Source organism: Sander lucioperca, chromosome 13, assembly GCF_008315115.2.
Source record: "Sander lucioperca isolate FBNREF2018 chromosome 13, SLUC_FBN_1.2, whole genome shotgun sequence".
Classification (NCBI taxonomy): Eukaryota; Metazoa; Chordata; class Actinopteri; order Perciformes; family Percidae; genus Sander; species Sander lucioperca.
Window position 1 is genome coordinate 19457158 of NC_050185.1, and position 71431 is coordinate 19528588.

The window sequence follows — 71431 nt, forward strand, 5'->3', positions numbered from 1 at the left end:
CAGTACTACGCTGCTGCAGCCTCTAAACAAACTTCAATGGGAAATTGATTAGACCTTCAAACACCAGGATGAATCTCACTTTCTAATAGTGAGCTCACAGGATACATGTCTTTACATGTTCTACCGATTTAATTAATTTCAGATTTCAGGTTTTGCTCAGTTGCTGTTTCTTGTCTATATCTTCACCAGAAGTAACAAATATAGATACAATTAAAAAAAAGCCAAAGTAAGCTTATGGAATGCATGCAACCCTGTTTATAGACCTGTATGTAAGTATTTGACTTTAGTGTAAGCTTCCTGTTTTTAGAAAGAGCATTATCTTCATGTTTGAAAGCTCAAAGATTGCCCCCTAGGTCTGTGTTTAAGCCTAGTGAGAAACTGCAAGATAATGAATAATAAAATATCAAGTGGCACTTCATTGTAAACACTCAGAAATAAGAGTTGTTAGTTGTGGAGATAAGAGTGAATCCTTGTTCTGTCTGAGAACATTTTAGAGTTGTAACCTTTCTCTTGCTTCAACTATTATTTCAGCTACTCTATTTTAACATCTCTTGACTTGAATGGATTTAAAGTGTACTCAAACAACAGACACAACTATATTGAAACAATAACTAAATAGGAAAGAAGTGACTGGAAGAACTTGTGTAAAAGTGCAACAAATCTCAATGACATGTCTGAACAACATCTGGGCTGTTTGGCAGCTGTGCAGAATATTTGACAGCTTGAGAGCCTGTGTAGATCACTGTACTATTTCACTTGTACAAACATACCAAATATCATTCATTTGAAGTACACTTCCAACTGCCGTTGCTCCTGTAACCAGTGTGCATTGCTGCCATTGAGAATATGCTCTTAGTTAGATGGGATTTCAAATTAATAGCACAGGATGAACTTGAACAGTGCAGTGAGTATTATCCAGACATCACCTACAGTCAAAGCATGTGTAAATATTTACATCACACACATATTGTATCTGCCATATACAAATGGACACCTTGTATTTTTCTATCATAATACAAACAGGAGAAGCTGAAATTTTCTTCTTTTCTTCAGTAAACCAACAGCTACTAATTTCAATCCTGAGATGCACAAGCTCCAAAAGGTTTGTGTGTGTGAGAGTGTGCGTGTGAGAGACAAAATTAAACAGATGTTAGTTAAAGCAGCACTGGGAGCTACAGATCTGACAGAGCGGTCAACCAAGGGGACCCAATTTTGCTTCTGTCATTTTTTCTCCTGACTTTATCAAACCATACGGTGGACTGGCAAAAAAATGAATCAATCAATTTGAAAGTGAGAGTAATCTTGAGGTACATTTCCCAGTTCTGAGTTATTGATGCACACAGAGCAATGCACAGATGTGTGAAATGAGATTAAGCACCAGACTAATCTACAAATTGTTAATTCTAACCATTCTCAATTCACCAGGGATATGTAAAGCAATGCTTTGAAGTATAACTCTATGATCAGACAGTGTAGCTTTGAGGTCATGGGTTTTGTTAAGTATTTCTTACTAGTCAGACTGATTTAGATTGAGTTTGTTTAACCTTCAGGTGAAAAGCTAATGAAACAGGCTCCAGCCAAGTGAGATGACAAGAGATTATTGATCATTCCATACTCTATGGAGGCAAAATAAAAAGGTGGGGACCTCATAGCTGTGGGCTTATCCAATTCAGACACTAAATTAGATTGCAAATTACAAGTCCAAAGGTCATTAGGTCATTAGTATCTAATGAGAGAAATCAGATGAATTGGTTATCAAGACCTGTTTTGTTTAATGTGATAAAAATGTATTTTTGACTTTATTGTAGTGCTTTTTAGCTCTTACAAGGTTACTGTGTGTGCATTGAAGTCTGCAAGTGTTTGCCCACATTTAAGTTAACAAATGAGGGGGGGGAGAGAGCAAAGCAAGAGTACGTGTCAACTGTCAAGTGGCTGTCAGGTTATGTAAATGCAGGGCGAAGGCAGGAACACAGCGAGGACACCACGCTTAGGGAGCTGGAAAAAAATATGCGTCACCGTTCAAAATCAATCTCAATCGATCCTCTGCTGTAGCGGCATGATCTCCCAATAGCCACTCAGTGTCAAAGGAACAACCCCACTCAAATCCACACAGGCCCCTCTCAAATAAACACAACTCAGTGAGGGCAGATGGAAAAAAAAAATACATACATGTTTATTTTACAAGAAGGGCACATTTTTTTGTACAAACTGTAAACTAAATATTGTTATTATTCTGAGGGTTATAATCTTTGACATCACGTTCATGACTGAACACCAGAGACATGTAAATAAATAAATATAGAAATAGTCAGTGACTGCTGCATCTTACTGCAAATTATAATCCCACACTGGAGAAAACATACAGCATGTAAATTTGCTACACACATTAGGGATTTTTGAAGATAAAAAGCACTTGTGTTGATCACAACTACATTTTGAACATCATTGTACAATACTCTATCCCTGCACTCCCCAACCCTAAATACTGCAGTTTAATTTTGTACATGAAGCTTTGTAACTGAATTGATGTCGAGGTAGGGACTTCATCATTATCCTAGACAGTTTGTATAAGATGAAACATCATCACCACATTCCCAGGGCCTTGGAGTGTTGTTCGTCCCTACGTCTGCTGCATCCCTTGGCCCACCGGCGGAGGGAGAGGAGGGATTCTGCACTGTCAGATTTGCTTAAGTTGTCATACGTCATGTAACTACACTGATTGAGAGACCATGTAATGTCACCATTGCTCCCCAAAGCAACATGTAGGGCAGCCTGGAGGAAATGCTCCAGATCAAACAAAACATTTCGCTTATGGGACTGTTGACTGACATCGCCCTTCTCCAAAATCAAAGCAGTGGCTGGAAAGATGACTCACCGAGTTGACAAGGTGAGGGCTCAGGTTTTTTTTTCATGGAGCCAAAATACAGCAGAGGTATGATTCTATAAATGTCTACATACAGCATATACGGAAAACATCTGGTAAACCTGTAAATGCCAATGATGTCACAACAACAAATGGCAGATTAATCTCTATATCATTAAGAATACCCCTACCCCCCCCCAAAATTTCAGTTTATAAAAACACTGGTTTAATCACAGCATAAGCTACAGTACAGCCACATTCAGCCAAAAATATCAATTTTGGCAACAACAATAATAATAATGTAATCATAATAAAACGTCTAGGTGGGGCTTTGATTCAGCGATTCAACTCAAACTACAGAAGGGAAACAGTAGGCCCTGTCTTTTAAATAATAAATTAAATCTTTGTTAACATCGAGAACACTCATCAAGTTGACAGAGGCAGCCAAGAGAAAATAAAAAGAGATGGAGAAAAATAAGGGTAGAGGGTGGGGGTGGGGGTAGGGGTGGAGGTGGAGGGGGGAACCAAATCTTCCCTAAGGCAGTTACCCTCCATATCCAAACCTGACAGATTATGTGCAGTTCATGTTTTATCGCATGTTTGAACTGGCTTGTGTTTGGAAAAAATTAGGGAGTAAATTACTGATGAAGAGAGAAAGGGGAGGGTTACTGAGCTGATATGGTTGAAAATTTCTAAAAGGCAAAGGAGTAAAGAGGGATGTTATAGTATATTGTGGCTCTTAATTAAATTAATTAATTATAAAAGATGGTTAATCCAAATCCACTTCGTGAATGTCAGTTTTAAAGCAATGGAGCAGCAGCTAGCAGTAGCCGAGGACAGGGAGGCAGATAGGACAATGAGTTGCTTTTGTATCACAAGCCAAGCCCCATATTGAGCTAAAAGCCCCCCCCCCCCCTCCCTTTGTTGCCATCTAGATAGCATTGGATTTTCCAGAGCAGGAAAATCAAATGCTTCGTTCAAGACCAATTGCTTTCTATTGGATTAGCTCTTCCTTTCTCTGATGTGCAACAGTTTCACGCCTAAATGGACACACGCAGCACATGGTGGATGCTCAGCATACAATGTCCGAAAGCCTGCTGTTGAGCATTCTTTCCCCAGCAACACTAAACACAACAGAAAAGTAGCTTTACAGGCGTTGACTAGAAAGCTAGTCATGTTTTATAATTGTGTGCCACGCATAGACTTTGCATATCATATTCTTATGTTATTTGTCCTTATGTTTGATTTTAATGGCTACAAATACAATGCATAAAACGTAAACTTAAAGCAACACTATGTAACTTTTGAAAGAAGAAATAACATTTTTCCTCTTACAAAGGAAAGCCTTACTTGGTCTGGTATTACCAGTAGCTTATTGTGGCTAATGTTAACTAATGTTAGCAAACTATAGATGGATTTAGCTGTATTATGGACATTACAGAGTCACAGATGACTCTACTACTGCGACACTATGTTTTAGCATTTTCCATTATCACATACAATACTTACAAATGTTACATAGTCTCACTTTAAACTGAAACTTAACCTTAAATGTGAAACTACCTATTGTAAACGATTATCTTTTGTAAAATAACTGTAATATACTGTATCAATCTAAAAAGCTTGTTTGAGCACTGTTAAAAAACATATTTTAAATTTAGTTTTAGAACAAATGTGGTATAAAATAATTTCAACATAGGGACTAACTTTAAAGCTTTATTCTGACTAACCTCAACAGTTAATTTCTAATTGTATTTTATTTTTTTAAATGCTAGAGCACAAAAGCAGATGCCTGGAAAAAGAGTGGTTATACAAATATGTTTGATATCTTGGTAATCCTCATCGTGGTGGTTTTGGATTCCACCCCTGCAAACAGAGCGACTGTCACACTGCATGCTCCACATCGCCACTACAGCACAGCTTGGCTCCCAGCATGAGCAATTTACAAAATCAGATATCTTCAAGTTTGCAAAAGGTCACTGTCACTTGCATTACAGCTGAATGAACGCTGCTGCCTCTTCTGTCCAACTGCAGGAGTTTTAGTTTACAGATTTACATTCTTTTTTAATTATGGACTGACAGCACTAACCAAAAATAGAATCATAAGTAGGCTACAGTACCACTTTAAGTGGGCAGAGTAAAGACTTAAAATGAAGGGCTGCCAGAGGAGACGGTGAGAAGATAAAATGGAAAGGAGAGAAGACTTTAGGGCCCTAGAGAGGGTTTGCTGAAGAGCAGCAGAGAAGGGAGACCAATGAAAACAGGGAGTGAGGAGAAGTAATGGAGAAAACTTTGGGCGAGCCTGTCTGATTGGTCCTAGGTGGGCATGACTGAGGATGGATCAGAATAGGATACAAGGGAAGGAAAGTAGACCATAGGAGTGACGTTTTCCAATCTGGAGATACTGCAAGATAACATGGGTAGGTATGGTGGTGTAAAAATAAAATATTTATAAATATATGACAACTTGGCTTACGGTATTGAACTCAATTTTCTGCCCCCTGCCTGTTTTAATTTAAATCAGAATATTGTTACTTTGGTGTCTGAAGCAGTTTTAACGCAAATAAATTACCACTGCATTACAAGTGGTTTGATTTTGTAATAAAATATTACAATGATAAAAAACTTACTGAAGGGAAATAACTGCAATAAACAACTAATTATACTGTACCCATAACCAATTTACTCACATTGCTCTCTCTTGCATGAAACACATACAAAACACCTACCTACAAGACATTTTGCTAATAGTTACTACATCTTCCTCCACTGTATACTGTGTTTATGTCCTTCCAGGACTGTGTCAGTACTGTACAGTATACACATGCAAATGTATACATCTTTGTAAATATTAAAAAAATGTATACATGTGCACATAGCTAGTGTTCTGCTTTAATATTCACATTATCAACATCAAATCAAATGTGTCAATTTCATCAATAAATGCTGAGAGTATTTTGCAGATAGTTATATCCAGGATAAAGTGCCTTTACTTTAAAACATTCTGTAGGTATTTCCATGTGGATTTTTGTTGACAGTCTTAAGGTCCTGTATATCCCATTCACTGTTTCCCTGTCAGGCATTTTTTTTTAAAGATATCTGTCTCTTTTTTTACTTTTGCTGTCCTTCTGTGTAAGCGTTTCTTCCCTTTGTGCGTACATACATGCCTCGGTGTACTCCGATCCAGCTTTGCCTTTTCTCAACATGACGAGGTTTTATGCTGTCCATTCTGTGTTATGGGATTGATCTTTTCCAGTGTGACCTCAGTATCGCTGTCTAAATTCCCAGAGATAGCTGGGGAGAGTTTCTCCAGGGCGTTGTTTACCATGCCCACCTCGATCTCCCCTCCGCATCCATCCTTCTTCTGTAACTCATCCTCCTGACACAGGATGCTGTGGGGGATCACATAGCTGGCTGAATGGTTGCCCTCCTTTGGAATGTGACCCTTGGGCTCATATTGATTGTTGGGGTTCAAGGTAGGGGCGCCCATGTTGTTGTTAATACTGACGATCTCAATGGCGTTGCTCCCCGGGCAGAGCCGGTGGCAGCCCAGGAGGATGGAGAAGGCCTTGCGGAAGTCAGCGTTGAAGGCATAGATGATGGGGTTAAGCGAGGAGTTTGCCCAGCCAAACCACACAAACACATCGAAGGTGGTGGAGCTTATGCAGGGCAAGTCCGTGGCACCGTCCGGCTCACAGAACGGAACCATGCAGTTAAGGATGAAGAAGGGCAACCAGCAGCACACAAACACTCCCATGATGACTGAGAGCGTCTTTAAGACTTTGGTTTCTCGTTTGAACGACATTTTGAATGAGCTCTCATTCTCTATACTCGAACTATTCCCCATGCTGCTGTGACGGTTTTTGGCACTCTCTGCTGCCCGCTCCAGGGCAGATATTCTCCGTATCTGTTTCTGGGCAATGCGGTAGATCCGGGTGTAAGTGACAATCATAATAGCCACAGGGATGTAGAAGCTGATAAGAGAGGAGGAGATGGCGTAGGTCCTGTTAAGGCTGGAGTCGCAGTTGTCAGGGGGCAGATCGCCGATGTATGTTCCATTTAGCTCTGCGTAGCTGGTGGTCTGAGCTTTGTGCCAGTTAAGCTGAACAGGAATGAAGGAGATAAGGACCGACAGGGTCCACGCCACACTTATCATCAGACATGCCACTTTTGGGGTCATCTTGCGTTCATAGCGGAATGGGCTTGAGATGGCCCAGTAACGGTCTACACTAATCACACACAGGTTCAAGATGGAGGCAGTGGAGCACATGATGTCAAACGCCACCCATACGTTGCAGAAAGCACCAAACGGCCAAAACCCGACAATCTCAGTCGCCGCCTTCCACGGCATAACCAAGATAGCTACCAGAAGGTCGGAGATGGCCAGCGAGATGACAAAAAAGTTGGTGACCTTCGACCTTAGGTGTCGGAACTTGGTGACAGCAGCGCACACAAGTGTGTTGCCTAGCAGCGTGGTGAAGATGAGGAGGAAGAGGAAGCATCCTGTCAGCACACGTTTGGACGAGTCTCTCTCTGGTAGCAGCTGCTTGCCATCTTGAACCGTTGAGAAATTCTGATCCATTGTTTATATTACACTGCTAATAAAGTGAGATAGGGGGTGGGTGAGGGGGGTGTCAACAGTCACCCCATCACATCCCCAGCCTGCAGCAGCTGTGCCTCTCTGGGGAGGAGTTTTAGACGGACGGCGTAGCTGGTGGGGAGGTCAATTGTCTCGGCACCAGCTCTCCCACAGACTGGGTCATCCATAGGCTTCTTGTCACAACCACCATCCTTGCATGAGAACCGCTATAAATATTTCAAAAAGATCTCTTCTGAAATGTGACCCCCAAAAATTCCTGCAGCAGCAGCACAGGCAGCAGACATTCTAGTTTGAAGAGGAGGAGGAATATTCCAGCTGTTGATTGCAGTAATTTTTCCAGTCAGCACGGTAGTCATGCAATAGCATAAAGCACTTTTACTCCTCTCTCTGGGTGCCTCAGCTGTCAAGCGAAACTTTCACACCATATTGTTGCCGAGCTGTTGAGTAAACAGAGGCTTGGCCAATCATTAGCCTTATATACCACCTCATCAATAACTTCTATTGATGGTTTTCGCTCTGCGTTTATCTGATTTGTTTAATGATCCTCTAGGCGTGTCTGTGTGATTATATTGGTGCATGTATCGACAATGATCCACCCCGCCTACTTAGTGTTGTGTTTTATTTTTTCATTTCTTTGAATGCAGCTCCCTGTTAGTATATGGCACAGTCTCCAGCCAACATTTCCATCAGAGTGGTGAGCCACAAATTAGGCTGACAACAGCATTCAAAAGTCTCAACTGTCCTTTTTATATCAGGGAGATGCATAGGCTATTCAATGTCTAAGTCATCACTTGTAGGAAAGCTCATATCAATATCACAGCTCTTCCTATGCTGACATGAGGCTGTAATCCAGATGCGAGGTATTTTTTTCCTTTTGGTTTAGTTCGCGTGCCCATTTGTGTGGACACAGCAAAACCACCGCTCAGCTTTCAGAAACATTCAAGAGTTATTTTGGCCGCCCAGCTAAAGTATCTCTGGCACTGCAATCCCTGGGTTGACGTCTTTGAAACAGAGGCGCAATTGATGTTCTTATTTTCTAAATCTTAATCTAAGCAACGTGCGCTCCGCTCTGTGAATGTGGACAGCTCATGACCCGCAGCGCCGTCTTGGGTCAGCTTGAAAAGAATTAAATCCAAAATCAACTCCAGTAATTGAACGGATTAATTTTTTTAAATAATCAGTACCGCAAAATCAACATCTCTTCGGCATACATCCAACTTGTATCTTCGTACCAAGTGAAAGAGAAGGAGCTCACCCTCTCTGCGCACCCCTCCATGGGAAGTCAGTCACGCTCCCCTGTTGCGACGGTCCTCAGGTGTTTTTTTTATCAGTCGTTATGCTTCTCTTTTTAGGTTCATCCTCTGTTGTGCAACATTCAGTTACCCTGTGATGTGTCTGCGGTCTGACTGGCCGGCGGAGAGTGATGGGAATGACTCTGGTCTCTCCAAGACCCGTTTTCATGCGCGCTCCTCTCTCTCCGCTCAGCTGCAGCCTGCTGTGAGCCACGATCCTTGCCACAACTGCTCCATCTATCCAGATAATGTGAAGCGTGAAGCTACACACATTCACACCACACAGCAGTATTATTGTTTGCTGAAGAGTTAAGCCAAATATGTATAATGAAGACAAAAAGAAATTACCTTAACTACCTACATTTATGACAAATAAGTTTTATTATGGGATGATTTATGCAAAGGGAAACACTACTGTTTCTGTTTTTCAAATTATGTAAATGTCTGTCTGAAACCCGGTTGGTGTCAGATTTTGGTGACTTTCTTATCCACCAATAGGCCACATCATATAACTCACTGTTACATTTTTTTTTACAATAACAATAATGATGGTATTCTCCTTTTCTGCTTGCACTTTATGTTGCACTTTACCCACACTGACAAAAACTGTCCAAAAAAAGTCCCAAAAAGAAAAAAGGAGCTAAAAATGAAGGTACCTTAATGTCCTGAGATAAACTTGTAGCCAGCAGGCATGCACACAGAGGCACAATGAGGCCATCTACTGGATGCAAGATTGTGGGAGATTATGTGAGAGTGGGAGCAGAGAGAGTGAGCTCCAGCGCTGTTGCATTAACGTCACCTCAATAAACATGACTGAACAACTCTGAATTAGATTAGAGTCCCATGAGCCACTGCAGCAGGAAGCCCATGAAGTAAGAGAGGCAGTGAGTGTTGACATAGGCTGGGGAGGGGGGTGGGGGGGTAATGTTATCATGCTGTGAGCTGCCTGGCAGGCCTGGCCAGTTTGAATGTTAACTATTTAGCAAGATGAAATCCTCAATGGACTCCGTACCCCTGTGTGTGTGTGTGTGTGTGTGTGTGTGTGTGTGTGTGTGTAACTCTTCTTGTGCATGTGTGTCTGACTTTGTATATGCACTGAGCATGTGTGTGTGTGTGTGTGTGTGTGTGTGTGTGTGTGTGTTTTTGCGAATGTGTACACATGTATTTGTGTGTGTGTGTGTGTGTGTGTGTGTGTGTGTGTGTGTGTGTGTGTGTGTGAGTAATGCATGTAGACAAGCCAAGTGTAAGAGGCCTGGCAGACACAACGCCCACATTTCCCTGTAGCACAGAGCCAGGGTGTGCGTGCAGCCGACAAAGTTCAAACCAAGACCACGTCACACACAAAAAAACCACACACACAGACTTGCTAACTCCCTCACTCACTCACTCACTCACTCACTCACTCACTCACTCACTCACGCACGCACGCACGCACACACGCACGCACGCACACACACATGAACACACGCACGCACAAACACACAAAAAGCCAAGCAGGGTAATTTATGTCTGCTCCAAAAAGCAAACAAAATAGAACAGAATGGCGTTTTTGGGATGACTTTTTGCCACATACATATATGGGTCAGATGTTTCAATTGTCTTTGAATCTTTCAAAACATGACTTTATAGTTGTGTCACTGTTCCACTTAATTGCTCTGTGCTTTCCCATGCAGTAGTCTAAAAAAGCCAAAGAAAAACAAAGCGTACCCTTTAATCATTAGGCATTGTGTATCAAAATTCAAATCAGCATAATAATTAAATGTCCTTGATGCATTTGAAATGAGCCAGCAAGAGTCTTCTGACACATGTCTGCTGGTTTAATTCAAATGAATGCAGCAAGTTTGCTAATGAACCGGTGTCACAAAACTTGTGTAACTTTTCATGACGACCAGAGAGTGTAGCAGTTCGCCTCCTGACAGGAAGTTAATCAAGTGACTCTATTTGCCATTCTGCTGACCCTCAGTTATTCCTACAGGCAATGAATCAGAGGAGATAACCTGAAAACTCTCCGGAAAGGTTTCTTACCGAGCCTGTATGGTGCACTCTGATCTCTGTGGGGGGAATAGTTTAATTTTCAAGGATTCAACCTAAACCCACTCCAATTTTAAAATATTACCACAAGCAGAGATTTAGCCATTCAAGCTGATATGGAAATGCCAAAGATGTAAGGCTGTTGGGGGGCCACAATCTGCAGGGGACAGCTCAAAAATTAATTCTTGGCACTCACCACAAGTTTCATCATATATGAATATTGAATAAGGTTTAGACAGCAATGATCTAAACGCATACAGTTATATTAAGGATATAAAGGATAACTGCTGCCAGAGGGGGTGTTTGAGCCAAAATGCATCTTACAGCGGCGCACAGATGCTTCAAAGCGTGCACCTCAAATTAAAACAAAGCTGGTTTCGTATAACAACACATTTAAGGGACGTTCCTGAATGTGTCTGCCAAATTTTAGGTGGCTGCCTTCATTTAAAATTCAAATCTGGTGCTGTAGATTTACAGCAATTAATGTTAGGAAGCAATTCAAATTATAGCTTTTCTTATGACATTTACCAGAGGCAGCCTTCAATACTCATTAGCTGGAGACTATTTGTTTTCTTCTACGATAAGTGGGGCAGTAATAAAAACAGTGAATACTTAGCTTCCTGTGATACAGATCTGTTTAGAAATTAATTTTAAGATCGGCCTAAGTGTGAGAAATGGCTTTGGCCCTCCTTCAAACCCATTTCATCTTTTATGCAAAGTATAATCTTAAGGTGGTTTCAGCAATGGCACAGTCAACGTTTAGAGTCAATGTAAATATCTAATCAGCTTTATCAATGATATGGTTGTTATTATGGTTCAGGTAATAATCTGCATCTGTACTAATCTTTGAAGAGAGTGGCCAGACCACCGCCTTGACCTGAAGATTGCTGGGAGTTGAAGAAAGAACAGCCGGTGAGGAGGATCTCCGAGAAGGCTCTGTTATCACCTGGTTTCAGCCAGGTCTCCGTCGACAGGAGAAAGACCAGAGCCTTGGTTGTAAAAAAGTAATTGAGGATAAAAGCCTTATTCATGAGTGATCTGGTGTTGATGAGTGCCATGCGAAATGAACGCCGTTCAGTCTGCTGGGAAACACGATTGAGCAGGTGGAGATCGCACACAGCCGCGTCTGGAGAACTTTAAAATCCGGCAGCGGGGAGGCAGGCACTAGAGGGTGACATGGGAATCAATTGTCACTCCCATCCCATGCTGAGCCCATGAAAATACTCCCGTCATATCCCGATCATGTGACGCCCCCCCCGAAAAAAAATCCTGTCCTGCAAAATCCCGAGAGAAAGACTCCAAAATCCCTTCCCGCTCCTGTTTCGTTCCCTATGTTGTCTAAAAGCAGTTACACACCGGGCCGATAATCGGCGTTGGACAGTCTGGCGAGGTCAGTGACTTGAGTCTGTTCGGTGTGTTCCGTGCCGTCGTCCGTTGGAGGAGCTGTCGGCCTTCATTTTCATTTGTGACGCGTTCGTCCAATCAGCTGCCGGTTTTAATTTTTTGGGTGACAATACAGATTAGCGCCGCCTGCTGTTATGGAGACATATTATGTCTCGTCGCTTCGGTGTGTTCCGAGGCACTTTTTTGACCAACTCAGGGAGACTGATCAGTCCAGTTGCCTTTTCTGCCAACGGTCGACCGTCTGGTTGGTGTGTAACTGCCTTAAAGTTATCAGACTCTGTCGCGGACACATGCTTCACACCGCGCGCAGGCTCGCATGCCACCCGGCGGAAAAGAGAGAAAGAGAAAGAGACGTTGTCTGTCGCTGTCTGGAGGATAACTAGCCAGTTGATATTGCGTGTGTGCGGTTGGTTAATCGCAATCAAATCACTGAGTGTGCTTCGAAATTTAGGCTACATTATAGGCCTACATGCATTACCTGCAGGCCTAGGTGATTTCATTACGTAATTCCTAACGGAGATCTTCTCACACTCAAAACACACATTTCTCCGTCCCGCTCCCGCCTACTCCCATTGATTTCTATGCTCTATTCCGTCCCTATCACATTACCAACAGTGAAATTGAATCCGGGAGTCCCGAAAAATTGTCACCGTCTAGCGGGCACCCTGAGTAGGTACAGCTGACCGGAGCCACCGGTAACTGTGAACCAAGGAACACCGCAGATCGTAGCCGACGAACTCCACATAAATTCCGACAGATCGCATGTAGAGGATGAAGCCAGGTAAGCTTTAAGCCTGACACAAACTCCCCCTCTCTTATCGCGTCTCCTGTGGCGATTGTTGCGAGGCAGCAGACAGGGCTGACACTGTAGATAAGCTGGCATGGACGCCAGGAAAGACGGCGGCATCTTTGACTGTTTGCCAGAGCCATAGATCGCCACTTTCTCCGCAGAATTGCAGATACTTATAGTACGTGTCCATATAAGCGTTATTTTCATGGAAGGGATCGCCCTGCTTCCCAGTTTCTCTTCAATGACCACTGACAAGCAAAGAAAACAGTCTACACCCCCCAACAACTGCGATAGCTGCAGCTGATTGGACGAACGTGTCCATAATGGCGGCTCGTTTGGAATACGATATCTTATTTGAAAACATTTAAAGTGAGAAATAGGCCATGCAGTTGCTGAATCTGTCTAAATTTCAGATCGATAAAGGTCAGTTTAAAAGATTTTCGTCAGGTTTTGAGAGGCGTTGAGCCAAGCCGGACACTCCTCATTTGCATAACGTTGGCTGGATTCAACTTTATGCAAATGAGGAACAGGCGACTCTACGCCCCGCTTCTCCAAAGTCTCCCTGACACTTCCAGAATGCATTGCACAGGTGCTTCCATAGAAATTAATGGGAAGCGTGGAATTGACACTAACAATGGACACACAGCATTAGAAGGGTCAGGGGGTCATACACCAGCAGCGGTAATATATTCTGAGTGACCTCATGTAGCAGGAACAGGAAAATCAACAACAAACTCAGCAGAGGTAAGCAAACACACACAACGGCGACATCTAAACTTCTTAGTGTTGTATTGAAATGTTTAAGGTAAAATGGCGTCTTCGGTTGACATCTATAACCAAAGTCAAGAGAGTAAAACAACCGAAAAGTATTTTGGCAGACACTATCGGTCAATAAAGTAGTTTAAAAAAAATCATCAACAATGTTAACACCTCCTCTTAGACTTAATCATTGCTGTCAGGACAGATTTATGTTTAAAGGCACATTGGGTTTTTTGTGTAGTACCAGAAATCTAAATCTCATTTCTAGTGAACAGCAATGATAAAACATCAGTGGAAATTTATGAGACTTCTATGAAGGTGATCGCTGCCAGATGACACAATTTTTCAAGCCTGTTAACAGCATTAAATTATTCTCTGTGAAATGACCAAATGAAAATAGCATTAAAAACAACTGTCAGACTTTACTGAGTTATGTTTTTCTAACATTTTACTGACGGGTTACAAACACACACACACACACACACATACACACACACACACACACACACACACACACACACACATAGTACAGTACACTCTCTCTCTTGTTGTGGGGCCTTTAACCACCAGACAACAGCTTGAAGGAAATGCTGTGCGCTAATCCTACCACTGAGATTCACCATCTGACACATACAGGCAAACACACACACATACACATACATATACATATTGCTGCTTCCAAAAGGACCTCTAAGCGATCTTATTGAGTCATCAGGCTCTTAATTAGTGGTTTGCTTGAATTCCCTCAGAGCTAAAAGGAAATTTACTTACACTACGTAAGATAATGGGGACAGAGGAGATAGCGTGTAAAAGTAAATAGATGACAGGTAATGAAAATGATAAAAATGCCTTTTCATCATTAGTTGTAGCATTAAAATGGCTCAGTAAGGTCAGATCCTCAAGAATTTGAAAGTCTACTTCATAAAATATACATTTAGAAACATTATATTTAAAAGTTTCACATCTTTAAAAATGTCTTTACTTTGGTGGAAGCATTCAACCTTTGAAATATGTTGTGTGTTATTCCCTGCATTTTCCAGTACACTGGCAAGCTATTATATCCCTTTCGTCTTCTCGTCCTCCCTTGTCTCTTCCTATTGTATCCAAGGATATTAAATTCAGAGCAGTTGATCATATTTGGACCATCTGTCAGCAGTTTCATTTGATAAAGTAGGTTTAAAAAGAAGTCGATGCACCAATCAATCTCCAAATATAATGCAGACACACAAACACACACACACACACACACACACACACACACACACACACACACACACACACACATCAATATGTCTATCTATCTATCTATCTATCTATCTATCTATCTATCTGTCTGTCTGTCTATCTATCTATCTAACATAAAGAATTTCATCACCGTGAAATAGTGAATTTTGTAATCAAATAGGCCAGTATTGCAGACTGTATGCAATGGCAGGTTACACACATATGTTTACAGCATGGCAGTGAGATTATTCACTGCAGTAAGATTTTGTGACATTATTCTTTGACAGTAAGTTTCCTTGTTTTTTTACTGTAAATAGATGGTCAGTACAAACAAGTGTCTTGCAAAAGTATTCACTGCTTTGTTTTTCACACATTTGTTGCACATTTCAAAAGGTACATTTATTTTCAGCTTGTGCAAAGCACTCAGAAAGACAAGTGAAAGCATTACAGCAGAATAAGATTATATTATAGTTTATTCTAAACTCTTGTTCAACCTAGGTTTTTTTTCTCATTATTATTATTTTTTTAAATGTCACATTTGATTGTGTTGTTGGTAATGGTTCTGAAAAATGATTACATTTTCCAAACTCTTTCACAGTAATTGTCTCACTTGATGGCACAACTTTGTTCAGATATTACAGTAGATGTTTGTGTCACAAGCCCAAAGACAAGTTATTTTGCATTTACTTTCACATGATTGTCTACAAATTGGTCTTTGCTTTGACCAAATGATGCGATTTGATAAAAACATACTTTGTCCCCAAAATGTGACAGCGTCTGCATTTTAGTTTAGTTTATTTTGTTTTGTATCTTCAGTCAGTTTGTCACAGAAATGTCCTGAGGCGTATCATACATTATGCCGGTGGATTTCGCCAAAGGATCAAACAACTTGGGAAAAGCTTTTTTCGTCTTGATCTTGCTGTGGTGGCCTGACATGACACCACCGCTTGTTTTGAGAGTGTTTGAAAATTGCATTGCCCTCTTGAATGAATTTTAATTGCTAAAGGGAATCATTCATTTCTGTTTGGCACATTTTATCTGTTTTCTCTTTGTCCCACATTCACACAACACACAGTAGGATTGCTTCCGACCAGACACTTCATAAAGTATTGCATCCTTTTTATCAAGACTTACTGTAATATAAGTGTGCAAGGGTTTAAATCCAAGCAAGTGCAGCTTACATCCTGCTGTGGAATGAACACAAACAATTTAACCTCACTTAATTCCAAGCTAGGGATGTTCTGCTTTTGGTGGTATGTGCACGTGCTATTCGTTATAGCAGCAGTAATGAGGGAGACAAGCATGCAATGGCGTCAAACAAGGTATTACACAGAAAATGATGATAAATGAAGCATCCTAACACCCTAAACCTTTTCTTCTTGACAAGCTTAATATGTTTCTTTCTAATAAGGATCTCACAGTGTGGCCTCTGGCTGTAAAACTAAAATGTATGAAATCTGTGCTTCTCAGGGGCTCGGAGAAGCAGCCACAGGGTATATAATCAGCAATGAGCAATGAAAGGAGAAAAGGCAACATTGCGCAGTCATGTCATTGAAACGCTGAATTGGAAATAGCACAGAGTGAGAATAACATTTCCAAAGATGATTTCCCCGGATGACAGTTTATTATAACAAAAATGGAAGTGACTTGTGCCATTAGGAGCTGGAAGTGTATCAGAGAGAGAATAATTGCTCCATTTGAGAGTCTGGGCTGGTAGCTGCGGATGAGCAAATGAGCTTTAGAAACAAGCTGTGATAAATTCTTTTGCAGGACATTTACACACGTCTTACACATGCAGACAGATACAGATAGTGTAATCAGTATCCAATAAATTATGATAATAATAATAATAATAATAATAATAATAATAATAATAATAATAATAATAATAATAATAATAATAATAATAATAATGGAAGGAATCCCTTCAAAATAAGTTGTACAATTTTCAATTAATGTGGATTCTGCATTTTAAAAAAGTGCATGAGCAAAGTGTGAGCTCATATTCAAATTTAGGTTATAGCCAACTTTTGGTGGATACTATTTAAATATAAATATAGACTTCCCACAACTATTTTGAACCCAGATTGAACTTAAAATTCTACTGTACAAGTGTTTAAAAATATAAAATACACTTTAAGAATATATTCTTCAGCCACTATCTCATCAGTTTTATTTGTATTAGCTGTTGTTGAGACCAAACCATATTTAAATGAGCTGGTCATTCCTATGCATTCATCCAACAAAGCCTCTATGATAGTAGTGTTTCTCATCTGGTCCAAATTGACTCAAGGAAAGGGAGTGAACCTGGCTGGGCTCTGAAGATCAAAGCATCACTCAGAAAGACAGCTGTTTTCATCTGTTGCGGTGAAAGCCAGACTTTCATCAATGCTGTTGTCACTCTGACACCAGCCATCACACTATGTCCTGGAGTATTGTCTGTAATAAAGCTTCAGAGGAACTGTCAACACCTGCACACTCTGTTTGATTGATACAAATATCAAACAAATATGTTGGTAAAGAAAATACCCCAAAAAAATAAAAAATATTTGAAATGTATGTGGGATGCTGGATACAAAGAACATCATACCGTAATGAATCATGTTATCTGGCTGACAGATTTACTGCAAACATATGTGTGTAACCTGCCATTTCATACAGTCTGCAATACTGGCCTATTTGATTACAAAATTCACTATTTCACGGTGATGGATAGATAGACAGATAGATTGGTTTCACAAATTCCATAACGATTGTAATCACTTGACTCAAATAAGTACACTTTGAATAGAAATAACACGCTCATTGCCTGAAATATGAGCGACATGTATTTACTCATAATAAGATAATATATGCATGCAAGAGAGATGATGAGAAACAGACAGTGATTTAATGCTACAGAGGAGCATGCAGTGTAGGGAAGCATGGCAGATGAACATTATCGTCGACTCCACATAGATTCTCTTCCCAACTATGGTGCATAATGTTTTCTATTGTTAGTGAGGTTAGTTTATACTGTATGGTTTTGTTTTTGGGTAAGTTATTACTTATTAAGTTATTAAGTTATGTTTCCTTCCAGGCAAAACTTAGACCAACCCAAATTGCATTAGCATTGTTTAATCACCTTGATATAGATCTAACTTTTATAAGAATTGCTCATTTTGCAATTATACAATTTTTTAGATTTTTGCTTCAGAAAATGATGCATTACTCCTGTTTGGGGTCTCAGAGACCACAGCTGTAAAACATGGTTAATGGAAACAGATGTTCATATGCTCTATATTTGTGATTGATATTGACACTTTTATGCAGTACTATCCTCCCAAAACCAAAATAAATGTGTTTGGATTTCTGTTATTTGAGTTTTAAAACAGTTTGTTCATAACAGGACAAATATCTCTAGGATCTTATTGACCTTAAACAAAAGTAATGTCAATATGTAGGATAACAAACTGAAGATGTCTTTGTCAGTGATTAACTTTGGCATAAGAGAATATCTATTTGTTCATGAATGTGAAACATGAAATAGGTCCTTATTTGATGTAAAACTAATGCTTTATGCGCACTTTTTTATTTGTCACCTTCATCAAATGTGCATGCCCTATTTGTGGCAAAGGGTTGCCACTTCAACATTTTCTACGTACGGGGTTTTAATAAGATCAGAAGAAAAATACGCAATTTTTTTTATTATTAGTATTATTATATCTATAAAGCAAGATATGCAAACCTGTCTATTGCAAGGAAGTTGTATATAAACCTAATATCAGCAACAGTAAGAGCGAGACAGCACAGTCACCGCTCTTGTTCATAATAATTGCTCCCTTTCTTGCTGGCTGTCTTGGGTAAACAAACTTGGCAACCTTACCTCTGCTGATTTCACGCACCAGCTCATTTTCCATCATGCAAGTTCCATCAAAGTGGGGGATCGAGATTGCAGCTGAGATAAGACGACAGGAACAAACAATATGGCGAGAGATTCCAACATGGGCCCTGAAACATCTGCTCAATGCATTCCTATTTCTCTTCGAACAAACCATGTCTGTAGGAGTTAAAATCCAATACAATGTAAAAAGAAACCCATAGGCAGTGCCAGCTCAACTGTCATTCTGTTTATTGTTCAAAAGTACAAATACTGTCAGGCATGTCCACATATACCTGAGTTAGCAGGTTTAGGCAGTAATGTACAGTAGGTATCCAACAAACCTCTGTGATCTAAATTATTCTTTGATCTGAGTGGTCGTTTGTGATCATTTGCAGCATGTATTACTAATAGGAATACATATAGTTCAGTGCTGTCAAATGCATACAAGGTGTATCCACAAGTCAATCACCACACAGCTGAAACTGTACCAATAACGAATTGGATGTGATGTACAGAGACAGATTCTTTTACTCAAGCACATTTCAAGTCTTTGTATGTCCATTTTCACAATGCTCTGAAAAAATTGGAGGCCAGGCTGGAAGGTAGGGAGATCTTTCAAAAAATATTAATGTATGTAAAATGTTTTGCAAAATTAAGAGTAAAAGGAATAAAAAACTGTACTGATGCTGAAACATGTCACGTATTCTAAAAACTTCATTGATATTTCACATCAGATTCCTTCAAAGCAGATTCATTCAAAGCAGATTCATATTTCTTTCCTGTCTTCCGTCTTGCTCCCCCCTTCCCCCCCCTCCTTTTTGTTGTTGCCATGGTCCAGTTGCTCACTGTTGTGCCATCAATGCTGTGTATCTCCTGACACCACTATGCCTCAGCAGAGGGAGGCTAATTTATCTTCCATTACCAGATCCGGCCTATGGATCCGGCACATGTTCCCCTTCTTTCTCATCGGCTTTGTGTGCTCGTGTCTGTTTACCCGCTCTATCTCTATCTACAGTGGTCTCTCGCCGTGAGTATTTGGTGCCATAAAAGCTGAGAGAGCAGTGTGTGTGTTTGCCTGTGTTATATGTTTGTCTATCTGTTGTCCCCCTTGTTTTTCTTATTCAGCAAGTAATGTGTATATTCTCAAAATTGTACTGACCTTTATCTTTTGGGCAGTTTGCCACGCATATACTTACTGAATGATACATTTGGCCGAGCCATATTTTGTCAAGTGCTATGTGCCTCCAAAATCCCCCACAATAGGCCCTTCTCATGGAGGACATGTTAACTCAGGATTGACTAACAACATAATAGCTGCATCCCATTTGGCAGTGCCACTTCCAGAGGGCTATTGCACAAAACCAAGATAAGGGATTAAGCCGGGATATTCCAGTTATCCTGGATGAATTCAGCCTTGACTTGGTTGCACAAAAGCAGAGGCACCTAAGTTACCATGGAGATTTATTCTGTGCAGCTAGCCTGCTCCTGACCAGGCTAACAGCCAGGATTTATTAATCCTGGGGCCTTTTCTGTTCACTCAGCAGTGCTTTTACCTTATTATTATCAGCCTGCATTAAAATACAACAGGTGTATATTGCTGTTCAGTAAAGCACTGTTATATATTGTTAGTTGTGACCATTATTTTTTTGACAGTCATTGTTACTGTTATATTGCTGTATGAAAACTGCTGTTCGGATTGTTAGAAGTTTGATGAATATATTACGGCAGTTGTTGAGATAATTAGAAAAGGCTGATACAGTTGCAAATGTGTTTTAAATGAAGTCAGTGACGAAGGATAATATATAAAGTGCTATACATGTGTTAGTGGTTCCAACAATGGCAGACTGGTCAGGGACAAATACACCTTTAACTATTTTAGTTGATTTATTTCTTTTAGTATTCTTTAACAAAGGACCACGTATGTTCCTCTTCCATGTGCACTGTATTTGGCATTCTTAGCACACTATTTGTGTTCTCTCCAATGAACTGGGACTATAATTTGGGATGACTGAACAATTATTATAGGTTTTTATAATTGTACAATCCTCCCTAATTATAGTCTTAGTTCACTGGACCAGTAACTATATAGTTGAGGCTACTGTACATTCATGAAACAACATGGAGAGGACACCTCAATGGTTTTTGACCTTATATTTTGCTGGGGGGAAATAACTGATGAATACACTGTGTTACAGTCATGTTTAAAGTGATGAATACACTGTGTTACAGTCATGTGTAAAGTGTGCATTAAATGTATCACTTAATTATGTTTATAGTTTCTAGATTTTAGAGTCCAATTTCTTCAGAGTCTTTCTTTTCTATGTCCATATAGGCCTACTAGGAAGCAAAGCATATAATAAATAAAGAAGGAAACTGCCTCTGTAAAAAACAAAAACAAAAAAAATGAGAAAAAACATGGCAGAAGCGAACCGACTGAATGATATATCTAAAAATATACATTTACGAACTACTGCTCTTAAATGAAACCATTTAAGGAGTTAGGCTAATTATTTCCACAAAAAAACTGTTGTACACTTTGCCTTAAAAGCGAGCAGTGGGAGTAAATATATTTCTTAGGTAATTATATTTTAGCCCATACGAGAGAGAGACAGAGTGAGAGAGAGGTTTATGTACGCTTCACAGCATTGTAGATTTGTGGTTGTAATTGATCTTCATGGTACATTTCCTGTATAACATTAGTCTTCTGCTCACTTTTAAGGCAAAGAATACAACTGCTCATTTGTGCAAAGAATAGCCTAACTTCTTGAATGGTATGGCAGTTTTTGGGCTACTTACGCATTCAGTCGGTCCGTGATTGTCTGCCTCGCTTTCTCGCTGTTTTATTACAGCGGCCGTGTTTCTTTTTTACAAATGTGTTTCACGTTGTCATAATTGCATATGAAGCTGCTTCTCACTCTGTGTAAAGTATACACAATGCGTATTCTCCATTTTAGCATCAGTAAATCTATGAATCTATATGACACACAGAGCCGATAATCGGCCGTTGGACAGTCTGGCAAGGTCAGTGACTCTAGTCTGTTCAGTGTGTCTGCGTCCGAGGGTCCGTCGTCCTTCATTTCGGCCGATTTGACGTGTATAATCGGCGGGGCGGGCACTGCCGGCAGTCGGACTCAAATGACCCATCTGATTGGTAGAGTGCTAACCCGGAAACGGGGAGCGGAATGAGTTGCGTGACTAGAGTCTCTCAAAATCTGACGAAAATCTTTTAAACTGACCTTTGTTGATCTGAAATGAAGACAGATTCAGCAACTGCATGGCCTATTTCTCACTTAAAATGTTTTCAGAAACACGTTTCGGTGAACTATTTTAGTACAATATGAGATCGTATTCTGAACAAGCCGCCATGACAATCTGTTTTTGAATTTCCGGAGAAACAAGACCCACGTGACAAGTTCATCCAATCAGCTGCCGGTTTTCATTTTTGGGCGACAATACAGATTAGCGCCGCCTGCTGTTATGGAGATGTATTACGTCTCGTCGCTTTGGTGTGTTCCGAGGCACTTTTTTGACCAATTTGGGGAGAGTGATCAGCCCAACTGTCTTTTCTGCCGACGTTTGGCCATCGGCTCTGTGTGTCTGGGCCTTAAGAAAGCCGTGAACGTGCACTTATCCCAACTATGCACACCTGGCTTGACATAGCTTCACCTTCTCATCCTGGCTCGGCAAACGGGCAACTGTCAAGTCTAGTCAAGCTGCGCTTTTTCAGTTATCCTGGATTTCTTCATTCTACTTTTGTGCAACAGCCCCCAGGCCTTTTTCACAGAAGACATTTTGACATTGTTGGAAAAACACAGGTGTAATAAAGAATTTACTGATGACTGAATTCTATTTCATTGTTGCAATTTTGGGGTCTTCGTATTGTGCATGCTGGCTCACTGTCGCGTCCAACTGGGATACTTGTACGTAAAGGGACATCGTTAATGTTATTAGTAACACCTGTGCTTTGCATGCTGCACACTTACCTGGAGACTTCAATACAACAGGGTCTTCGTTAATGTCATTAGTTACACCTGCTAAGACAGGACACATTTACATTGTACACTCCTGTGTTTGGTGATAGTGTGCTGATGCTGTAAATCAATATCATTTTCTTTCCTTCTACCGGCAGCAGCTACTTCTGTCACCTCCACCTTTTCTGGAATTAGAAAAAGTGGAAGAAGGTGTCTGTAACCCTCCTGCTCTGTGGCACTTTTGTCTCTGTCGTGACTGTTGTCTTTCCCTCTTAAAGCTGATGTATGTTTTTCTTTTTAGATATAAGTTATCTCAGACATTTGTTTGGTCCTATACAGTACAAGTCTGGTTTACAGGTAGCTAACATACTAAGTTAATAAAAATATTTCCACCGAGCTGCATGAAGTGCCATTCATCCAGGATCAGCTTCCTCTTCATCAGCAGAGGTGATGAAGCATCTTGGATGAGTGGTGAAGTGTCTTCAACTCAACAGCTACTGTCCAGTGTTGAGTTAAACAATGTACCCAGAGGCTTGTTTAGCCTACCATTTAATATCAAGTAGTCCACATTTAGACTTTAGAGGTCTGGGCTGAAAAGCAGGTTCCTTGTGTTTAGTGTTATTTTTGTGAGCAGTTAGTCTGAATTTGCTCTATAAATTATTATAAATCTATTTACTGTAAATTTGCAAACTGAATATGTACATTGTCTGATAAATATATATTTACAGTTTGAAAATTAGAGGTGAAGACATTTGAAAGTTTGAAACATTTTTTTAGAATTTTATAAAAAGAACAGTTTTTGGTCAGTTCCCAGTTTTTTTTGTAATAGACCTTTTTCACGGCAGACATGTTGACATGTCATAGTAGGAAAAGCACAGGTGTATTCAAAACCATATGGCTGCATTCCACTTAGAGGCCCTGGTATTGTGCATGCTGACTCACTGAAATAGCTTACTGGGACACTTGATGGAATTGAGCCATCGTTAAGGTTATCAATTTCAGCTGTGCTTTTCCTACTATGACAAGTCAAAAATGTCTGCTGTGAAAAAGGTTCATTGTACACAGTAGGCTACTGTCAGCATGAGCTACCAGTTAATAAAAATAAAAAAACACCAACCAAATCACACACATCCACAGGAGAATGTAATTTTACTAGATAATTAGTGGTGTGTATTGATGAGCCAGATCTTATCAATTCTAGACTAGAGCTATACTAGTAGTAGTAATAAAAACGTTTGCGTGATTAGAATTGTTCTAGCTGTTGTCATAATTTAGAAGTAGCCTATTCCTGCTGAATGAAACCACCCTCAAAAGCCCTGTGCTTTTAAGTATCATTTTTGTCTTTTTTGTGCTTGATAACACTTTGGTAAATACACCTTTTTGCTTTCTTTCCTGATAGTTTGATGAGAACATTGATACTCTAATGTGTGTATGCTAAATATGAAGCTAGCCAGCTAGCTTATCTTAGCATAAAGACCAGGGGCCTGTTGCACAAAACCAAGATAAGGGATTAAGCCAGGATATTCAAGTTATCCTGGATGAATTTAGCTTTGATTTGGTTGCACAAAAGCAGGTTGAATTAAACCCAGCCAAGTAACCATGGAGATTTATTCTTTGCACCTAGCCTGCTCCAGAGCAGGCTAATAAGCCAGACTAAGATCCTGGAGTCTTATGTGTTAAATCAGCTGCCACTCTGATCCGAAATAAACGTGTTTAACAGTTATTCCGTTGTCTTCTGAATGTGTTCTGCTTTATTTTTATTGACATGCATTACTTGTCACTATTGCTGTCACAAGTTTGATTTAAATCCTACTATTGCAGTTGTTTAGATGGTAAGAAATGGTTGCACTGGCACCGGAGATAAAGTGGGACAATGCGGAGGAAATGGGCTTTTCCTCCGCTGCTCTCCCCGTTAAATTTGCCCCGTGCAACTTGAAGAGGCGGGGGGAGGCAGGGGGATCCTCCCACACCGTGTAGCGGACTCTAAAGGAGACTTTTAGCGTCAATAATGACGACAATGACACCTGACCAAACGTCCGTATTTTACGAGATGGGAGTGGAAATGTGTTGGAATGCCACAAAGCTTCTTAATCTTTTTATTTTGGTGCTGTCACTTGTCATCTTGGTGCTTGAGAGTGAGAAAAAAAAACATGAATAATAATAGGCTACATTGTTTTACAGATATGCTTACAGTGTGTATTGATGTCACTTAGACTAATTATTTTTCTAGTTTTTGTTCAGCCATGTTTGTTCCGTATGAACATTAATTGTAGAAAGATATTTAGAATTAGTCATAGCTTATAGAGATTGGTGCATATGGTTGTAAAACATATTCTCGCATTATGAATAAGGGTTTGAAATTAAGCCTAGTCCTTAGGGTAAATTTCCCGAGGAACATTAATTCCCTCTGCTCACTTTTGAGGCATAGTAAATAATAATACATTTTATTTATATAGGCTAGTGCTTTACAGGCTACTCAAAGACACTTTACAGTAAAACCAGCACATTTAGCACATAAAAACAGATACAGCAATACAACCAACACTTAAAACAAGCATATTAAAAGCAAATAAAACAGTGTACAACTTTGTAAAAATGTGGAGTGACTCTTTTTAAATCCTTTGGCATTCAGTCAGTCCGCTATTGTCTGTCAGGCTTTTTCTCTCTGTCTGATAACAAAAGCTGTATCTCCCTTTTTGCATATTATATGCTTCACCTCCTTGTAACTTTCCATTAGAAGCTGCTGCTCAGCGGGTGAAACATATGCCGCACGCGTCTTCTCCATTTCTGCATCAGTAAATCCGTGATCGATACCATGGTCTATTTAAGAAAGCCGTGAACGTGCACTTATCCCAGCTATCTACACCTGGCTTGACATAGCTTCACCTTCTCATCCTGGCTCGGCAAATGTGCAACCGATTAAGCCGCGATGAGCGGATCACACTAAGTCAAGCTGCGCTTTTTCAGTTATCCTGGATTTCTTCATTCTACTTTTGTGCAACAGGCCCCAGAAGCATGGGGATTCAGCTAACCAGGCTTGAGCTATGTCGTGCAGTAATAAGTCAGCTTGTGCTGGTAGGCAGATTTTTATACCTTTGGACAGAGCCAGGCTAGCTGTTTCCTTCTGTTCCCAGTCTTCATGCTAAGCTAAGCTAACTGTCTCCGGGCTTATATTTAGTGTAGCTTCTCAACTTTTTAGCAGCAAAGCAAATAAGCATTTCTCAAAAGTAAGATAGAAGTTCACAGCACATATGGCCACACAATAGAAATGAGACTACTGGCTTGTGTATCCTAAAGATAGCTAATGTTTTTAACCTGACATAACATTTGATAATTTAGGCAGGCAAAATAAGAGTGACAGTAAAGCCAATAGCATACACACCAGGGTCATACTCAAAACCTGCTGCATGGCCACAGAATGGCTACCAGACAGACTCTTTTCACAGATGTGTCATTAGCACAGCCTACAGCTAATAAGATAAAGAATGGGCCAATGTGATTCAGGTGTGCCATTATCCAAGCATTGACAATAGTATATTGTATTGTCAAGCACATTTTGGTAATAGGCTCACCTGAATCAAGAATACCTATCATTAATTTATTACTTGCAGCTGCCTGTTATACAGTGCAGGCCTATGTGGATTTTATGTAGCATAATTATTGCATGTTATGTAGCATTAATTTACACAGAGTGAAATAAAGACAGCATGGCAGTTGGACATGCAGAGACACAAACAAAGAGGGCCTTTCAATGACCTCATTACTGCCGTTCACAAGCTATTCGTTATTTCCCTCCACCTCTTTAGCTATTTAATTTCCCTTGCTTTCCCTCTTTCCCTCCAACTTCTCATAATTGCTTGGTTCAAAATCAATAGCATCCACTTCTCTTCTTCCTGATTATGGAAGTCACCAGGAGTCGAAACACACCCTAGGGCATAGAAGCAAGCATGCTAGTTTTACTCTCTGATAAGCAAGCCACACAGGAAGGCAGGGTGAAAAGCCTGCAGCTATGGAGAGAGGGATAATCGTTCAAATATGAAGATAACAGAACACGTTTGGACAATCCTTTCTCAAAAAGTATCCTTTTGGACTTGTCTGTATATTAAAAGTGACAGAAATAATTGTGTGAAAAATAAAAAAAGAGTTTGAGAGAGAAGTTACTGTAAACCCTGCCTACATTCTCACCTCCGCACACGTGGTTAATGTCAGAATGTCGTTTCTTTCCTGGAAAGTTACAGAATTTAAAAAGTCTTTGTTGATGAAAGCAGGCCTACTCAGCTGGGGACAGTCCAGATCCTGTTTTATCTTACATAATATGTAATACTGTCATCAGTCATGTCCTTGGCTGCCTTTTTGACCATAAACTGAGTGAATAAATGTGTAGCCACGCGTGAAGACAAAGAGCTGGGTCTTTATTGAAGAGCATACTGTCAGTGGCTAAAAAAACTGCCTGGTATAAGCCATGGGAGTAATTCTGTTCATAGCTGAGTAAAGTGAGGTCAAAAATAAATACATTTGCTATAAAAACGTAAAAGAGGTAATTTAATCATTACTTTTTAATCTGTATATGTACCAAGAAAAACAAAAAGCCATTTGTTACTGTTCTATTTTTATTTCTCCCCCCCGAACTGAAACCTATCAAATGCTTTTTGGAGGAGACAGCCTCTTCCACTCAAAGTCAAACTCATTTTGAGAAATCCAGACTGTGTGGGAGGTACTGTGCAAGATATGCACAAGCAGCATGACTTTAAAATCAAAAAGGAGAAGACAGAAATTAAGAAATGTCAGTGTTTCTAAAGCCCTGGGCATAAATGTGAAGTCAAATGAAAATGTCACTCTGACAAAGTAAAAATCACAAAGCCACACCAAAATTAAAAAACTCCTCATCATGAAAGCACTATGGGTAGATAGCTTGCTGGGAGATAATTCATACCGAGATGTGCTTTTTTCACAGGCATTGAACCATGTTTTTAGTTCTTGTGTAAATTAATTTCAGCCTTATTGTCCTATAATGTAGGAAATGGAACAAAAGAAACAACAGGAAAAGCATGCAGGGCTGAGGGTGGCAAGAGGAGGATAATTTACTATTCATAGGATGCTGGGGAGATGAGGGGGGAAATGTTGCTTTACAAAACTCAATCCATCTTTATTTTAGGCTTAGAACCATTTTGAGGCCGCTGGCCAAAATGGACCCTACTCAGGCCACTCAGTGAAGAAACTAAGTCCAGGAATCCACTGAATAAGACAAATTTATTTAAAAAAAACAGTTGCTTCTGTAAAAAAAAAATTTTTGTGAAAGGAGTTTATAAAATGTCAAAAAACAGATAGTTCAGTGAAAGGTAAATCTGTCTGCATCTACCACTGAGGACTGCGGTTGACTGCCTGCAACTCATTCATTTAGAAGAAAAATATAGCTTTTTTCCCCTGTTACCGTATTTATATTGTTTCCCCTAACTTATTTCACTTGCTCCTTTGGGCCCCCTCATCTTTTACTCCTTTATCCTTAATTGCTCTCCCACAATATACACTCACCTAAAGGATTATTAGGAACACCTGTTAAATTTCACGTTAATGAAATTATCTAATCAACCAATCACATGGCAACTGCTTCAATGCATTTAGGGTTATGGTCCACGTCTAGACAATCTCCTGAACTCCAAACTGAATGTCAGAATGGGAAGGAAAGGTGATCTAAGCAACTTTGAGTGTGGCATGGTTGTTGGTGCTAGACGGGCTGGTCTGAGTATTTCACAATCTGCTCAGTTACTGGGATTTTCACGCACAACCATTTCTAGGGTTTACAAAGAATGGTCTGAAAAAGGAAAAACATCCAGTATGCTGCAGTCCTGGGGGGCGAAAATGCCTTGTTGATGCTAGAGGTCAGAGGAGAATGGGCCGACTGATTCAAGCTGATAGAAGATCAACTTTGACTCAAATAACCACCCGTTACAACCGAGGTATGCAGTAAAGCATTTGTGAAGCCACAACACGCACAACCTTGAGGCGGATGGGCTACACCAACAGAAGACCCCACCAGGTACCACTCATCTCCACTAAAAATAGGAAAATGAGGCTACAATTTGCACAAGCACACCAAAATTGGACAGTTGAAGACTGGAAAAATGTTGCCTGGTCTGATGAGTCTCAGTTTTTGTTGAGACATTCAGTTGGTAGAGTCAGAATTTGGTGTAAACAGAATGAGAACATGGATCCGTCATGCCTTGTTACCAATGTGCAGGCTGGTGGTGGTGGTGGTGTAATGGTGTGGGGGATCCTTTTTGCCTTCAGAACTGCCTTAATTCTTTGTGTCATTGATTCAAGAAGGTGCTGGAAGCATTCTTTAGAAATGTTGGCCCATATTGATAGGATAGGGTCAAACACAGTATTAGTATGGTGTTCCTAATAATCCTTTAGGTGAGTGTATATATATATATTTTAGATCAATTTTTTTATTGTTTTTTATATTTTAACAACATACAGAACAAACAAATACAATTGAACAAGAACAAAAACCCTCTCCCAGCCCCCACCCTCTGCGGTCTTGAGGAAAACAAAACAAACAAATAAACAGAAATCACCTCTCCCACCATATTTTGATGATAAGCAAGAGAGAACCAACTGGTTCCGGATTCGTCCGTATGATTATCAAAAACGCCAAGTAAACCAATTCCATTAGCTATTTAGACAGGGAGGGTGACCGTGGGCATGTGGGATTAGGCTTTCACACTCAAACACATAAACATAACACACACATACACATATCTCTAGTGGTCCAACAGAAGACACAAGGTCATGGCATTTTCATGTTGGGTTCAGGATGAAAATAGAAAGAGGACCATGAGCTGGACAGACTGAGGCACAATGAGTCAGTGGGGTGATAACACAGACAGACTGAATCAGTGGGCTGAACGCAGAAGGTGGTTTGTGTGTGTGTGTGTGTGTGTGTGTGTGTGTGTGTGTGTGTGTGTGTATTCTTTCAAAGGGAAGAGAACAGAAGGGAAGACAGATAGATGAAGGTCTCAGGTTTTTAGGGCTTAGCTGCAGGTGCTGAACACCAGTCCTGCAGGTCCCTGTGGATGTCCGCAAACTGTTCTTCATACCCCAAACACAGGATCGAAATAACTCATGTCCCTTTATCCCAATTAGATGTATTCTTCCCCTCCCTTTCTCACACACAAATACACACAGTTTTTCAGCTGTCATGGAAGTGTTATGTTCTTACTCATACCATCTGTTTGTTATTCAGTTTTACTTATTTTGGAATGTGGAAGAAGCTGGGAAAAATATTTGTTTAAAAAAGGATGATTCCTTGTTTTGTAAATCTTTGGGTTTAAATAAAATGGATTTTTCTTCTCTACAAAAGTATACTACTTTGTATATTTGCTTCTAATAACTGAGAAACTACAATTGCCAACAGCCTTAATACTGCCACAGCAATACTAACAAATGGATGCCAATGATAGGAGAGGAGAGGAGATGTGTGAGAATGGCTTTTCCACAGAGAAACACTGTCCTCTTGTGGTAAATGTTCTGTGATGAGAGATTGTCAGGAACATACAAGAATATGCTTGAATGATAACAGATGGTATGTTGCATTCAAAACTACAAACATGGTGACGGTGACTTATAGACATTTTAATGCAATAAAAGGACAAATATCCAAAGACAAGAAAAGTTTCAACTGTTTTGCAATCCTTTTTTTTTTTTATATTGTCACCAAATTCCATAAAAAGACCAACACTACAATATATTTATAAGCTAATATTGCCTGTATAGCCAAAGCCTGATAAGGTGTATTCATGTTCTACAGACCGTGTTGACCATGTTGTCAAAAACTATTAAACATGAATAAGCTACACTGTTGCAGGTGCTTCATTATAATGAACATGTTTATTTTGAGTTTATCCCACATACCCCGCCCTGTCACCGTGAATACTCACTAGACGACAGCACCAAATGTGTATTAATCCACTACTAAAAATAGGCCCCAACAAAATGCACTATATAGCCTACTCCTGTTAAGTAGTCAGCTAAAAATACAGTGCCATGCTGTTTTAGGAAATTACTGTACTTAGCTCATCGTCGTAAAGTATTTAGAGTTGGAGTAATGCATTGTGGGTCTTGGTGTTTTCATGGAAGTTGTTGCCTATAAGAAAAATATGATTTAAGGGATGCAAGACTTGTTTTTACGGGTTTCATTTCTACAATGTTCTAATATAGCTTCATGATTCTTCCACTGCAGCAGCTGAAAAGATATAGGCCTAGGCTATTTCAAATGTCAGTCAGAATAAAAGGGGTGGGATGGGCTATATTAGGTTTTTATGGATAGGCTTAACAGAAGTGGCAAAAAGATTTCCAATAAGGGTTTAAAATGCAGGCAATATTCATATAGAGTACGTACAGACACGTAGGCTAACAATACAAATACCAAGAATAGTGAAAGAGAGCCGGGACAAGTCAGAAATCAGAAAATAGGCTAACTCACCGGTTGGAGATTGCAGTCACCAAAGAAGATGATTTTTTTAAAAGTGCTTTATTGAAGGCCTAAACAAATAAGCAGTAGCCTACAGTAAAATCCGTATTACAATGTACACAATAATCACTGCCATATCAAGAACTATAGTCAAGAAATACAGTACAATTCTTTTTCCAAAGAAGACGATTGAGCTGGTGATAGAAATAGAATGAATAGAAGAAGTTCTTGCTAGTCTATAGTCTTTTTTTAGTATTGGTAATTTCATTCATTTGGTGCGGTTAAAATGACTTTCATATAATTGATTAAGTAATTGTGTAAAGGGACATTTGTGTGTAGACAGCGCACAAACTGTGACAAAAAAGCAATGGTGGAAGAATGCTACTATACAGATCAGATTACTGAAGTAAAAGTAGCCTACTAACACCACACTGTGTTAATACTCCAGAAAGTTATTCATTGAAAACTTTAAGTATCATATTTTTATATAAATTAAGTATTATTTAAGTAAAGTAAGTAAGCAGAATGTAAAGCCCTTAAAGTTAAAGTATTGATTGTGCAGTAAAATGTTCCCTGTCAGTGTTTTATTGTATGATGTTTTTGGATTAATGTTACTGCTGCGTTAATGTGTATGTTGCAGTTTACTGCTGTAGATGTTTAAGGTTTTGTTAATTTTAACTCTTAATATTACCGTTTTATATGTTAGTTCCAATAGAACGGTTCGTTCCCACTCCCGGAAGTCGTCAGAAGTCCGCGTCGCCGCTTGCCACGTCACATTCCCCAGTCCCCACAGCGCGAAAACTGTACTTTCACATCTGAACCACAACAACACGGTGAGTGTAGTTCATATCATACATACGACTGGAGACTACTACTACTAACGAAAATCATTGTTGTCATTCTGCGCGGAGCAGCGATCTGTTGGACAGTGAATCACTACCTGTCACACATTGCAACGTCTCTGGTAGCACATAACCAAACTTAACGCTACGGAACTACGTTGTTAGCTAGCCTGCTAAGTTGGCAGGTAACGTTAGCCATGTGTAATGTTAGCTTCCCAGACATCAGGGTAACAGACCGGTTAACCTAACACATTCAACCCATAAACGGTATGATTTAACCCAATCGCCTCAACACATTAATAGGTAACGTTAGGTTGTTAAACATCATAATCCCTTAATCTAAAAACATTAACTCGATAAAACAGAGTTTTTCTAGATTTGTTCTTTAATTTACAAGTTCGGAACTATTTGTAATGGTCAAGACCAGTACGTTAACGTAAATCAACTTTGTATTATACTTTACGTTAGATTTTCTTCACATCTAGTAATAAGACAGATCTATATGTTCTCAACCTATAGTGTGCAGTTTACGAATAAACCAACATCATATATGGAGTAAATGTGATATGATGATGAATTAATTAAAAATATAATTTGTTCGGCCAGAGTTCACAATACTTTTCATGCCAACACTAATACAGTTTCAAACGTTTGGTTTTGTAAATGTAACGGCTATTGCCTGTAAATCCAAAGCTAGATATAGTTTATTCCTGCGTGCTATATACTTCAGTGCCTATAGACCTCAGTTGGTGTGTTCTTCAGCACAGTCCTTTTTTTTATGTAACATTATTTGTATGATATGTTATGACCAATTTTGGAAACATAAAAATTAATTAGTAGCTGCAGTTGCAGACCGACAGCAACTTCAAAACCAAATGCCACAGTCAGCAGATCGACTGAGACCACTGGTGATCGTGATAAACCTGTTCATCAGTGTAGCTGCAGATTCATTTTTAGGTTGGCATTGTGAATCAGAAGTCTGTATTCTTTCTTTGTTGCATATGCTTTTCAGTTGATGTCCCAGTGAAATGCTTTGGCTAGGCCTGGCCTATTTCCATCACTGCTGCTGATTTTAATTCATGTGTGTTCACCATCTCTCTCTCTCTCTCTTTCAGAAAGCAACAATGTCAAAGATAGATAAGATGAGCATCCTAGGGGTGAGGAGCTTTGGGATTGAGGATAAAGACAAACAGGTCATCTCTTTCTTCACTCCGCTGACTGTGCTGGTTGGACCCAACGGAGCAGGGAAAACGGTATAAGAACATGTTTTGATGAAAGCAAAGATTGACTGTGAAGCATGACCTGTAGAGAAAGAACAATAAAGTTGACAGTATACATTGGGATTAGACTAGCTGCTCTGGTGATTTGTGCTTTTGTTAATATTTTTACAGTGAAAGCTGGAAAAAATATTTCAAAATGATAACTGCAGCTCTCGTGATTTCATTCTTTTACAATATAACCTTTTTCTTTTCTGTTACCAGACTATTATTGAGTGCCTTAGGTATGCAACAGCAGGTGAACTTCCACCTGGATCTAAAGGAGGTGCATTTGTTCATGATCCAAAGGTGAGCTCATGCTCTTGTACTTTTCTGCAAACTATGCAGGGATATTACAATTTCCACCAGTCCACACTCTCTATTTACACTTTAAATGTTTGCGCGTTTCTCACACTACCGTGTAGTCTCATGCATTAATATACCACTGAAAATGTTATAAGAAAAAGAAATATTTGATGAATGAAATTGTTTGAATCTACCCTGCTATCCTAACATTTGATAGCCAGATTATACATTCTGATATTTTAGCTGTCTATGAATTTCACTTTTCACTTTCAACGATTGACTTCTAAGGCCAATTTGATGGCTTTATCATTACAACAAGCTCACTTAAATGTTTCTATTGTCCTTACTATTTTAATCCCAACCTAATAAAGGTTGCTGTCTCTAGTCCCTGTTAGGTCAGATTACTGAGGCTATCTTTGTTAAAGTAAATTCATGCTGTGTGAATTCCAGGACGCCCATGAGACGGATGTGAGAGCACAGATTCGACTCTTATTCTCCGACGTCAATGGAGAGAAAGTGACTATTCATCGCTCCATGTCCTGCACTCAGAAGGCAAAGAACTACTCTTTCAAAAGCTTGGAGCAGGTCATTACCAGAATAAAGTAAGCCACAGTCACAAGTGTATTTACTCATTTTCTGTCTATCATTAAAATATATATATATATATATATATAAATAAATATATATATATATATATATATATATATATATATATATATAAATAATATATATATATATATATATATATATATATATATATATAATATATATATATATATATATATATATATATATATATATATATATAAATAAATAAATATATATATATATAATTTTTTTTTTTTTCTTTCCTGGACTCATATAAATGTTACTTGACCCTTTCTTTACTTGTGACCTGCATCGTCATTCATCTAGAGATGGTGAGAAAGTGAGCTTGTCATCAAAGTGTGGCGAACTGGATCGGGAGATGATTTCTTCACTGGGTGTGTCGAAGCCTGTGCTGAATCACGTCATCTTTTGTCACCAAGAAGAGTCTAACTGGCCACTTAGCGAGGGCAAAGCACTCAAAGACAAGTTTGACTCCATCTTCGCTGCAACCAAGTAAAGACCACTTATTCTTACATTTTTGTCTATTTTATTTTTACGCAAAGCCTCACATTATCTGAAATCCTTTCAAAGCAAAGCAGAAATTTTAACCCTGCATATGCCATTCAGATATTTAACTCTGTAGTACTATCTCTTTGTGTTTCTCTCAGGTATATCAAAGCTCTGGAGACGATGCGTCAGCTGCGTCTCAAACAGAGTCACACAGTCAAAGAGTGTCAGGTGGAGCTGCGCTACCTGAAGCAGAACAAGGAGAAAGCCCAGCAGATTAGAGAGACCGTGGCCACCAAGGAGGCTCAGCTGATAGCTTCTAGAGACAGCATCCAGCAGATAGAGAGCCAGATTGATCCACTGGAGGTTTGTTGATAATGTGCAGTATGGTTGTATGTGTTGATACACGCCAACCGATGATGGTGCAGTTTAGAGATTTTTTACATAGTTCTGTTCTCACATGCAAAATTGATTTAGAAAGCTTTCTAACATTGTACTATTAGTTGTTTTGTTTTTTTCATTGTAAGATTACACTTACTCTGGAATTTTAATTTAAAGTTGTGAAAGCAGTGTTTCTTTGTATGAAACACGTTAAGGGATGCAGTGATAAATCAATAGACCACTTGTATTTATCTAATAATTTCACTGTATTGACACAGTATTTCATAGTTTGTGAATTGTCAGTTGTGTCACTTGCTTAAATAACTATGTATGGCCGTGTCTGACAAGAAAGCAAGCTGTTTTGCACCCTTGTTTTTTTAAGTAGAGTCTTACAACAAAGCATATTCATATGTATATCGAAAAAACTGATATAGAGTTGTAACTAACTGTCATTTTCACAATTTTTCACACTATTGAATGTCAACGATAATGGCAGATTGTCATCACAAGTCAAGTTAATAATATGACGGGGGGGAAAGTTAATGTTTTCATTTACCAGCTGTGATCAGCAAACATATTGTATTTGATCTAACAAGCATTTTAGATATTTGACTATAGCAATAAATTACAAAAATTGTAATCAAGAAACGAATGTATTAATCAAGTACGAGTTTCAGAACTACATATTTTGTATCACTCTGAAAAAAATCTAGTTTTGTTAAAGCTCCTTATGTCTTAAAAGGAGATATGAAAGCATTTTGTCAATGGCAGAGCACAGCAGCTGAAATATCAGGATTTAAGCTAAACACACAGTAAGGGCAGGATGGTCATCGTATGTTTACATACGTATGTAGGCATGTCTGAATTATAAAAGCAGTGCCTATTAAGTTATTAATGAACTCTTAATAATAATTTTCAGAATCGACTGACAGATATTGACATGAAACTGGGGAAAGTGATGAAGCTGGACAACGACATCAAGGCTTTAGACAGCAGGAAGAAACAGATGGAGGAGGACAACAAGGAGCTGGAGGGAACAATGGAACAGGTAACAGAAATATGTCATTTGTATACACATGTAAACAAACATGACTCTTTTTTTTTATGATGTAAAAATGAAAAATAAATAATTTGATGGAGAGCTTGTATAGGAATGAGAAACAGAAATGAGTAATGAAAAAGCACTAAAATCACTGCTCACCCTCTGCCGATACCACTAATTGTGGCGGCAACACATTGGCTAAAATGTTTTGGGAAACTTGACAAGATGTTTGGAAATTAAATGCATGAATACATATAATGAGGTTAAAAAGAGGAAAAAAACACCAAGTCTCCCTATTTGTCTCTCTGTCTGAGGGTTTATTTAGCTAAACACCTGCTTTATAATACTCCAGACTCCTCTCTGGAAGTATCATAAACCTAAATGGGAAACTAACAGAAAGACTGCAGATGGTGAATGAGGTTGTTGTAAGTCTGTAATGTCAAGCCGTATTTATATGAATGTTGGATGTTTCTGCTCCTCTGCCTTACAGGAGCTCTTCCTCCCATCTGTTTGGTGCTTTTTAGTTGTGTTTGTGTCTGTTTTTGTTTGAGAGAGTGAAAGCATCGGCAACAGAACAGCCAATTTGTGTATGTGTGGCTGCGTGTTTTTTGTGAGTGACAGAGATGAATTGTCAGTGTGATAACATGACTTTGTTGGAAATGTAAGGTGCTTTGTGTAAAGAATCAACGTGTTGTGTTTGTCAGAATTATGACCACAGTTACTACTTGCTTTCTGTTGCAAAGGTATGACATGCAAAAAAAGGTCCCCTGCTGGAACCGAACTGCTGTAACCATTCGGCTACCAAGACTTGCTTGTTTGCTGTAGATGCACTAATGTAATGTAGTAACGATGTAGTGCTCTTATTGTATGCAGGCATTGTTACACCTGAAGCAGGTATATGCTGTCTTTTATCCAGATCATTTTAAAGATCCATTGGTGCATATCTTTTCTTATCATGGAGGGCCCCGGTGGAGGCAAACCTTTGACCCTGACAGTTTGCTAAGCTGTACTCGATGGGCTTCAGAGCCACTCTAAGCCAGTGAACTGTGTATGCGGCAGGTGTTCCAGGGTTCAGACGAGCAGCTACAGGATATTTACCAGAACCACCAGAGGACGGTGAGGGAGAAGGAGCGGAGGCTGACAGACTGCCAGAAGGAGCTGGAGAGAGCTGGTCGGGAGTGTCAGAGACTCAACAGAGTCAAGGCTGATCTGCTGGTAGAACAAGGTACACACACCTGCACACATGTACCACTCTGTGTACTGGGGTAACCAATACACTTCTAAAAACTTAGTCCAACATATCTTTTTGCCTGAACTTTTAGGCACAACTTACACCCATATTGTATGTATAATTGAATGTATTCTACTCTTGATCTCTTTTTGGTGCAGTATTATTGGATAGCATACACCCTTGAGTGCGTTGGCAGAAACGATCCTAGAAACAAGTCTGAGGAGGACTTTTAATACTCTGCTGTTTTTTTAAGTCAAAAAGAAAAAAGAAAAATCAATATCTGTGATTGGTACAAGGAAGGATGGACAGACAGGTGGATATAGAGAGATCTCTCCAGAAGACTAAATTAGCTGCTGAAATCCCCCTCTCTTTTCCCAGGTCGTCTACAGCTAGAAGCTGACCGTCACTCTCAAAACATCAAGAACCGCGACACTCAGGTGAGAGATAAAAATCGACTTCTATGCACTTGTACTGCAGCACTGAACACACTCTTAGTTGTTTGTTTGGAACGGCACTTACATTTTTGACGACATCTAGCTCTTGGTCCCACGAAGGTTGAATGCACTTAGCTTTGGACAGAAGTTACTGATAAACAAATGTAGCAAGCAAAGCAAGTGAAACCCCATCACACATAGCCAGAATGTCAGTTTAAATATTTGGTCCCTTCATTTTTCTAACCATGTACAGTAACAGTAAACTATTGTTCCATATACAAAGACACAAAAGCTGTTAGTGGTTTGCAACATGTTGAAAATGACTTTCAAAATGTAAAAAGAGTGCCATTGTTTTTATTTAGTGCATGGACTGTACCTAAATATTAAAACACATGTTAACCATTTATTGCAAAAGAATATATATATTATTTTAAAACAACAAAACAAGTACTGTTATTTTTCTTTCTTAGGTCCGCTCTTTGTCTTCCTATCTGGAGATGGAGGGTTACGACCGACCACCGTTCACCACTCTTCAGCTTGATAGCTTTCATCGTCACGTCACACAGAGACTGGAGCAGGAAAAAGAGACAGCCAGTCAGGTTATGGTAAGAAATGCTCTGTATAATTTCTGAAAATTCTCTCCATACTGTAAATGCTGTTGTATACCTCAGACATGATGACGTGCAAATAAATCTGCTACTTATAACTGTAATGCCTGATTCCCCATATGATTTTTGTCCTTTCAGGCAGACCTGCAGGAAAAGGAGCAGCAGAAGCAGCAGTCCATTGATGAAATGAGGGATAAGAAGACGGGCCTGGAGAGAACCGTGGAGTTGAAGAGAGACCTGCAGGGAAAGAAGCAGCAAGAACTAAGAAACATCAGGGCAGAGCTGCAGAGGCTGGAGGGTTCGTCTAGCCGACTGCAAGAACTGGAGAATGAACTGGCTAAAGTGGTGAGTATGCATACAATGGCTATGATAAGGTTTTCTTGTGTCTACTTTGTTACATGCATTTCTTTCTAGGAGCATTAAAGAACAATTATTTGTATGAAGTATTTTATGTATTTTTTATAGAAAGTATTTCTCGCACAATATACTTATAAACCACTGTATTCTTTGTAAAGTACAACATATAACACACAGTTATCCTTAAGTGCCATGAGTTCTGATGTGTGTGTGTGTGTGTGTGTGTGTGTGTGTGTGTGTGTGTGTGTGTGTGTGTGTGTGTGTGTGTGTGTGTGTGTGTGTGTGTGTGTTTTTCAGGAGCGTGAGCTGCAGAGTGCAGTTCAGAGCTCAAACGTGGAGGAGCTGAAGGCCGAGGTCGTTGAGCTCCAGAGAGAAAAGGCTGAACTTGACCACGCACAGAGACAGCTCGACCAAGAGATGGAGTTGCTCAACACACACACCACCGCACGCACTCAGGTGGACATGCTGAAAAAGGACAAGGTAACGTGTAACCTAAGTTCACTGGAAGGCAACTGGTGTGGAACATTCTTTTCCCTCCTGGCCTCAGTCTTGAGCCTTTCACACTATAAAAATGTTAAAAAATATTCCCCTCTAAATCTTTCCCCTTGTTCCTTACCTGCTCTTGCCGTGTTTTTGTCGTCTGTCCTATCCCCTCTCATCTTTCCTCTTTCCTTCCTCCAGACAGAGAAGGAGGAGCAGGTTCGTAAGATCAAGTCTCGTCACAGCGAGGATCTGGTGTCATTGCTTGGCCACTTTCCCAACAAGAGAGAGCTGGAAGACTGGATCTATGCCAAGTCTAAGGAAATCAACAATACCAGGGACAGACTTGCCAAACTCAAGTTAGTAAGATTTCTTTACATTAAAGCTCACATATAATAAAATAAAATGTGAAAAAAATCCCTTTCTGTGGCACTGACTGGTGTTATGTGATGATTTTAATAATTATCAGTAAGGACCTGGCATCAAGTGAGCAGAATAAAAGCCACATTGCTGCTGAGGTACGAAAGAAGGAGCAGCAGCTAGTCATCGACGAAGAGAAATTCTTCAGTGTGTGTGGCAGTCAGGATCTGGAGCAGGACCTGGGCAAACTGCGAGAAGATCTGGAGAAGATCTCCAAACAAAGAGGTGAATGGACACAAATAGTAGTCTAGATCTGGAGAAGACCTTCATACAGATGAGATGTCATTTAGATTGTAAAAAAACGTCAGTCCGAGCCCTCCTTGCTGCACCAGTAGATGATGGGACATCACTATGTGAATTGACGAATCCGAGACAAATCCCGAATCTGCACATTGTTGCTGCACTGATTTGAGAAGGGTCAGTGTTGCCCTCCAATGCTCCTAACCTCGTCATGGATGAATATAATTAAAACCTTCACTTTGTCACAGACTAAAACTTTGAGTTTAAGCGCCTCCAAAAATCAGTGGCTCTCTCCAAAACCACTACCAAAATGCTACCTTTTGTACCATGTTTACCACCATTTTATTTGAGTGTCTTCATTTTTAAGTGTAATTTGTGTGATTTATGTACTATATATTGGCCACAGAAATTCCCAAAATGGAACAAAAAACGTAGTGTCCATAACATGTCCACAACTTTTTATTCAACATACCATAATGCAATGCTTGCTATTTGATGTTAGTTACATTTATGTGACACTACACCTGACAATGAGGAAGGTACAGACAGTACAATGATTCCGTTTTAACCTTGTAATGGCCTTCTATTGAATGTAGTTTTAGTATTGGTAGCACTGATTGATTGGTAGCATTGATTGGAGTAAAACAACCAAGGAGCAGATTACTCTACTGTGTGATAGACATAGTACGAGTGGCAGATAGTCCATTTTAACCTCACAGTCCAAGTAGTGTAAATAAAGATTTGATACGTTTGTTCTCTCTTCCTCCACCTGTGTTTTTATAGCCATGCTAGCCGGAGCTACAGCAGTGTACACCCAGTTCATCAGCCAGCTGACGGAGGAGAGAGAGCCCTGCTGCCCTGTGTGCCAGCGGACGTTCCCCTCAGAATCTGATCTGCAGGAAGTTATCAGTGACATGCAGTCCAAACTACGCCTGGTGCCAGACAAGCTGAAAAACACAGAGCAGGACCTGAAGAGGAAGGAGAAGAAAAGAGATGAGATGATGGCTCTCAGACCTGTCAGGTATGCAGAAAGCTGGCTGTGGCAACGCAGAGGTTGTGTAGTAGTGCAACAAGTGTACTGTATGCTCGGGAAATATGAAAAGATTTAATGTACTTAAACTACTCAAATAGGGCTGTCGAACAGTGTCTGCAGAGAAAGTACGCAGGATTTGAACTCTCTCTCAATTCTTTTTTATTTTTATTACTCACACAAGTACTTCTGTCGTTTTTTGTTAACACCGTGAATGCCTTTCATTGCCTTTGTTTTACGCTGGGTTTTCATCACAGACTGTATAAAACTAGGATTTTCACAGGCAGCTTCAACAACAGCAGAGCGGTTCAATTCATTTGCGAACAGTCCGCTGACAGTGGGTGCCCGGATGTTCACTAGTCTGCCTTTTGCAGAGCGGTGGCAGAGTTTTTACAGGCAGGTTTTGCCTGTAAAAACCCAGCGTTAGAATGTAAACGTATTAAAAATAGGTTTTGTTTAATTCTCTCGGCACCCCCGCTACAGCCACGGTAGCGCAAATCTCTCTGTTTTCTCTCTGTCTTTTTTAAAAACGAGCCATGAAAAAGCCTAACTTTGCTTTTAATAAAAAAGCAAAGCTCCCCTCGTCATAAAATGGTCATAAATCAATACTAGAGTAACCTACTTACTTGTCCAGCTGCTGCAATAAATATGGAGAGGAGGAGAAATCAGTCTGCACAAAATCACCTGAGAAGTGTTTGATGGTTATTTATTTGTGCTATACATAATCATAATCTCTCCCTACTGTACAATAATAAATTCATGTAGCTACAAAACATTAGTTCTGCTGGTACACAGCTGGACTGGAGTATGTGATGTTAACTGTTCACTGAACATGACGTGTAAAGCACTTTAGGTAATTGCTCCCGGGTTGACACAGGTGATCCCTGAATTGTCATGACCAGGGATAGACCCATGTTTTATTGCTTGGTTTGAATTTCCAAAAGAAGGGTTGAACCCTGATCAGACAAACCTGGCCCAACCCGGGTCAGTGGTGTGAAAGAGGTATAATACAAAAAAGTATGGAAAATGTATATGAAGTATCCAAAGGTCATATTGCTTTAGATCAATCAGAATGTGTTTTTTAGATGACGAGTATATAAGTGGACTTCTTGCATTTTTCTTCTCCCATTTGGTTTAACAAAAAAAAAAGGTAGGGCACGGGTACCCCACTAGATGGAGCCAGATTCTTCAAATGATTGATAACTGGCTCTCTCCACTGTCTTTTCATGACCTGAGCAGAATCTCACTGTTGAGAGCAGAATTTCCCAGAGCCAACCCCTTCGATAAAAAAACAAAACAAATAAGGTGACATTCAGAGCAATTAAACTTATTTAAAAATGCAGAGGTAAGCTCATTCAAAACAAATATACAAAGTACAAAGCATACATAGAGTACATACAGTAAGGGTTTAATTGATAGACCTCTCCCAAAATGCCACCCATCCGTCCATCTTCTTCTTCGTCCGTTTATCCGGTATCGGGTCGCGGGGGGAGCAGCTCCAGCAGGGGGCCCAAAACTTCCCTTTCCCGTGCCACATTAACCAGCTCCGACTGGGGGATCCCGAGGCATTCCCAGGCCAGGTTGGAGATATAATCCCTCCACCTAGTCCTGGGTCTTCCCCGAGGCCTCCTCCCAGCTGGACGTGCCTGGAACACCTCCCTAGGGAGGCACCCAGAGGGCATCCTTACCAGATGCCCGAACCACCTCAACTGGCTCCTTTCGACGTGAAGGAGCAGCGGCTCTACGCCGAGCTCCTCACGGATGACTGAGCTTCTCACCCTATCTCTAAGGGAGACACCAGCCACCCTCCTGAGGAAACCCATTTCGGCCGCTTGTACCCTGAATCTTGTTCTTTCGGTCATGACCCAGCCTTCATGACCATAGGTGAGGGTAGGAACGAAAACTGACCGGTAGATTGAGAGCTTTGCCTTCTGGCTCAGCTCTCTTTTTGTCACAATGGTGCGATAAATTGAATGTAATACCGCACCCGCTGCGCCGATTCTCCGACCAATCTCACGCTCCATTGTCCCCTCACTCGCAAACAAGACCCCAAGGTACTTGAACTCCTTCACTTGGGGTAAAGACTCATTCCCTACCTGGAGAAGGCACTCCATCGGTTTCCTGCTGAGAACCATGGCCTCAGATTTAGAGGTGCTGATCCTCATCCCAGCCGCTTCACACTCGGCTGCGAACCGATCCAGTGAATGCTGAAGGTCACAGGCCGATGATGCCATCAGGACCACATCATCTGCAAAAAGCAGCGATGAGATCCCCAGCCCACCGAACTGCAACCCCTGCCCACCCCGACTACGCCTCGATATCCTGTCCATAAATACAAAACAGGATTGGTGACAAAGCGCAGCCCTGGCGGCGCTCAGCCGTGGGCTTGTGAGTATCCCCACACCCGCCCGGCGCCTCACACCCTGGGCAACTCCGGAGAAGAAAAGAGTCCAACCCCTATCCAGGAGTATGGTTCCAGAACCGAGACTGTGCGTTGAGGTAAGCCCCACCAGATCCAACTGGTAGCGCTCCACCTCCCGCACAAGTTCCGGCTCCTTCCCCCACAGAGAGGTGACATTCCACGTCCCCAGAGCCAGCCTCTGCCGCCCGGGTCTGGTCTGTCGAGGCCCCTGACCTTCACCGCCACCCATGTGGCAGTGCACCCGACCCCAGCGGTTCCTCCCACAGGTGGTGGGCCCATAGGATGGAGAGAGAGGTGCCATGTAGCTTTTTCGGGCTGTGCCCGGCTGGGCTCCGTGGCAAACCCGGCCACCAGGCGCTCGCTGACGGGCCCACCATCTGGGCCTGGCTCCAGACGGGGGCCCCGGGCTTCCTCCGGGCAGGGTCACTCTATCTCTTCCTCGGTCACTCATAGGGTTTTTGAACCATTCTTTGTCTGGCCCCTCACCTGAAACCACTTTGCCATGGGAGACCCTACCAGGAGCACAAAGCTCCAGACAACACAGCCATCAGGTTCATAGGGACACACAAACCTCTCCACCACGATAAGGTGATGGTTCCTGGAGAGGTTCTCCCAAAATGCCTGCAACCAAATCATATTTTGGGGGTATGGGGTACTGGTTCTGGGGTCTAGTAAGGTCAAGTTAAACATGCAATAAAAAAGAAAAATCTTATCACAAGATCCACTTGAATTGTCTGGTTTCCATCTTGTGGCTTTTATCAGCAGCTTGAGATGGTTTAGTTAACTTATTTACTGTTTATCTGAAAAACCAAGTAAGATAAGATAATGATCATCTACATTAAGTGGAAACTTATCCAAGCAAGCAATTTTGCAAACTTTATCTGAAATGTTTTAGTTATTGGGTCATTGATTAGGCCTTCTCTTAGCCTTTCAGGTTAGGCGTACCCTCAGGACATCAAATCCTAGACAATTTTCAAAATGATCTCGGTGTGTGTTAAAACTTGTGGTGTAACTCATTACAAGTTCCAGAAAGAAGTGTGCATCCTTTCTTCCATTCCCAGGAGGCTTCAGGGAAAACAGTTCCCCCATAATAACAGCAGGAAGTCAAAAAAGAGAGAATGTTGGATGACAGTATCTAAATGAATGTAACATACATCTTTATTCTCTGCTCAAAGTATATTTCTATTTTCTTTCTTGCCTCCCAGGCAGTCCATTGTACAGTTTCAGGAAAAGGAGTTGCCTGAGTTGAGAAACCGCCTGCAGACTGTGAACAGAGAAATCGAGAGGCTAAAGGGCGATGTGGAGGAGCAGGAGACTCTGCTTGCTACCCTGATGTCAGAGGAGGAAACGGCCAAGGCTTGTCTGCAGGACATATCTCTCATGGACAGATACCTGGTACCATCCTCCCATCTGTCTCACTCTTTTTGGCCACCTCTGTCACTTTTTCATCCTAGGCATTCTGACCAGTTCCTGGCTGTCTTTTGCCTCTCTCGTACGCTTATAATCTTTCCACCATAGTTCTTCCCTTCGTTCTCCAGATATTAAACTCTTTCCTTTTCTTGTCATTGTCTCTATTTCTCTGATATGAAAGTTACAAATAACAGCAGTCTCCGATAAGAAAATTGATAACACTGGCATTTGAATTGCGACGCTGAAAGATCTTGGTGATTAAGAGAAATGACTGTAAGACATTGCTAATTCCTGAAAATATCTATCCACCCCTCTTTTCTTTTTCTTGTCTTTCTTCACATTACTGTTTTTTTTTTTTATTTCTTTCCAGATGGACCTTAAAGAGTTGGAGAGGAAATTGGCTCAGCAGGCAGCCAAACTCCAGGGAGTAGACCTGACCAGAACCGTCCAGCAAGTCAGTCAGGAGAAACAAGAAACTCAGCACAAGTTAGATACCAGTAAGATGATATAATACAGGCATACTCGCAGAGAAATTCCATTTTTCTACTGTCTGGGTCTTATGTTGTAGTTTTGCCACCACTTTTATTTTACTCATCTTTACTTTAATTGCTGAGATTTGGAGCCAAATGTATCAGAGAGCTTAAAATGCATTATATTTTGTATAATCATCTCTTTCATTTGCTCTTAAAGTCTTAAAGACTTTACAACAGGCAATTTGGGTTATAATTGTTAACACTTTTCTTAATTTTCTCTTCTGAAGTTATAGGTAATCACATAATATTAGCAGGTGATTCTATTGTCACAGTTGTCCACCTCATGTATATCAATGACAGAAACCTGTCTCTGTATAATGCAGTGCAGTTCAGCAGCACCACAAACTGCAGCCTCCAAAATGGTCACAAAGTTGAACCAACACCTCCCAAAACAGTTTGAACTTAAACTGAACATTATACCTTCGTTTAGGTAGGATTTATTACAGGACTGATGTATTAGACTGAATTAGTGTTAGCTAGGTGTACCAGATAAACTTGCAACTGAGTGTAAGTCTTACTTCAAAAGTAGGCTACATATCTCAATGATATATGCATCTTGAAGTCAAACCACACTGACCATTTTCTAGACAATAGGTTCCAAATTTAAAGAATTGTGTTTTTTTTTTTTAGTTTCTGAGCCACAATCAGTACAGTACAGTACGAATCTCAACTTTCAGAGACTTGAAGCATGCTTAGAATAGGCAATCAATCAAAGTAATGAGAGTAAATGAGGCATTTAGGTGGCGTTCATCATTAAAGCCAATTAATCAAAAAACCTGTTGCATGCTTTGGAGAACACCTACACTAAAGATCACTTGTTTGTCCCCAGCTTGTTATGCACAGCTGAAGATTGTTGACTTCAGGAGTCTGATGAAAAAGGGAATGGGGTTGAAGCAATTCTTTTGCATTTTTGTCTTTGTTTGTTTGTAACTTTTTGTGACCCTGCAGCCTCCAGCAAGATGGAGCTGAAGCGTAAGCTGATCCAGGACCAGCAGGATCAGATTCAGGTTTTGAAAGGTGCTGTGAATGAGACCAGAGCAGAGAAACTCCAGCTGAGCAGTGATATGCAGAAACAGCAGCAGCTGGAGGAGCAGTGTGTCGAGTTCACCACTGAAATACAGGCCTTAACCAGGGATATCAGGGTACGTTTCTTTGTTTTTGTTTATATGAGCTACTTTTGTAAAATGTTGATGTAGAGGCACTTGTTAAAAACTGTAGCGCTCACAAAAATATGCAGGACACAAGATTGTTTGTAGTGTTTACACTTCTCATCGTTTGAAGTTCAAGTTCACCCTCTTATGAGAGTACAATGCACATTTTGCACATCATGTTTTTTCTGTCAGTTTGCATATTTCTGTTCCATACACAAACCCATTTCTTTATATACAGTACATGCAGTATAATTTGCCTATTCTTACTGTGCACGGCCTGCATTAAGTCACGTACACCTCGTAAGTTCTACTTCCACGTACAAGTACACAGTAAATATAATTCTGTGGTGTGTACCTGTGACTTTACTTTTATTTCATCTGTTTCTATTTGACATGTTATTGTATGCTTCATTTATATTTTATATCTAGCTATGTTTTCACTTTTCCTCTCACTTCGTGTCCAACCAGGAAGCAAAGGAACAGCTGTCCCCTTTGGCTGCTGCTCTGGAGAAGCTGCAACAAGAGAGGCTGGAGTTGGTGGAGCGCAAGAGGCAGAGGCAGGAAGAGGGGCAGGAGAAGGTGGACACATTCTCACTTTTGTTTCTCTTTTACTGTACTCTTTCTCTGTACTGAAACCTGTACTGTAGCATAAATTCAGCAACAAGCTGTTGTTTCACACACATGGGAATAGACAAAGTAGATTACAGTATATCCTCCTCTCCATTTTATCTCTTTCCTCTGTTCGTGTAACTCCCTCTATTTTTGCTTGAACAGAAAATGCTAACAATGGGCCTTTTTATATGCTTCTTTTCTACGTTTATTAGCGAAACATTCATATTCAATAGAATTATGTTATAATTTTCTGAAAGCGTTTTTACAATAAATTAGGCAACACAAAAATGGTAAGGATGGACTAAAAGCAGTTTTAAACTTCTTCTGCTACATATAATGAATCTTAATCTAGTCGCTATTCTAACACTTTGCCTCTGACAGATCAATGCCATTAAAGAGAAAGTGAAGGCGATCAGCACCTTGGAAAGAGACATCACCAAATACGTCGATGACAGCAAAGACGAATACAAAGAGGTAACATGTTTGCCACTATCATAGTTGCTAACATCCGTGTCTCTGATACCTCTATGGGTCATATTGTGATAGACATTACATACACATGGTTATCATAAAAGGCAAACAAATGCAGTCTTCACATTCTCACATTCTTTTGATATTCGCCCTAGAAGCTAGGCTCTAATTGTGTTGGATAATTCATTTTTGAAGGAACTGAACAACTTTATTGACATTGTCTGTCGTTGCTGTTGCAGCAAAAAGAGTCTGAGCTTCAAGAAACCAACACTCAGCTCCATGAGGCTGAGAAGTATAAAGACAAGATCAACAAGGAGATGGGAAACATCCGTCAGGACATAGACACTCAAAAGGTACAGCCTCTTGAGTCATTATTGTCTTCATTCTCGTCTTAAGTTCTCTTTTCTTTTACTTTTTAAAGACATTTGAAAGTTCAATCGCCCATTGTACTGGTTGTTGCAAATAAGTTAGTTATTAACTTAAGCTGTGGATGTTGCATCCAGTTTTGCATCTGTTTGGCAATAGAACAGTGAAACACTGTGCCGTATGTTCTGTAACTGTAAAACACCCAGTAGTCTGGGTTTCTGGCACAACTTAATTTACTCACATATTTAGATGCATAGAGAAGGGTATCAGTCTTAAAAGGTCAAAACTCCAGCAACACTTGAAGCATTAAAACAACTTTATTGATAGACAGATGTTTTGGCTTCTGGCCTTCATCAGTGTTGACCCCAAACACCTACTCAGCTCCTCCACTGTTGTTCACTGTAGGAACCTGTGGGGACTCGGCCCACACTTCTGTTAGTAATTAAGTTACTTTTTTAACCTTTTTTATATTTCTTAGGTCCAGGAGCGCTGGCTGCAAGACAACCTGACCTTGAGGAAACGTATGGAGGAGTTGAAGGAGCTTGTGGCTAAGCGTGAGGCTCTAATGAAAGACATGGGCAACATGCAAGTCTTGCAGCTACGCCAGTAAGAGCACTACACCTTTATTAATCATCTGTAAGATCAATACATTTGATAAAGTGCTAAAAGGGAACCAAGCTGCACAGAGACTAACTGTTCAAGACATCCCCACTCTCTTTTTGCCTCGGTGGTGTTACACTTTTTAAGGTCACTTGTGGTCAGGCTGGTAGTAATATATTACCTTGTCGCTTTCTGTGGTTGTCCAGAGAACGTCGTGAAGCGGATCGCAAGTTGGAAGATCTGAAGAAGAACCGCAGTATTGCACTGGGTCGTCAAAAAGGTTTCGAGGAGGAGATACTGCATCATAGGTGAGATATGCAGATCTATTGTTGGGTTTACACAGCACAGAGCTTAACAAAATTCAGATGAGATGTTCATTATTATACCAATCTAGTATCTAAGGCTGACCTATGTCAGTGCACCTTAAAGAAAACAAGTGATTTCCTGTTCCACTTTCATCACTTAATGACTGAGCCACAGAAACAAAGGGCATTGTTTTGCTTGTTTCTGTCCAGCCCTTTGGCTACTTTAGTATTTATTACTACTGATGGATCCTGCTAATTGTTAATAATATGATTTTTTTCCCATGAATTGAACTCTTTAAACTGGTTGCTTGCAGAAAAGAGCTGCGAGAAGATCAGTATGACAAAGCTGATGAGCGCTACAAAAACAAGATGATCACAATGAGGACAACAGAGCTGGTCATTAAAGACCTGGATCTCTACTACAAGGCCCTTGATCAGTAAGTGTTGCCCAAACATGTACACACACTTATAATAGGTATTAACCAAAAAGCATTTCTCAATTTAATTCAAGTTTAACTAATCAGGGGGAGGGTTGGGTACTTTTCAAATTTTTTTTCCGGTACCAATACCGATCCCTGAAATTTGGTTCTGGTACCCAACAGTACCTTTATTTGGTACTTTCCCTCTGTAATAACAAAAAATGTATTTCAGGTGTAAAAATAATTCCAAAACTATTTATCCTATTTCCTTAGAACATTTTGTTATTTAGTTAGACGATTTTACACTCTGCACAAAATAAAACCCCTCCCTCTCTCCTCCCAAACCCATCCCTACAACCTATTAAATCAAATAATTATTTACTACTTACACTACACTTTAACTTTTATTTTTGTATTTGTTCCTTATTCTATTTTAGCCACCATTTATTCATTCTTTATCTCTTTTTAAACTGCTCTTTAATTTTTTATGTTAAGCGTTTTGAATTGCCTTGTTGCTGAAATGTGCTATAGAAATAAAGTTGCCTTGCCTTGCCAGTCACCAGGGCAGGCATAGAGAACACTGTTGGGCCATCTCCAGCCTTTCAGTCAGTCAAAAGGGCACAGAGAACACTGGTGTGCCTGTCTGTCTCAGAGGAAGTGTAATGTTAACTGCACCGCGACCGCTTTCGCCTCACCATTAATATTATATTGCAGCGAACGGTGTCTGCTTGGAGTTTTGAAAAGTGTAACTACACTTGCAACCGCTTTATCGGCAATGCTTTGGCTCATTGTGAGTTAAACAAACTGCCAAGTCAATGTAGTTTCACTCCGTCCGCAGCTCTGCGTGTGTGTGTGTGTGTGTGTGTGTGTGTGTCAGCTGAGCCCTGCTCTCTGTCAACATGCAGAGAGGACAGATAAGCTGTGGCACCGTTTGATTTAACATGAGTTGGTCCCCCGTAGTACCGACGTAATTCGGTAGGTACCCAAAAACGTACCGAGTTCGGCACCCGACCCGAATCAGGGGTGGCAATGAAGCATAGGTGTTAGTGTTAGTAGTGTAATATTTTTTTTGTTTATGTTGTAAATTATAATCAACAATTTTGTTGTCTGAAAAACAATCACTAAGAAAAAAAATGTTCTAGAATTTTGATACTGTAAGCTAAAATAACCGCTCCATATGACATACCTTATATTAATATCACAATAATGTAATCTTAACAAATCAGAGTAGGTGGTACTCTACTTGTACTGTAGAAGCAAGTGTCAGACGTTTACTCAGCCTGGGAAAGTGAATATGTACGTATACAATGACACAAATTGAAACAGATCTGATTGAATGATTTCAGTGTCAAACCACAGAGACGAATGTACATGTAAAATGTACATGTAAAATGTACATGTAAAAAGGCTAGAGAATTTATAAAGAATGTAAGACGATGGCGGGAATGTTTAGAAGAACCAATAACACAATGAAAACATCTTTAAATATTCATTTATATTAACAAACTCAAACTGCAGCTCTCAAATCAGTTCCTCCAAATGCAGAGATATGTATCAAAAATAACACAACAGAATGTCAACTTTAGCACATCCTTTGTTGAACAATCTCTAGTAGTTTTCCTGTTATGAGACATCGGTCTGTCTCTCCTTATCCGGCCCTTTAAAGTTAGGCTATTAAACTCACCACAAGGTTTTTAGGTTGTTAGCTAAAAGGTCAGTTGCGTTTTGTGATTTCTTATGTAACTCTTCCAGGCAGTAACACTGGGAGTTTTCGAAATGTCTCAGCTGGATGGTTCCACAGATAAACATTTGACTATTAAAAATGACTAATGAGGTCGGCACCGTGAGTAATTGTCACCTCACAGCAAGAAGGTCCTGGGTACCTACCGACCTGCTTGGGCCTTCCTGTGTGGAGTTTGGATATTCTCTTTGCATGTTAAACTTGTTTTACACACATCATATCATTGTTTTAAGCTCATCTCACCTTAAAGCTCTTAATTTAGACCTAATTTAGACCTTTAACCAGGAGCAGCTCGTCCTGTTAGCGGTCCTGTGTGAAGCTAATGTAACCTCAGTCAGTCAGCTGCAGTGCAGAGGGTCAGCAGTAGCACTAACTTAATGCTAACGTCTCAATTGGATGTCATCAGTTGCATATCCAAACATAGTGAGACATGACTCACCAGCATTTGTGATCAAATGAATACAAATGCCACTTTTAAGTGTGATGATACAGTAGAATATTATGCATAATGTCCAGTGTACCACTAATGAATAGTTTAATAGATTTGAGCAAATTGATTCATTTTATTATAGAAAACTGGGCAACTTTACTATTTTTACTACTATTCTATACTTACATACTTGTATAATCATATCTGGTTTATAGACAACTATTTTTTTTTTTTTCACTTTTGCTTCAGCCCTACTACATTCAATGACAAAAGAAATAAAGATTTAGCCAACTCGGGCCAGCCTACTGAGTTTGATTGCCTATTTTTGATTAAGTGCTCCTCTGAACCATAATCTGAATCAGACTTAATTCACCAAGTACAAACCAAGGGTTTTGTTTTAGTCCGCGTGTCAGTACAGCAAAATAAAGAAATGTGAGAACAGAAGAAAGATAAGATAAATTAAGATAAGATTTAAAAATGTTTAACAAACACAAACATATAAATACATATGGACATTATTTATTATAAGTTCTCTTTAATGAGGTAAATGTAGTGCCAAATACTGCTCCACATAAACCATGTGCAAAGATACCAGTAATGTTGACAGATTAATGCAGTACACTTAGTGGTTTTGATAAATATATGTATTTTGATGTATGTATACTGTAAGAACAGCTGTTCATTCTGTGATACGTTTAAATTCTAAACCTCCCCAAGTAAGTGACCTGGCTTGCCCTCGATTAATGGAGAGCACAACCATTGGCAGCAAACAAAGCAAAGCAGTGACGACATTTGAGGGAAAGGGATTACGTGTTGCAGCAGTTGACTTTCCTTTGTGTAGGTGGATAAATATAATGCAGTCAGACACGTCAGTAGTCATTGATTAGGACTGTATCTGATCGCATCATAATGCACTAGAAAGTGTTGTGCTAAATTTGTGAGGGGTTTGCAAAATGTGTAGCTGTAGTGTAGTGTTGGAACACTACATTTAACATTTTCTTTGTATGTATATATTTAGTATTATAACATACAGTCACATAGGGTATACAATAAGAGGGAAGGTTTGGTCCATAAATGGTCCAAGAAAAAAAATGCAATGCTTTGCAAGTCTTACGAGCACAAAACTTACCAGAAACCATCACATTTGTTTCCTAGAAATGTGACCTCATTACTATTATTGGCATCATTTTAATGTGGCATCAGGTTTGCATTTGCAGTGTTGATTTCTGTGATAAAAATGTGCAAATAATTGGAAAATTATCAGCAGGGTAGCAGAGCATGATATTGCACATCCTAAAATGATGTATGACCGTACCGGAGTAGTTTTTACTTAACAGTTTGATTGCAGATAGGTTACTGTTAAGGCCATGAATCAGGCATCAGAGCCTTTGTTCATTATGCCTTTTCAGTGGCTTTCTTTTCCAAAAAAAAAATTTCATTCCTTCCGAAATCAATAGGGCTGACCCGAACGCTTCAAAGTTTTGATCGTTGCCGTGGTAATCAACGCCCAAATCAGTATTTGAATACTACATTCTTTTTTTTTTTAATTATTATAATTATTCATTATTCATTTATGCATCATCATAAATTAGAATTCATTATTCACAGTGCTGTGTGTTGTGTGTGTGTGTGTGTGTGTGTGTGTGTGTGTGTGTGTGTGTGTGTGTGTGTGTGTGTGTGTGTGTGTGTGTGTGTGTGTGTGTGTGTGTAGGGCTAGGTGTGGCGCTCGGTAGACAGACGGAAAAACATGTCACGGCCTGCCTCACTTCATCACTAACGGTACCAACACCATGGGCTAGCAACTCAGCTGCAACTATCGGCATGCAAGTTGTCGAAAAAGTCCGTTGTCACAACTTAAGTTAAAGTTGACTAAACTAAAGTATGTTAGCTCCATTGGAAGAAATCAACAGAAACGGCGAAGTTTCGTATGTATTTGAATACTTCCCACCAAAGCTTCAATAACCAAAAGGTGATATTTGGGACAGCTCTCAATAACAATATGTGGAGTCAGGGTGGCTTGGATACATGGATAAGTCTGACAGAGACACTAACTGAAGATGAAAGGCTTGAGTGAGCCTCAGTAAGGAAGTGTGAGCTCACAGTTTCAGATTTTCTTTGACAAGAGAGCAGAAGCATCATTTACCCATATCTGTGGGTTAAGGCATCAGTGATGCAGTGTCTGTTATCAAGATTAAAAGCAAGACTTAGCAGCCTTCCAGCAGACCATGCACCCAGGTCACAGTTTCTGTCTGAATACACAGAAAATGGTTTCATGGTGAGATGTTTTGATTTTGGAGCGGAAAAAAGGCAGTGTGAAACTCCCTATGTCACTCACTTTGCAACAAGTTGTGTGTGCATAATAGTTCAAAACCCTTCAGACAGTGCCGTGACTGTCAAGTACCTACTGTATAATCTCTGTTTCATTGTTGTAAAATAACTTTGAATCAAAACTGATTATGTAAGTGTGTGTCTGTTTGTTTATGAATAGTGGACAGTGCACATTAATGTCCATTGGCATTTTAAAAACATTACTGTGGCCCGGGAGTACCTAAACAACTAATTTGTACCTGCAGTGCCAAGTAGATAATGTACAGCATACGTATGTCAAATAAATGGCAATAGTAGTGGGCAAAAAAGCCCACCCAAAACTACAAAACCACCATAATGTCAAAGTTTCAAAAATCATGTTAAAGTGATTAAATATATTCAAGGATCTGAAGCAGACAACCCAAAACAGAATTTAAGCATATTATGTAGTATTATGTAATACCTGTTTGTCATAGTTGTTCTTATGACTCCCAAAAAATAATTAAAATGTCTGTTATAACTTTAACTTTACTACAAGCAATTGGCAGTAGCCTTCAGCTTTCCTTTTTATTAGGGGTCCAAGCCTGAGGGGTGGGAGAACTGCGGTACACAGCAGGGCTGTGGAACCCTATTATTTTTCTAGAGATTATTATTTTTCCGTTGATAAAAGTCACGCTACAGCCTAAACCGTACATGGTGGGGGGGTGCCATTTTCAGGACTAGTCCAGATCCCTGCATTCCACTTTTATGCGTGAAAAATCTTGATTTATGGAAAACTACTTTGCCGACCAATCTGCGACCGATCTGCCCGAAACTTGGTACGTAGCATCTCCAGACCGATCTGACAAAAAGTTTGGGGGTGACTCGCGCCGAGTAGGCTAGGACCCCGTCATAACTGTATGCAGTTCTAGTTTCATTTTAAAACCAAAATAAATATTTAATTGACCTCATTTCACTGAGATTGTTTTGTTTCATACATCAAGTGTACAGCTATTTATGTATTCCATATGAAACAGAATCCATGTGAAAAGTGATGCTCAAGTACATTTACGAAATTAAAGTATCTTAAAGCAGGCTCCCAGGTTATTGGGTCACAGCCAGATAGAGAGCAGTCACTGTAGGTGTGTGTAGATCAATGTCTATTGCACTAATTGAGTTAGTAGAAAGATTAACAAATTGTATTGAAAACAAAAACTACGCAGTGGGAATTTTCATTTATCTAAAAAAAGTTTTTTTTTAAACAATTTATGTTTAAAGTTAAAGAAAATAATTTACCATGTAACATACGCGCAATGTTTAATGAAAGAGATGGGGGATATCATCTAAGAGGACAATGTATGTTCAAACAACCTCTTGTGTGAACTGCTGTTAAAAGCATGTGTGTTTCAGTTTGTGGGGTGACCTTATGGAATGGATTGAACAATGACATCAAACAGAGCCATAATATCATTCAGTTGAAAAATACATTAAAGAAATCAATACTTGTCCAATACAGAAAAGAATAGACCGAAACATAGGAATGGAATTGTAATGTAAAGGTATTGTTGTAAGTTATTGTAAGACCTGAAAGATTGTATGCTGTATTTGCATATCTATTTGTTTTGTAATAATATGATAGGCAGGACCTAATAAGCCATTTGCTTCTGCCTGCTCCTTCTCGAAGTTATACTTTTTTATTATTTATTTTTTGAGTCTTTGGTAAATTCCGATTTCTTTGCGTTTAAGTTTTGGAGTTTTAATTTTTTTTTTTTTGCAACATTGATGATTGTTCGAGATAAACAATAAAAAAAAAGGGGGGGGGGGATGTTTAATTGGCCGTATCAGCAATATGATATATCTCAAATATGAAATCACTCTATTCTTCTGATCATGACCAAGTCATGTTATATTGTTGTTTCCTAGAAGTTGAATACCCTTAATAGGAAGTCATAAGCCATGGCTTCCTTCTGTTGCATTAACTGTGTTAATACACAAGATTTGCAAGTTCAGATGGATGGATAAGGATAGCTCTACTCCCTCTGTCTTTTCTTCCTATCTTCGTGGTATGTCGATTTATCCGCCATATATGGGCTTCAGAAGAAGCACAGTTTATATACTATATACTGTTATCACTCTGGTGTTTTCAAACCACATCAGTGTTTCTCGTCAATTTGCTAGATTATTGGCAAACATGCTTCTTGGTATGCCGGAAAGCAACATCTAGTTGGTTGCCTTCATATCTTTTATATCATCATATATCTGACTCAAATGGATAACCACCATGAAGTTTTATGTAAGTTAAAACAGTGTGCTGTTGCAAATTGTATTTATTTATAAATAAATAAAATTTGCAACCGCACACTAATTAAAATTTGCAAAAACACAATTCTTTACCTTACATAAAGCTTCATGGTGAATCAGTTTGAGTTCAGATAACTTCCTGCTTGCTTGTGTGCAAACTGTAATGTGCTCTGCTGTTTACCTTTGAGGCAGCACGCTCCCCTTTTCATCTGGAATACCCAGCATATATACTGCTTACATTTTCACAGTTATATCATATTGTTCCATTGCACATTTTTCACTCTATTGCACCAGGACCCATTAAGTGACACATTTTATTTTGCACAGCTTGACATCTATTCGAAGTGTGCTCACTGTGAACTGTGGTAAAACTAATGGCAGATATACATCAAAACGGATATATAAAGGAAATACTTGATAGCCATTTTGAGCCCATGTGGTTGGAATTAACATCTATCTATAAATTGCACGAATGTCTGTCTGTCTGTGATGCGCATATCTCTTGAACCATTAGTCTGATGGATTTCAAACTTGACAGGTGTCTTGCTACGGGCACGAGTAAGTGCAGTGCCAAGTTTGACGTTGTTTGGATTAGAAATGCAAAATATATCGTTAAATATATATCGGTAAAAGAAGCACACATTGGCTTTTGCCGCTCTAGCCGCTGGCCACTCACCCTGAGGACCAGAGACAGAGAGCAGCGGAGCTTTGGCAGCTAAAATTTGACATACACCTCAAACCCACAAAAATGTGCAAAGTAGCACTACTTTGGACTGTCTTTGATTTTGAATAAACAAACGACAATTCCCGAATTTAAGGATGTTTCAGAATCCCACACATGCAAAGCACAACCAGCTACAGACAAGTGGCAGTGAGACGTATCTGTATATGTGTGTCCGTGTTTGGGGGCGTGTTTAGGGGGAAGGTAACCTGCACATCACACGCAGACGCTATACGCAGAGCGCTTTACAACAGCGGGGGGGGGCTCTTTTCCTGCTATTGTATTAAGTTGCTGTGAGCTGGCAGAACATAACATAACGTATTCTCTGAGATTATTCCTTCACAGCGCTGTGCAATCCGAGAAAATCTCAGAGTTGAACCAGGCAGACACATCCGTTTTCATCAGACTCACCCTGGGTCGGGTTAATTAAGTCTACTGCTAACTTACAACACTAATAACATTACCGTCGCCAAAATACCCCTGCAAATCAAATCCATACTTCACCATTAACTGTCAATCCTCTAAACCTGTATGGAAATGAACACACCTGCTGAAGTGTTAAATTCCTTAACGATCATACGACACAAGACGTCTCTCTCTCTCTCTCTCTCTCTCTCTCTCTCTCTCTCTCTCTCTCTCTCTCTTTTTTCTCTCTCTTTTTTTTTCTCTCACACACACACGGTCCGGTTCTGGTGGTTAATGAATGCAGATATGTGCTGATTAGCTCTCATAACGGGCTGGATGGGTCGCACACCAAAACAGGCACATTTTCAACGGCCACTGCGCTAGTTTTATATAATATTAAAATATTTGATATTATTTGATATAGAATTTGATATTTATAAATCACAATCATGAGTCTGCATCTGTCTTGGGTTTGTCTCCTGATTTTCAAAACAGAAATTAGACTTGGGTAAAGTGCGATGTCCAACAAAACGTTGTCTAGTAGATGCCTGGCTTTTGGGAAGGCAGCATAGTATCTAGTCCACTATTGGGTTTGTAGCTTCATTTTTTTTGTTTTCCCCCTCAGAACCATCATGAAATTCCACAGCATGAAGATGGATGAGATCAACAAGATTATCAGAGACCTATGGCGCAGCACCTACAGGGGTCAAGGTGCATTTTTGCTTTTACATCTATGATTTGTATGTAGTATGTGTATATACATAGTTCATCTCCCTCATTCCTCCCTCTCTCTGTGTTTCATCACTCCCTCGTGCCCCCTCTCCAGACATTGAGTACGTGGAGATCAGGTCTGATGTGGATGAAAACTCGTCTGCTGGAGTCAGGCGGAGGGTTTACAACTACAGAGTAGTTATGGTGAAAGGAGACACGGCTTTGGATATGAGAGGACGCTGCAGTGCTGGTCAGAAGGTACTAGAAAAATATTTTCTGTATTAGCACATATATTAAATAAAATTATTGCAGTATTTTCCAGTGAATCATGATGTATACAAGTGGAATTAAAAAAATCCGTTGTACTTGTTTTGTCCCCCTAATGTGGCGATGTGTGTCTAGGTGTTGGCGTCCCTGATCATCCGTCTAGCTCTGGCAGAGACCTTCTGTCTGAACTGTGGGATCCTGGCCCTGGATGAGCCCACCACCAACTTGGACCGAGACAACATTGAGTCACTGGCACACGCCCTCGTAGAGTCAGTACACACACACACACACACACACACACACACACACACAATGTTTTTATGCCTCTGTGCCGGCGATAGCCGTGGCCGGACACATTATGTTTTCAGGTTGTCGGTCTGTCAGTATGTCTGTCCGTCCGTACGTCCCATTCTTATAAACGTGATATCGCAGGAACACTTGGATGGAAGGATGAACTTATTCGATTTTGTGGGTCAAAGGTCAAGGTCACTGTGACCTCACAAAATGCAATTTGGGCCAACGTTCAAGAATTCCTACTCTTATTATGACAACATGTCACACAAATGTCTAATAGATAAATCATATCATATTTTACATCCAAAGGGTCAAAGGTTAACTTCACTGTGACATCACTTTGGCCATTATTCAACACCATAACTCAGGAACAAAAGAGGGGATATTTGTTCAGATACTGGTCTATATCCCCGACGTTCCACTTCCGGGATTGCTCCGTAGCCGACAGAAATTCCACCAGATTTCACTCATTTGGGCCGGATATCCGTTGCCTTGGGCTTCCTTTGTGTTGGCATTGATGGACTATGGTTACAGGGTAAATTGAGACAGCTAGCTAGACCAGTGGTTCCCGACCTGGGGTCCGGGGACCCCTAAGGGGGGCGGCAAAGATCACAGGGGGGGGCGCAAGTCTTTATCTGGTTTGAGGTTGAGGTAAAAAAAAAAAATATTTGCACATGTTAAACAAATTATGATAATACACTAGAATATATAATGTATACAAAAGTCTGTATAAAAACTATGTATTTTTGTTCTCGCTTAAACTTGTAGGCAGGCTACTTAGTAGGCCAAACCTCTGGGACCTCTTAACCTGGGACCCTTGCTGTCATCAGGTCAGCTGCTAGCTGCTATCATCCTTGTTTTTCCTGCCGCCACGGCATCACTATTTTATGAACGAAACATGGCGGAGAAACGTGCTGATAAGTCCTCTGTATCAAAAAAGAAAGTAAGGGAAAGTTACCTCAACTTTGGTTTCGGAGGGGGGGGCTCAGCTTTTATTAGACATAAGTAGGGGGGGTGCGCCAAGGAAAAAAGGTTGGGAACCACTGAGCTAGACGATCTGTCCAATCTGAGTTTTCTGTTGCACTGCAAATAGTCTGGACAGACTAGTTAGAGGAGGCATAAAGGCGGTAATTCTAGTCACCTCTAAACTTGTGAGGACACTCATTCACATGATGCAAACAGGATCGAGCTAAATGTTCTCACTCCCAAGGTATCAGAAATAGGTCTCAAACTCATTAAGGTCCTCACAAAAATAGAAGTACAAAAATACACACAGTGACTGGGCAATAATGTATAAGCCTCTTCAACCACATCTCCAGCCTTGCTTTGGATAAACTGATAGAACCAAAAGCTTTGCACCAGAAAAATACAAAAGGCTGTTCTGATGTGGTGTGTACTAGTACAGTGTAAACTATATTCATTTATTTTTCTTTCTTTTTTTTCATTTCTTGTTTATTTGAATAGGGACGGATGCTACGACATAGACATTTGTGCGACAAATCTTCTTTATCTCCATCTTTATAGCTATTGCTAGTTTCCAATGCCCGTCCCTCGTTATGTACTTTATTATCTGCTCTTGCTCGCTCTCCCCAGAATCATCAAGAGTCGCTCTCGCCAGCGTAACTTCCAGCTTCTGATCATCACCCACGACGAGGACTTTGTGGAGCTTCTGGGTCGGTCCAGCTACATTGAGCATTTCTACCGCATCCGTAAGAACCAGGACCAGAACTCTGAGATCACAAAGTGCAGCATCACCTCCCTCTCATCCTATCTCCAGTGAGCAGTCAAATGACTCCTTTGGAAATACACAGCAATCCTTGATCTTCTTGTTTAAACGTTACTTGGATGACATCACAAATCGTAAACATTTAAAAACAAACTTTATACACTATATACATACAATATAGTCTTGCACTGGTGTTTGTATTCTTTATACAGTGTCCAGTAGCCATCTGCTGGCCAGCAATGGCAACAGAAGGATCTGTTCTGCTTAAAGAATTTGGGGAAATATTGCAGTTCTATTTCCATGTTTGCCACTTTGTTTGCTCAAAACATTCTGTCATTAAATCTCTTGTTGAGGACATGGGCTATTTATGACTTTTTCTTTTTACTGGAGTAAGTGAATACTCGTTTTTTACTACTAGTATGGCAACCAACTCTAGATTTGATTCAGAGAATCAGCTTCATTTTGGTGACGTTTCTCATCAACCACAACCTAATCATACATCTTATCTCAAACATGCAGCAAACTCACTGCATTTAAGTTTTGCAATGAGGGGGAAACCAAAGGCGTGGGCAAAGCAAGTATAAATCTCGTGTTCTCAACCAAGACCTCAGAAGAGCAAGCTGCAAGCTGACAATTGAGTGATCAATTCAAAGACTTGTTACAATAGCTTCTCCCAGAGGTCGACAGCCAACGAACTAGTGTCATGGAGGTGATGATGTTTCTGATGGTATCCGCTGTGGCGCTGCTCGTCGGTCCAGCTGTTGCCAGTCCTACTCCTCACATTGAGAACGGAAAGAGCATAATTGATCTGGTTGTCAAATACAATGAATCTCTCAGTAGGGTAAGAGCTCATCTCATAAGCACAACTGTTTTCTTGCCTGTTGTTCTTTTTGCAACAATTTTTTGGTGCATTGTCTTGGTAAATCTTTTCATGTAAAAAAAAGTACTACTTTCCTAAAGTAAAATAAATTGTCATATTTCTTTTATATTCTACAGGAATACTTTGTGGAAGAAGTGGTTAAAGGCGAATGTGGGGTGAGTAGAGTGTTATGTCTTTGAAACATTGTTTTGCATTGCTTGTAGTTTGTGTGATGATGATGTTTGGCAAAACTTAGTAGCAGCAGTATTTTTGACTCATATTTGTGTTAGTCCAGTGTCTGCTTTTTGAAGAAGATGATTTGCAATGGCAATTTTGCACAATTTAACATGAATGTGTGTGCCTTGTTTATTTTTCAAAGCTTATGTATTCATGCTTTTGTTCCATACAGGCTTGGTTCTTCTGCAAAGTGCACAAAATCCTGCACGGCCATCAACACTACGGAAATATGAGTGAAGAGAAGCAGCTTGTGAAAAACTTGAAACAATATATCGATTCCATCCCCAAAATTGTAAGAATTCCCTTTGACATTACATTTGCAAAATGAGAAGGTCAAGTCTGTGTTACGGAGGTTTAGAGTACCACACACTCTGTACCTTTTAGATAGACAACGCTAATTAACTTGATTTCTTGTCTTTCAGGGTAACTGTACAGAGTTGCTAAAGGAAGGGACACCTACAGGCAACACAACACCAATTCCCAAACTTCTGGAAAACCTCACCGAATGTATCAAGCAAAGAAACTTAAAGAATATGTAGCATTGTTAATGACATAAAGCAAATTGTTGGGGGATATGAATAGAGTTATGAAAAGATTTCTGTTACAGCTTATTTTATTTTATAGTTTGGCATATGTTGTTGATTGTTGATTTAGGAGCAACTATAGACAGTACAACTACAAAGATTCATATTGAGTAAAAATAAGGGTTGCCCGATGGCCCGGGGAAAGTTAAACGCCACTTCGGGCAAGTAACTAACTCCTCAGAATTGTTTTCATAGGGGCCAGTAAAAATTGACTTTAGGCAAGTAGAATTTTTTTATTACTTGTCCGACCGGACAAGTGAAAAAAAAACCTTAGCGCTTAACCCTGATTATTTAACAGATATTTAGTGTCCAGGTAGGCTTTTTTAATCCGCAACAGTCACTGTAGCGACTTGATAAAGGGTCTGTGCTCAGGTCTAGGCTGGCCAAGTTTTTATGACCCAGATCTGAGCACTATCAAATATTTTTTTTTTTTCATTGTATTTAACATAAGTTAATAAGTTAAGGCTCTTTAATATATTTGAATGACATATTTATTGTAATCATAGTATGCAGTGTGTATGGAAATGATTGCTGTATGGTATGTTAATTAGCATTTACAGAAAGATACTTTTTTATCACATTTATTTTTATCTTATTACATTGATTTGTGATGATGCTGTACTTTTGACTAGTTGTCTATACCCTTTTAGTCCTCACTTGGCTTCACACACATCTGAGCTCTTGCAATATAAAACACAAGTCTTAAAATTAGTTAAATCACATTTGAGCAGCCTATTAATAATGCAGCTGAACTATAGCTTAACCTGTATCTACTATAGTCCCAAATGTAGTTGTTTTTTGTGTGCTGGAAATGTACTTACTTTTATATTTGTTAACTTTTCATTTCTTTAAATACATATTTGTAGCCTCATATTGACCTTGCATATGATGTAGCAATTGGCACTCTCCAACTTAACCCAATATTTGTAGAGTTCAAGATGGATTAAACCAAGATGTTTTCTGTTTATAAAAAGCATTGCTGAATTCAAAAATAAAAAAATAAATGAAAAAAAAAAAAAAAAACGTTCAAATGACTCTGAGTATGTAAAACGCTGGCTGCTAATCGAGCTGATTGTTTGATCATTTCCTCTTCTAAATGACTGGTGGGGAACCACACGGTGAAATATCAACTATGGCCCATTTTCCTTTGTTCCTTTGTAGCTTGCCTTGTTCCAACAATAAATTACATTATTGCCAGATTTCTGTAGGCTTGATGTTGCATTGTGCCTTCCTTTTAGAGACCTACAGTTTATTTTTCTGTTCCACTTATGGTTGTACATCAGCACTTAATGCCAACATTTCTTTTATTCATGGACAATTCTGACGATTCTGCTTTCTCTGTCTTCTTTGCTTTCTTTACTGTATGTCTTCAACACGGGGCAAACCTATGGCCAGGTATTTCAGATAAAAAGTAATTTGGTATCTGGGGATCCAGGCAAAATAAATGAGGCTGTCATATGGGCACTTTAAAGCGACTTGGTACACACACAAAGCACAAAGGGTGGGAGGATAAAGGGGGTCCCCTAGACGGTTAATCCGGCTATTAAAACAAAGTCTGTGTTCACCTGTACATCTGGGATAACCAGCATTAAATGGAGGTTACACACTTTAATCCTGTTTTCACTTTAGGTGACCAAAAAAGTCTGATTCGGAAGCCCTATATTGAAGCAAACGTTTTAGTAATTGTGATTTTTAAACTGTATTTGATAACTGAAGTCCTTCATTTGAACTGGAAACTGTCATCTGTAAATATGATAATCTTGCTTTGTGCAAATAATCAAACCTGTTCTTATGAAATAGTGACTAGACAGTATCCCATAATGATTTTGGCAGAACTGAAGTTGACCTTTTGAACCTTGAACTTTTTACATTTATCTTCACTTTATTTAAAATTTGTGTGAGATGGAAATGTCATCGTTCATATGTCCTGAGTAAGTTATTCCTGTTTGTTTCATTTCATGTTGGTGTGTTCACAGTGATGCAATGATTGGATTAACTAGGGGTGTCACAATTCTACGAATCCAAGATTTGATTTGACTTTTGATTTTAAGGTCCGATTAAATTTTTGATTTAAGCATATATATTTTTTTCTTATGCCACAATAAAAGTCACTAGATGGCTGAAGGGTGAGTTTGAGTTTTTAGAGTTTACAGGTGCAATTAAATGTGCCATGAGTTTAAAAAGGGGGCACCTGAATGCACCATGGTGTACTGGTAAGCTAACCTTATAATGTGTCTTTACCTGCAGTCAGCTTTGGCCCAGCTCATTTTGTATCAAGAGCTTGTTAAAACTTGACTGATATGAAGAATGTAATGATTATGCATCTGAGTAGTAAACAGTAAAACCATCTGCACATGATATTTTAATAGTTCTACATCTGATAATTAAAGTAAAATCGTCTGCCTATGATTATTTTAATGATTCTACATTTGTAAAGAGTAAAATCTTCCGCATATATTGCTATTTTATGTGTATTTATGATTGTTATTCATTTTATATCAGTGACTTGTGTTATTTTTAAAACTAAGGGTTCAATAAGAATAAGTACTATCGCTGATTCTGGACAGCCATGTTTTATGGCTTGGTTAATGATCTACAAAAAGAGCATGTTTACCTGTTGTAAACAAAAAAAAAAAATGTTGAGTTGATGCAGTCATATAAACAGATTCAACATTTGTTTATTCTAATTTATTTTACAAATAACACATTTTATTGTAGCCTGCAGCAGACTTGATGACTGCATCTAATGATCATTGTTTAGATTTAATATTTAAATCGGCGCAAAGAAAAATTGCCCAACATCCATGAAAAACATGACATGATCAGACTTTAAAGGTCCTATGACATGCTGCTTTTTGGATGCTTTTATATAGACCTCAGTGGTCCCCTAATACTGTATCTGAAGTCTCTTTCCCGAAATTCAGCCTTGGTGCAGAATTACAGCCACTAGAGCCAGTCCCAGAATGAGCTTTACTTAGGATGTGCCATTTCTGTGTCTGTAGCTTTAAATGCTATTGAGGAGGAGAGAGGGGGGGGCAAGGTGGAGGGTGGGGGTGTAGCCTTGACCAACTGCCATGCTTCGCTTGTTTTCAGGCCATGATGTCTCTCTCTTTCTCATGGGCAGGCCAAATTCTCTGGGTGGGCAAATCAGAGAAAGGGGAGGTAACCTTTCCCCTTATGACGTCATGAGGGGGAGATTCCAGATCGGCCCATCTGAGCTTTCATTTCATCAAAGGCAGAGCATACCCAGGGCTCGGTTTACACCTATCACCATTTCTAGCCACTGGGGGACCATAGGCAGGCTGGGGGAACTCACATTTAACACGTTAAAAAAACTCATAAAGTGAAATTTTCATGCCATGGGACCTTTAAATATTGGCTGCAGATTTGTGGTCATCATATTCATGTTTTCCCATTAACTCAGTCATTATTATTATTTTGGAGAAGCTGTCCCTCTATTTGTTGATCTGTGTATCCGTGTGTCGTATAGGTGCACATTTCGCTGATCACCTATGAACAAAAACAAGGTGCTTTTGGAGGCAGCCAGTCCATGTACTGTACACTAGACCTAGGGCCCTCCACTGGTCATTGCATTTCTACCATTAAAATAGAGCTTTAATAAAGCTTTGATCCTTTTGAGAATTGCTTGTTGTCTGCTGTCTTCACAATCGTATACTGTATGAGATAACTTTCTCATAAACCTCCGCTGCTTTAGGGCCAACGTGGAAATAGAAAGGTGTTTTATACCAAAAGAAAGGAAATAATAGTTTGTCATTTCAGTTATTTTCATGTTGATCAAAGTTGCCAGTCTCTCTGTAAACTCATAACATCGTGTCAATAAATCACTTGTGAAACACCCAGGCTATAATTTCTGTCCCCTTTCTGTTATATCTTTGCTGACTGTTAGTTATTGCTATATTGTTATTGAATAATGTTATTTAACTCATTCTTATTTGTGATGCAGGATTCTTTCGTGGCAGCGGCAGGTGTGAGCATACCGTTGTGATTTTGAAACACTGTTGGTTGTATTTGATGTGCTGGGCTGTTTGTCAAAAGAAATGTAACTATTGCAGTTATAAACTAGCACTGGAATTAAGTACTTGGGATGCACAGTTGTGTTCAGGGCCAGGATATTAGAAATACTGATGTCAAGTCTAAATTCCCTAGCAGAACCCCACCTACATGATAAATTATGGATTAGCATCCAACCCATTTTTTTTTTTATTACTCAGAAAGAGAAGAAAAACATTATTGCCCTTATGTTCTAAATGTGTTTTTAAGACATTTACACTGCCAGTAATTATGATGTACATACTAAATCCTTTATATTGTAATTTATGTAGTTTCTGGCAAGAAAACAATATAATTTTAACATATTTCTAAAATATTTCCTAGAAACTATATTGAGGACAGTCAGTGTCCTGAATGCTATGGCCCTGTTTGTTTTAGTCGATAGATTTTCTGATTGGCTCCAAACACAGTTACTGAAGGTTATCCAGACTTTTGGAACATCTCAAGCACTGTATCCAGCAGAGAAACATCAGTTGGACCAAATAACAGCCCGACACAACAACAAATGTGATATTTGCAAACAGAATTGTCAAGCAAAATGAGCAACAGCAAGTAGAGAAATACTACTTGGAAGCTGTTGTGGTCTGTTCTGAATGCTATCAAATACACCTGTTTATACCTGTTAACCTGTGTTTTGTTTTTTTTACTTTATTTAATCAAATGTTGCAGAAACGCACCAACTAAACCTTTTATATTTTACGCTTTTAAACATTTAGGTTTTTTTCGGTAACCTCATTGCACTGTAAATGACCAAAGAAACTTAAAACTCAAAATTCTTTTCAAAATTGTATTGAATTCAAAATGGATTTTGTTAAGATGATTATATATAGACCACACAGAAATAAAAACAAAAAGTCAAAAGATAACTTAAAAAGTGTTTCATTTGAATAACAGGACCAGGGGAAACAACACAATAAAAGTATTTTATTCATGTATGTGCAGAAATAGCAATGCATGGAACGTTTACAAGTTCAAATGATTGCTTAAATATTAATGTTTCTGTAAATCATTCAGCCCCCAAAGAACTTCTGAAGAACCCGGTTACCGGTGCGCCTTAGAAATACATTTGTGTAGATGCTCTCTGCCTGGCTGTGGTTTAGCTGGTTGCCTGACTGACTCAGGAGCTCTCTGAGAGAAACATTTTTCACCACTCTTTTCCCCCTTGCCTTGGACAATGTACCTGTCACTCAGTGACTTGATGCAATGTGAGAGCTATGGGGAGGCTTGCTCTTGGTGGTGGTGGGGTCTCTGTGTGGCGTTCAGCTATGTGTATGTGCGCTACTGAACCGTGGCTCCCTCATTACTAAATAAAGAGAATCACTCTCCTTTTCAACAGCGCTTTTTATAGAACTGTTGGAATATTCCCAATACTTTGTATAACCTTCCCTGCCATGCCTTCCTTGGAGCACTTCAAGGGACAAATAAACTTAGATCAGTTTAACATTGTGTACTGAGAAGAAAAACTTGTACGTGTCCAGGGCGCACCACTGCATGGTCATTTTCCTGTAGACCAAAGACTGATTAACAGTGGTGGAAGAAGTATTCAGAGGCTTTACTTCAGTAACAATAGTTGCAGCGCAATGATATGGGGGGGCAGTGGCGCAGTGGATACGACACATCAACCAATGTGTCCCTGAGCAAGACACTTAAAACCCCTAGTTGCTCCAGAGGTGTGCAACTTCTGACATATAGCAATTGTAAGTCGCTTTGGATAAAAGCGTCAGCTAAATGACATGTAATAATAATAATAATATAAAAATATGTTTATTTACAATTAAAAGTCATGTATTCACAATCTTACTTAAGTAAATGTACAGAAGTATTATTAGCAAAAGATAGTTTAATTATCTAAGGTAAAACTACTCATGCGGCAGAATGGCCTCTGTCTGGGTTTTTCTTTAAAATTATTTTTCATATACTTTATTAGCAGCATGATTATTATTATAAATGCTAATCATTCCTCTTTTTTAATATTAATTGAAGGTAAACCCCCTCAGAGAGATTTAAGTTAATGTAATTCTGCTGAATCGTGATAAGTCACCTTGCAGAAAAACAACTCTTGTTGAATCAGAAGACCACATGCTCCCTTAAAGGGATGTGTGCTTCCAGTGGTATCCCGTGGCCTCATTAAAGCATAAAATAAGATTTGTTTTAGATTTGTTTAGACCTGTTATCCTGGCTCCCAATCCAAATCCCTTGTGGGAAGGTTTGAAAGTATGCAAATGAGCTTGAATCACCCCAAAGCAATATAACCTGACCTGTTATCCTACCATATCACACCATCTTTATTCTTTTACCTAATCTGATGGCATCCAGCAGGTATTAGGCTGTCAACTGAAGGATACGTCTCACAACAAGAGCTCAAATGCACCAGCATCATGTAGACATGGATCTCTTTAGGTGTGTAGAAGGCTAAGCGGATCAGAATCATTACTTGTATTTAAAGTGGCTTGATAAATATCGTAATGTTACGTTCATCTTCTTGATCTGTACACGCACGTCAGACATCGGTGCTCGTCACCGGCTGCCTCTGCTGCTTCTTTATTGTGTTCCTGGTCGATTAGCCTCGGGGCTGTCTTCAGGGCCTGGGGCCAGTGGGAGCAGAGGGGAGGGGGGAGGGCGGGTGACTGCATCTGCTAGGGTACCTCCTTCAGGGGCCCCACTGTGGCCTGGCTTGGTTTTTATGTCTGTCTTCAAAAGCACAGCCCCAGAGGGAGAGAGAGAGGGGAAGACAGTTTGTTGACAGCGGAGCTGCCATTGCTATTTTCCCATGTGCCCTCAGTCTGTATACGGGTCTGAGGTGGAAGAGTGTCAACACTGAGCTGCTTTTCACTTCCTTATTATCATGTTTTTCACCCTCAAGGCTATCAAAATACAGAATGTAGACAGGACTATTAAAATATATCTTTTCATCCATTGTTATGATTTTTTTTAAAGCATTCTTTTCAATTATTTTAATATTTGTATGTCAAACTCTGATGTAGGCTATACTTTATAAAGCATTGATTATTTGACTTGGTCCAATGTTACCATGGAAAACATATTTGGGTAGATTTTTAGGGTAATTTGTGTCTGCAGAGTTTTTAAAAGTTGCCTAATTGGTAAACAAAATACCAAATGTAACGTATGTTTCTATGGCCTACTGTGCTTTTAATATTCTGAAGAGGGCCTAGCAAGATTATGTAATAATAAAAAAATGCCTGTAAATCTTCAGTAACACATTTTATAGCTTTCTCCAACCTAATGTATTTATTTTTAGTTATACAAAATTATTTGTTTCCTCTGCCACCATTTTGTTTATTTATTTTTTATATTTTTAAGGGGCTTTCAGGTGGAGCAGACATTAAACAGTAGGTGGCAGCTGTACCTTTTTGTAAATGTAACAAAAAGAAGAAGCAGCTCTCAACATATAACATATCTCTTTTGTATATGATTGCAGCAGGTATTTACATTCAGTTTCTCTTGTGCACTATCTTAAATTGAAAAAGACCAAATTAGCAAGCGGTGTAAATGGACATGAGTTTGGATTGGACGATGTGCAGGAGGCCGCAGCCTCCTCGTAGCGCCTCTCCTCTTGGCTGTGGTCTTCTGGGTGCTCCTACTGTCACAAAACTTTAGCGTCAGAGTGTTCATGACGGCAGGGATGCACTCACCTTGACATGATCAACTTGGAAATGAAGAGAACTAAATCCAGACAATCAGGATGACAGACATGTCGACCGTTAGGAGTTAGTGGTCTTTTGTCTTTCTTTCTTTTCTCTTTTCATTCACACAGTTTCTCTCTAGCTTCCCTTTCTTTTACCCATCCTCTACCCATCTTTTCTGTCTTCCTAACCTACCTTGTTTCATCCCTTTATTTCCTTCCTTCCTTCCTTCTGCCCTTCCTGTCTCTATTGTGTGTCCCTTCTATTTTTCTCTATCCTTTTCTTTCATCCTTTCTTCCTGGTTGTGATCACTCTCCTCATCTCTTCTGTAATTGAACTCGCGCCTCCCTCTAACAATTCCCTTCTTCCCTTTATCCCTCCTCTCCTATTCCCTTCTTCCCCATTCCCTCCGTCTCTACTACACTACAGCCACATTTTCTTGGAGAGGATTATTATGCTCAGTAGACTGTATGCTGATTATATCTTCATATGCTCTTAATCTGAGTTTGTGTGAAGACCTACACCCAACCAGCTAAGTGCTTTGTAGAAAAAAAATCACGCCACAGTGAGTTATTTCTGGCTGGGTTAATCTTATTTCTCTGGGCACTTTGATAATGGAGAGGACTTGAATAATGAATGGGGTGTATAATACTGTTCTCAGGCCCACTGAATGAATTAAGCAAGTGCCTATAAGTGAGTTTCTGTGAGTGTCTCTAATATAGTGCTGTGCCCCCATCTTTGTCCTTTAAATGTGTCTTATTTTATATTTTTAGAACTGGAACAAAAATATACATTTCAGCATTGAAGGAAATACGGGAGTAGTGACACAACGCTATTAATGTATGATGAAATATAGATCACACAATTGTCTCTCTCATTCCTTATCATGGCTAGAGTAAGGATTTCTCTCTCGCTCTCTGTGCTCACATCTCTTCATGTGTGTGTGCACATCTCAATAGTCTCGGCATAATGCATGGTGTGTTAGTTAGCAGACAGCTTGACCTCACACACAGACCATGAGACTCTAAATGTTTCTCCGTCACGAAAGTTCACTGGTCTCTCTGCAGAGCTGTTGCTTATTACGATTTCCGATTAATGATCTTGCGTTAAGAGGGAGTGTTGCTATTTCATTTCATAGATGTATGTTTCTTTAACTCATACATTGTTGATTTGGTTTATTTGAGAAAATGTAATAAGAAGTGGCATGGGCCAAGGGTTTTGCTTCAAATTCACTTTTTAGTAGTTCACAATGCAGAGAGGAAAAAACTCACAATTATTCTAACTATGTAAAATACTCAATTATATATATATATATAAAAAATAAATATAAAATACTCAATACTCAACAAAAAAGCAATTTCATTTTATTTGTAAGACCACTTTCATTGTTTCATTTTTATTCGATTATATGTTTATGTATATAATTATTTGAGTTAGGCTGTGAAATCGCAGAAAATGTGAAAAATGCCAATTACAGGCCTGTCTTACAAATACCAAAGTGATGTCTTTAAACTGTCTAAAACAATCCAAAATATTCCATTTACAATGATATAACAGAGAAAAGAAGGAAACCATGAGATGCTTGGAACTGAAAAAATGACTTATTGAAATTATTGATACATTTTTTGTCAACGGACTCCTTGATAATTGACTAATTTTTTCACCAATGTGTGACACCTTCGTGCCAATCTTTCCTGTTTTCCTGTTGCGTCATATCTCTGTCAGTGGTGAAAGAAGTGATCAGATCTTAGTAATACCGAAATAAATAAAAAAATACCTCAAGTAAAAATACTGCATTCAAAACTGTACTTAAAAAGTATTTTTACTGAAGTATTATCAGCACAATTTAAACTAGTAAATCTAGAATTAAAAGT

The 71431-nt window shown here is 39.5% G+C and overlaps 2 protein-coding genes across 2 annotated transcripts; one reads left to right on the forward strand and one right to left on the reverse strand.

Moving 5' to 3' along the window:
- Positions 1-2151: 2151 nt before the first annotated feature.
- Positions 2152-9027, reverse strand: drd1b (dopamine receptor D1b). The gene has a single exon (XM_031280877.2). It carries the CDS (start codon positions 7443-7445, stop codon positions 6063-6065), a length of 1383 nt encoding a protein of 460 aa, XP_031136737.1. The 5' UTR covers positions 7446-9027; the 3' UTR covers positions 2152-6062.
- Positions 9028-32002: 22975 nt separating this feature from the next.
- On the forward strand, positions 32003-60296 carry rad50 (RAD50 homolog, double strand break repair protein). Its single transcript, XM_031280754.2, has 28 exons — positions 32003-32102; positions 33227-33364; positions 33593-33676; positions 34124-34275; positions 34589-34774; positions 34930-35134; positions 36069-36197; positions 37251-37416; positions 37801-37859; positions 38327-38461; positions 38603-38809; positions 39119-39301; positions 39503-39660; positions 39771-39946; positions 40745-40982; positions 44619-44808; positions 45194-45320; positions 46305-46498; positions 46976-47086; positions 47501-47593; positions 47830-47943; positions 48435-48562; positions 48763-48864; positions 49176-49298; positions 57790-57875; positions 57991-58133; positions 58278-58411; positions 60030-60296. The coding sequence occupies exons 2-28, from the start codon at positions 33236-33238 to the stop codon at positions 60214-60216; spliced, it is 3939 nt and encodes a 1312-aa protein (XP_031136614.2). The 5' UTR covers positions 32003-32102; positions 33227-33235; the 3' UTR covers positions 60217-60296.
- Positions 60297-71431: the final 11135 nt, after the last annotated feature.

Excerpts from the sequence above, each read along its gene's own strand:
- rad50 (XM_031280754.2), top strand. The coding sequence starts at position 33,236 with ATGTCAAAGATAGATAAGATGAGCATCCTAGGGGTGAGGAGCTTTGGG. Across the intron at positions 38,462-38,602 it reads AGACAGCCAGTCAGGTTATG|GCAGACCTGCAGGAAAAGGA; the intron begins GTAAGAAATGCT and ends TTGTCCTTTCAG. Across the intron at positions 46,499-46,975 it reads CCTTAACCAGGGATATCAGG|GAAGCAAAGGAACAGCTGTC; the intron begins GTACGTTTCTTT and ends GTGTCCAACCAG.
- drd1b (XM_031280877.2), bottom strand. The coding sequence starts at position 7,445 with ATGGATCAGAATTTCTCAACGGTTCAAGATGGCAAGCAGCTGCTACCA.